This window comes from Indicator indicator, chromosome 14, assembly GCF_027791375.1.
Source record: "Indicator indicator isolate 239-I01 chromosome 14, UM_Iind_1.1, whole genome shotgun sequence".
Lineage (NCBI taxonomy): Eukaryota > Metazoa > Chordata > Aves > Piciformes > Indicatoridae > Indicator > Indicator indicator.
Genome location: NC_072023.1, coordinates 16,620,190 through 16,692,278, shown reverse-complemented (window position 1 = coordinate 16,692,278; position 72,089 = coordinate 16,620,190). Strand labels below are relative to the sequence as shown.

At 37.7% G+C, this 72,089-nt stretch overlaps 1 protein-coding gene across 2 annotated transcripts; it reads left to right on the top strand.

The window, feature by feature from the left end:
- Positions 1-35,802: 35,802 nt before the first annotated feature.
- FGD4 (FYVE, RhoGEF and PH domain containing 4) lies at positions 35,803-59,896 on the top strand. 2 transcript variants are annotated; one of them, XM_054386592.1, is made up of 15 exons: positions 35,803-35,909; positions 36,950-37,430; positions 44,275-44,364; positions 46,503-46,648; positions 50,208-50,364; positions 51,430-51,568; positions 52,254-52,312; positions 52,949-53,095; positions 54,508-54,680; positions 55,560-55,590; positions 55,762-55,857; positions 56,264-56,389; positions 58,246-58,386; positions 59,333-59,473; positions 59,639-59,896. In XM_054386592.1, exons 1-15 carry the CDS (start codon positions 35,818-35,820, stop codon positions 59,894-59,896), a joined length of 2,277 nt encoding a protein of 758 aa, XP_054242567.1. In that variant the 5' UTR covers positions 35,803-35,817. The 2 variants fall into 2 exon arrangements, with proteins under 2 accessions (XP_054242567.1, XP_054242568.1); XM_054386593.1 differs by having other exon boundaries at positions 36,935-37,430.
- The last annotated feature ends 12,193 nt before the right edge of the window (positions 59,897-72,089 follow it).

Here is a 72,089-nt window from a genome sequence, read left to right as displayed (position 1 = left end):
AGCAGCTTTCTATTTAGAAACAAAGGTGATACTATAATAAAGCAGATTAATGGTCTATTATGTTGCTTTGTATCCAGGGGTAATATACAGCTGGTACAACTGTCAGGAATTACAGGGTTGGTTTTTAGAAGTCTAAAGGCAGTTGTGAAAAATAGGCAAAAGTCCCAAACCATGCATGTGTGAGGCCTGGTGTCAGTCACTTAGTTGCTGTGGTTGGCTTTGTAAATAAAGCTTCCAAATCCTATGTAGAAAACAGAGACTAAATTCCATCAGTATGACTGACTGGAAACTCACACAACTTGTTTTGGGTAAATGGATTCTAAATGCACAAACCCCATAAAAATTATCCAATTTCGAAAAAGATATATTTCTGAAGTCCAGTTTGAGTCCCCATCAACTTGCACAAAATACTGAAATATTGATCTCTCAGATAGCAGCTGGGACTGGAAAAAGCTGAAGCACATGGTGTCATTGTTATAAAATACAATCTCTTCAATGGAATCAGTTCAGGAGACAGGATGTCAATATGTTGTTTATTTTCCATCAATATCTTCCAGCTGATGCAAATTTATGCTTAAATGCCTATCTAGCTCAGACTGAGCTAAAGAAGAAAGGGAGTTGGCTAAGTTTTCTTTCTCTTCACCAGCCCTCTTCAAAAGCAGTAGAATATGCTGTTTTCCTCTCTCCTTCTCAAGTAAATTGAATAAAACATTTGATGCATCTACAGAGAGTACTTGTTCAGTGTTGTGCCATTTAACTTCCTATGGCTTCTGCCCAATGTGTCGTACATCCCATTGCCCCCTCCTTTGTATTATGATTGCTCCATGTATTTTATTCAAGTTTTTGCACTGTATCTGTGTAAAATCAGACAAGCTTTAAAGACATTCCCACAACAGAATCTGAAACAGATTCTGACTGCTGCTGCCCTTTTTCTGCTAGCAATCTTCCTGTATGGAGTACATCTAGTAATTGTTCAAAACTAGGAGGTCTCAGGATTTGTACTGGTGTCTGGAAAAGGTTTTCCAGTGCCAAATTGCTTAGAATATGTCAGTAAATAATTTTTATTTTTTTAAAAAGAAAAAGTTAGAATTAACTTACATCTAGAAAATTACTTTAATGAAGGGGGAAAAAGACTGAAACTTAATTAGAATCCCTGTAAAGCTGAAGTCAATCTGTTTGCCTAGAATTGCAATTGCTATAATTTTGGTTGTTTTGTTTGAGAAATGCCTAAATACATAAAGTATATTAGTGCATTTAAACTAATTTCTGAGCCATCATCTTTATTTGAAGAGGCAAACAAAGAAATGCTATCAGTATGTTTCATAATTGCTGAATGCTGGAGAGTTTTTATTACTAACAATTGTCATGTAAATAGGAAATTTGCTTCCTTCTGTACTTTATTTCACCCTTGTTGCTGATGGGCGATTAGGCTTGGTGTCTGTGGTTGATTAAGAAATTCTTGATGATGTAAAGAGTGTGTATTTAGAGGAAGAAAACTGGTTGAAATTAGTGACATGAGACCTATGGGTCTTGGGAAGTTGTCAGGCCTGGGTTTGGTCTCATGCCTGTCACAGTACCCTGAAGTGCCCATGTGAGCTTTGTGAGTTCAATTTTACAGTCTGGGTCTTCTTCAGCTTCCAGACTTGCCCTGGTGAGGACTCTTCTACAGTTTATGTGTAGTTAAGTCTTATCAGCAGTGATCTGAGGGGCTTCCAGTGTTAATGTGATAGCAGTCCAATAGCTACGTCTCTTACCAATGTAAGAAAAAAATTAACTGGGCTTGCTGTGAAACAAAACTAACTTCCTTATGTAGTGAAGATGAGAGAAGATGAAAATTTAGGGACGAGGGAAAAGAAAATGACTGAAGTCCTCTGAGCAGAAATAAATCATACAAACAATTGCCTCGTGTTGGAGCACCAAAATATGAATTGTAACAGTGTGAGAGCTGAAATCCCCCTCCCACACTGGCAATAACCAGGCTAGCTCAGTCTGGAAGCAAATGAAGCTGTATTTTACAGGCAAAACTACACTCTATGATGAAATGCAACGAATATGTACAAATATACACTATTCACAACATTTACAAATATATACGATCAACAGAAAAGCACAGCCAAGTCTCTTTGGGTCCCCCCAAAAGAAAGGGGTCCATGCTTCCCTTTCCCTTCTCTCCCAGAGTGGGCAAAAGGGAAGAAAGCCAAGAAGCAGAGGTGTTATACTTAGCTTGTCAAGGTCAGTATGTTATCTTCAGCCAGGAGAAAGAAGAAGTAGGTAGACTGAGAGATGGACTGCGAGACTGCATGACTGCTCAACCTTGTTTTTAGTAGTGATTCTTAAACATTTCTCTCTTTCCAACGGAAGTGTTTAGAATAATCACTATTTTGCTTTCTTACACCCAGTGGTGACTTATTTACATTCTTTCACTTTCTCTGCTTGAACTTTGTGAAGAAAAATTAGAAAGACAGTCTTAAAACCATCACAACTCCATGCTTGGAGTCACCCAGGGGAAAAGACAAGCGTTTTTCTCATCATGGGTTCCAGCACAGGGCTTTTCAGCCCTTACAGGAACCAATGTTGCCTGGCAGGATAAGCTGTAAGATCAAAAATGTCATTAAGGGAGAGAGGAAACCATTTTACCTTCCTCAAAAGAATAATTCATCAGGCCTAAGTTACCATGTAGGAACTTGAAGTCCAAAATTGGCTCAGCTTTAAGTAATACTGCCCACTTTTTTTTTTTTTTTGCCTGCGTTGTTAGTCATAAGCACTGTGTGATTTTGAGACTGAGCAAAAGTTTAAATGCATCAACAGAGTCGTCCATGTCCTGCTGTGCTGTATGTATTTTTACATCCAGTGGTTCAGACCCTGAATATTTTGAGACAGTGCTGTGAAGCTCGTCAGTATTTAAAGCATTAATGTCTTCTTTCAAAGCTCTTTTAATTTTGCAGACAAGATCATTTATCTGCTGGGCTTGATAAACCACTTCCCTTTCCCCTCCAGATAATGTCGGTGGGAATTTTACCAGGCTGGTTCATACTGTTGGTGCAGATGTGTAGCTGTGCAGGCTCTGTCCCAGAGAAAGCAGTGGTTTCAGGCACAGCCTTGATGCATAAAAAGGGTTTTCCAGACACGCCCCCCTAGCAGCCTGATTGTGCAGCAGAGAGACACAGCAGTTTTGCCTCCTGCTGAATCAGCGTTGGTCTTGGCAGATGCAGGAGCAGATAAGCCTGACAGAAGCCCTAACACCAAAAGCAAGGACCTGTGCATTTCTTGTTGAGGAAAACCCATACTGGGAGGTTACAGTATTCTGGAGGGGAGGAATTTCAAGGTCCAGGAGATAGAGATCAGTTAGCAAACACTCCCATCGTGCTGAAATCAAACCCATTCATGGGAAATAAGCCTACCATCAAAAAAATCAATTTGCTGGGGGGGAAAAGAATCCTCAGCTCATTCCCCTGAACCCTCTGTTTTGATAGTAAATGAAAACTCTCACTAGCTTCACCTCCATCTTAGTGTGTGTTTTATTCCTCTTTCCTCTCATTGTGATGTGGGAAGACGCAGTGTCAAGGTTAAACCCGGTTGCAAGCTTTTGTTAAGGTGTTCTGCCCGCTTGTGCAGACGAGTCACCTGCTAGACATGCCCAGTGAGCGCTAGGAGCTGGCTCTGCCCTCACTCGGGCTTTGCAGGGCTGAAGCACAAAGAGTGCTTGTTGCCCAGTCCCCGGGAGTCTCCCAGTGCTACCGCTAGCTGGGGAGGACTGGTTACCATGGAGGCTGCCATCTGTTCACTCCCCGCTGGAATGTGATTATCCTTGCTGGGTTGGGAACCAGCAAAAGCAGGGAGCGTGTGCTGTCGGCAATTATCTGCAATGGAGTGTGTTAATGGAAGGCTGGAATTAGCTAGCTGGAGGAGCACATAAAAGGATTTTGCCAAAACTATTAATGATTTCTTGCCAAGAGGAGTAAGCTTTTTGCAAGGTCAGTACTAAATTCATTATGTATGTAGGTAATTTTTAATTGGTGGTGTGGCTTTATGATTTAGGGATGGTAGCACAACAGAAATAATGCTTATTGTTAAGAGGGTGGTGGAGTGGGATGAGAACTGTATTTTAGAGAGCCTTGTCTGTTTCAGTTTGAGCAGTTTAATTTGGGGTTGTTGAAGAAGTAAGTCAGAACAATAACTGGCCAAACTGACGCAAATGGAACAATTCATGTCTCTTGTCTTTATGAAATGCCATTTGCTGCCAAATCTGTTTGATTTACATGCCCTGTGATGCTGCTTGCTTTTTGTCTGAGTGATTTCTTTTTAGGTGTGATACATGTTTGGTTTTTGTACTGGCATAAAAGGGGAGATGGGGGGGAAATGTTCAAACAGAGCTGGTGGTACAATGGATGTTTAGGGTGTTTTATGCAGTTTGTTCAGAGGAAGCAGTGCAGGGGAGGCAGAATGCAGGAGCAGGTTTTCCACTCTTCATTTCTACTCTGTGCCCCTTCCCAACTCACCAACTGACCAAACATTTTGGAGTCTTTCTCTTATAGACCTTAATTGTGCAGAGACTTGACATGAGTTTTCAGGATGCTCTACAAATATTGTGACTGTTTTGATGGCAGGATGCCATTTGAAGGGGAAAGTAATATTAGATATATGTGCTTGTAAGGCTTTTGTGTCTGATTAAAGATTTTTTTTGCTGTTGTTCTTGTATTGTAGGAGCTAGGAGTATTACATTTTTTTCCATAATAAATGCATGAAGAATGTTTGTGTGCAGTTCAGATTATTGACTTTAGTGGGGGATGTTAAAATTAATTTGTGCCCCAAATAAACAAAATGTTACTTCAGCAAATATTTTTAGTCATGTATGGTCTTTCTGTTTTCAAATAAAGCTCTTATGCTGCATAAAGCTCTCTTGTCACGACTGCCATTTTTATTTGGTACAAGGGAGGACACTACTAGAGGCTTTTAATTAAAACTCTGTCAGTCCTAATTCCACCAATCTGCCTTCTGGTTTTATGCACTTAAAATGTCAGTGCATTGTACTCTGGGAGCAAAGTTAGCAGCGGAGTTAATAAGTCACGACTGTAACATATTTGACTAGGATAAATTTTTAACCTGTGAGGTGTTTTCCAAGTCTAGGTGCATAACAAAAGTGTGTGTGTGTGTGTGTGTGTGTGTGAGCTTGAAGGGGTTTTTATTTCTTTGAGTACTTTAACTGTTTGTGGTGTATGAGCTTTTCTTGTGCTTCTGGGAGCCTGGTATATGTGCTTGAAGTCTTCTCAGACATCATGTTACGCTCGCACATTGGTGGAACTGGGTGAGCACTCTTAATGGAAGCTCTATCATCTTCTAATTAAAAGGACTTTTTTTTTTTAATGGCCTCTTCCTTCCCCAAAATGAAGTATTGCATTGCCATTGAAGTGGGTGATTTATGCAAAGCTTGCTTTTAATGGGCTGCAGTGGACTTGTTCACATGTACAAGTTGCAGGTCTGTAATTGTGTTGTTTAAAAAAGCGCAGGAGGCAGATAGGCTTTTGTGCTTGAAAAGAGATTAGACTTTCACCCTTCCCACACTCTGCTGAACCAATCTGGAGGGAAGGGCAACTAACCCAAGGTTATTCTGCAGCTGGGGTGGGATGTGTTTCTGTTTGCCAGTCGGTTTCTAGCTGAGGTAGCTGTTGCCTATAGCTGTCACTGTGGATGTGAATTACTGTCTCATTGGCAAGTCTTCACAGGCAGCAACAATCATATCGACATAAAGGTAATGGCTTGTATACCCCTTCCGGAGCTGGTTTCTCCTGATAGCTAGCTGGTGGCGTGCTGAGGAGCTTGCTTTTCCACTGCCTTTGCAAAACCTGATTCAAGGATGAATAGGGGACTTCACATATAGCAGTCTTCAGCTCTTATTATGTTATGTTATTATACTTTATATTGTATTTTCTGATGAGCACTGTGAATGTCCAAATAGTCTTGAGCAAACAATTTTTGCATTTCCTTCTAGTATGGTCTACATGTGGCTCCTGAATACAATGCTTTTTTCTTCTTTTTTTTTTTTCTTTATTGAATTTTACTTTAGGTCAGTAGGTCAGTGTTAATTTGCGGATGCAGGATTTAAAGACTAGACGCTCTTTAATCCATCTGAGCATCTGGTCTTTCACAGTGGACTTCCCCTTTCCATGTAAGAGAGGAAATGTGAGATGGAAATGTCTGTTTGAAATTAATTTTTTTTTAATTAAAGATTTAAAAAAAGCCCACTTTGGTAGATTATTGCAAGTGGCTCTGATGTTTATGCTTAATGCAAACAAATGAGGGTCAGTGTAATCAGTTACATGATCTCTTGAAGGAGATTTATTCTAAAATAAAGGCTTTGTGGGTGAGCAGAGGTACTGAACGTTACTGAGTAGTGATTTGTTGTTTTGGTGGGGATTTGTTTTGTTTTGTTTTAAAGAAGGCAATTTCAGTTTAGGTACATCATCTCACAAGAAAAAGAAAAAAAAAAAAGAAAAAAGAAAGATTTTGCATGAACTCTAAATATCCCATATAAAATGGCTGCACACACTAAACTTTCAGGAAACTTGTCATTAAATGGTAAAATCCAGAGCTGGGATATAGGAAGCTGGCTTGCATATAAACGATCACAATTGTTTTCTTCAAACAGACCAGTCTTTCTGCTTTTTACTTGACACATGACTGTGGAATGCTGTTTGACATGATTTGGGTTTATTTATACATTGTGTTTGGGCTGCTGTTTGGCAGAGCTTTTAAACATGTGTAGCTCTCAATACTTTTTTCTTGTTTTAGTTGCTTTTTACTCATATATGCTGAACATTAAAGCACTAAAAGCCGAGGTTCTGTACAGTCATCTTACAGCAGCATGGCTGTTCCAAGGTTAAAGCCTGCAGCTCCCTCTGAAGGGTCAACTGTTTTGGAAAGTCCTGGTGCCTGTTTACAAACTATTCTCTTTGCAGCTCCCATGAGATCCCTGGGATGCTGGCTGTGGGAGGATAAACCTGCTGACACAGGCATTGCTGCTGTTGGTCTGTTTGCCCAGCCTTAGTCATGTCAAATTGCTTGCGTCTTTTATGCTTTTTATGGTTGAGAATGGCATTAACACTTCTTTTTTTTCATGATGCTAGAAATTGCTCTACCAGATTTTAGAAAACATCAAATTTGTCAAATTTGTTCTAAAGCAGAACACTGTGCTAAACTAGTAAAGTGAGACTATGAGTAACTAAATGTGAGAGACTGGAAACACGCAGATTAATGATATGTCAACGAATCGTGGCAGGGTTTTTTAGTCTCTTCCAGAGGGGCTTATATTTATTACAAAAGTATTTTTGTCCTTCCTTGTTGAGGTGTCTAGTTGAAGAACCTGAATAATCACAGGTGTTCTGCAAATGATTTCTGAAAATATTTGTCCCAGGTAAACCTTGTTCACATTTGCAAGAACAACAGGGTGGGGATAAACAGGTGCATGCCAGCAACAGAATATCCTGAAGTAGAATTACTTCTAAGTGGGTTTGTGTGTGGAGGTGGGTTTTTTTGGTTTGTTGTTTTTTTTTTTGGGGGGGGGGGGGGTAGAGTGGTGGTGGTGATTTTTTTTTTTTCTTTGTATGTTGGTTGGTTTTGTTGTTGTGGTTTTCTTTTTTTAATTTTTTTTTTTTTTTTTTTTTTTTAGTTTGGTTGGGGTTTTGTTGCATTTTGTGTGTGTGTGTGTTTGGTTTGAATTCATCCAGTCGCTCTTACTACATGAAATAATTAGCTGTTTATTTTAAGAATAAAATTACTGCTTGGACTGAGATGCATGGGAATTATTTACTTTTTTGATGAATATCTGAGCAAAGCAAGTACTTGAGTATATTTGGGAATGCAGAGCTCAGTACTGGAAGGAGCCTTTTGGTCACTGACTGTTATAACTTCTGTTCTATTTAGATGTTCAGTAGACTTCTGGTATATCAAGAATCACAGATTGTTACTTGCTATGGGAAACAAACTTTAAACTGTAGTAGATGGCCAACAGCCAGTGTTACACTATGATTCAGAAACTGAGCAAGAAAGACTGAGGTCATTGCCAATGTCATGAGACGATTGTTAGAAGAAAACGTGAGCAGGCTCTTGAGACTAACTCTACTAGCAGTGTGATACTTACCTGGACTCAGTAGCCACAATCAATCTCTAGTGCTTCAGAGGAAAGCAGACAAATTTTGAATCAGAGGGAAGAATCTATCCTGACAGATGGCTACTAGAAGTGTTTTTCTAAGTAGAAGTGCTTTTCCAACTGCTGATCTTCACTGCAGGTTTTTGGTTTGTTTTTTTTTTTTTTTTTTATGCTTATCCTTGGCTTGCTATAGAAATCTGCTGCCTCGTGCATTCTTTGGACTGTACTTTGATGCTGCGGTTTTCCTGCCACCACAATCATATTACCTTCATGAAGATTCTATAGACACAGCTAACCCTGCTATTAAACAGTGTTGCAACTTGCCTGTTCCACTTATAATGTCATTTGGGAGGGAGAAGGAGCAGAATAAAAATCTATGTTCAGCTGCCCAGTTGTGTTGTGGTTATAGTTCTGAGTATCTGGTTTAGATTTGACAACTAAGATTCAAATCTAGTACTGTGCAAGGCTTTTTAGCAAAAGCTCATGAGCCCCACAGGGACTGAGGCTTCAGGAGATGTGAATTCCAGTCTCTCTACAGTTAATGGTTTTGTTTTGAAGGCATTGGGTACTTCCATGGGTGGTGTGGTATATTCCCTGGAGTGGTGTTGCATATAGTTACTGTTTGAGTAGTTGAGGGAAAATTAGCTAAATAACTTGTAATATTACTTGAAAGAACAAATTGATTCTGTAATGTTATTCTTGCATGGCACAACCTGAACATCTCACTTAGAATTTTTCTTCCTAGTAACTCTTCCTCAGTCCCAGCATCTCTTGTGTACAGCCCTGTCCTATTTCCTACATGAGGGTTTTGGTGGTGTTGTTTTTGGTTGGTTGGTTTTGGTTTATTTTACTTTTTTTTTTCATCCCTTAAGAAGGTCACTGATGCTCAGGAAGATAAGTGAATGCATTAAGTGTCTTTATTGTAATTCAGTATAGTTTGGTTTCCCATATCATGCTTGCAGTAGTTATAATTAGACTGAAATCTATTTCTGGAATAAATAATTTGATGATAGTTTTACTTGCATTCAGTGTGGTCGGTTATTTTATACCTGTTGTTAAGATTTCTATAATATCAAAAGGGTTCATAGGTTGTATAGTATCTATTCCATTGCTTTAAAGGTCCTGTGCCATTCTTCAGCTTTGAAAGTTCTCTGGCAGTTCTATGAGCCAAGGCAGTTTCCATGACTAATTTGATGCCTGTTCTCTTCAGTAGCACTTGTTCATGCCATTGCTTGGAGCCTTATGTTGCTGTTATGACTTGGCCACCCACTGTAATGCAACTGGCAAATGTTTTTGTCCCTTGTCAAGAAATCTTTGTGCAAGTCAGTTTTAACTGTGGAAGCTGCTACAAACAAACTATTAAAGATAGCTGCTGTAAGCCAAAGTAAAATGGAAGACTTAGTAATGGAATGAAAGATATATCCAAAAATCGCAACACAACAGTTAAAATCTGAGGAAATACTCGCAGTTAGTGATGTGAGCAGCATTCACACTTAGTAAAGTTGGCAATGTTGCACCCCACTGTTGTCTTCCAGCACCTTGTTATTTTTGATAAATGTTCTTTTTTAAAAAACTTAGACTGGAACAATGTCATTAAAGCACCTTGCCCACAATTTTTTCCCATTTTACCATTCGATCTACAAGCTGTGGCTGGGGTTTTGCCATAACAGGATAATTACTGCTTGCAAAGTGGTATTCTGTTTTGGTGGGGGTTTTGGTGTTTTTGTTTGTTTGTTTTGGGGGGGTGGCTGTATGTGTTTATAAATCTGAATTTATTAAATGTAAAATATAATCTTTCTAAACAATTGACTTAAATTTTCCAGACTTGTCTTGTTGCAGTTGTGTCTTGTCTTGTAGCGGTTGTGTCTCTGGCTTGGCTGAGAATATTCCAAATATTTCCTACTGCTGAAAGCTGTAGAACACTTTTTGCTTGCTGCTGAACACAGGAATAAAACTTCAGTTGGTAGCTGAGGAGGTTTTTCTGTGTATTTGTGTGTCCTCTATGGAATGTCCTCAGCTTGTGTGAGTGATCCACCGAGCTAACATAAGTGTGATATTCAGGCAACCTGATACTAGATATTTACAGTGCAAAACAATGCCCAGGACACAGCCACAATGTGAGGGAAAAGCTGCTCAATCCATCACTATCTACTTGCAGGTCTTCAATAGTGTGGTCTGTTCATCATGTTTTGATGGATTAGGAGTTTCTTTGTAGATTGCTGAAATTTATTACAAAACCTGGTGGAATTTTAGAATCTCTTTCCATAAGAAAGACAACAATGAAACTTGACTGTGCCTGTTTTATAGCTGGCATCTTCTCTGGTTCTACAGCTTTAGAGTTCATAAATGGTAGTAAAAGAACTGTGGGCAAAAGCTTATTGATTGCTTTTGTGTTAAATGATGAAAAGTTATTACTGTCTGGCTGATGAGGTCTGGCGTATGGATAGCAATAATTTAAAGGAAATTATAGTTTCATTAGTGCTGATGTCTTTGTGAAAGCTGTGTTTAACTCTCAGCACAACTTCACTATGTAAAACAGTCACAATTGTCTCTTATCTTGCATCTTTATTACACTGAAAGCTGAAAAACACTTCTGCATTCTCTCTACATTCTCATTATTTTCCTTTATTTGAAAGAAATGGATTTGGAGAATTCCTTTTGATCTATTTTCTCTGGACACTTGAGATAAGCAAGACTGGGGAAAAGCAGTACTATGTACTAAGGACAAGTGAGAGAAAGTCTGTAGAGAAGGTCCTGATTTGCTCATTATACTGGAAGTCTAAGATTAAATGCCTTAACAGGACAAAGAAAGTCTGTAGAGAAGGTCATGATTTGCTCACTATACTGGAAGTCTAAGATTAAATGCCTTAACAGGACAAAGAAAGTCTGTAGAGAAGGTCCTGATTTGCTCACTATACTGGAAGTGTAAGATTAAATGCCTTAACAGGACGAGAAAGCTGTTTCTGTATTTGTGGCAGAAGGAAATAGTCACAGACAGATGGTGGATTTTTTTGTTGTTGTTGTTCTGAGACCTGATCTAATGAAAGATGTCCCTGCCTGTGCAGGGGAGCTTCACTGTTCTATGAGTTTTAGGAACTGATGTGTTCTGGAGAAAGCTAACCTGATGCTTTATATAATGTGACAGGGAGGATGGAGAAAAGTTTTAAGGGGAAGGGCAAATGTGTTGTGTCATCAAGTTTCTCTTTCCCAGAAAGCACAGAGTCAAGGGTAGGGTAGATTGAAAATTCATGGTGAGTATGTCTTCCAGCAGCTGGTAAATTATGGTTGCACAAATACATCTGCTGACGTGGGTGGTCTCAAAACAATTGATGCTGCAAGCCATGGGGATTAATAGAAAGGTCATTATGTGTTTGCTGCTTTCTACTGTAGGTTGCCCAAACATTTGCTGTTGCTTCTTTTCAGACACAGAATATTTGATTGAATTTTTAAACTTTTTTTTTTTTACTATAGTTTGTCTGATTTTATCTACTCCATGTAGATAATGTACTGATGTATTCCATGTTGGTATTTATTGTGAATCTTCCATGCTTTTTTTAAATTAACTCAAAGAATAATTTTACTTTATTTTAGTATATCTTGCTGCCCAAAGATTTTTTTTCTTATATGGAAGCAAATCACAGTCATTGCAATCTGACCTGTTTCACTTGTGAGTGTTTGTACTGTTTGGATTTCTAACCTGGCAGGGGTAATTTTTAAGTTATGAATTCAACCTTTCACTGTCCTGCTAAATTAAAGGAAAATCCTATGTGGTGGTCTTCCTGGATTGGGTTGTGGGGTTTCTTTTTAGGGTGTGTTTGAATTTTATGTGTGTGACCAAAAGCTAAATTAACTGGAAAATTGCAGTCTGTGCTCTTAAGCAAAGATGTTTTGCAAAGATGTTAAATAAGCAATACATTTAATCTGTGAAGGCAAGTAGAGATGGGTGGCACAACACTATTAGAGCAGATCGCAAGATTTTTCCTTGTCCCTTTTTTCTACCCTTCCTTAAAGAAGGTTATGGGTTTCTGTAGTAACAACTACAATATGATCCCTGATTGGTGGGACAATATAGCTGCTCTCTCAGTCTAGCACCACCTGTCTCTGCTTGTCTAGCTGTATATCCTGGCTGGCAGTAGAGTGCAGTGGCAAAGATGAATGTCATCATCAGAGGTAATACTGTCACTGGGGAGGAAGCAGCAGCTGTGGTGGAGGCAGGAGGGCTGAGGAAGCATCCTTCTCAAGAGGGAAGGCATGGGAAGGAGAAAGCAATGAAGACAACATGAGAAAAGGCAGAGCTGCAGAGCCAGAGGGTCTTCATTTGGCATTTATTTGCCAGCTTCGTGTTTGTGTAATAAATGGATAACACTATAAATAGTGATTTCCTCTTCCCTGAATAATAACATGAAGATTTTTCAATTTTATAGTAAGTATGTATTTATTTGAGCAACTGATGTCATCTACCTGGACTCGTGCAAAGCATTTGACACTGTCCCACCTGACATCCTGGTCACCAAAATTGGAAAAACGTGGAGTTGAGGGATGGACCATTTTTTGGATAAGGAATTGGCTGGATGGTCACACTCAGAGTTGCAGTCAATGGCTCCATGTCCAAATGTTAGACCAGTGATGAGTGACATCTCTCAGGGCTTGCTACTGGGACCAGTGCTGTTTAACATCTTTGTCAGTGATATGGACAGTGGCATTGAGTGCACCATCTGCAAGTTTTGCAGACAACAGCAAGTTGTGTGGTCTGGTTGACATACTGGAGGGAAGGGATGCCATCTAGAGGGACCTGGGCAGGGTTGAGAGGTGAGCCTATGCCAACTTCATGAAGTTCAATGAGGTCAAGTGCAAGGTCCTACACCTGGGCTGGGGCAATTCCAAGCACTAATATAGGCTGGGAGAGGAGTGGCTTCAAAGCAGTCTGGAGGAGAAGGCCTTGGGGCTGTTGGTTGATGAAAAATCCATTATGAGCTGGCAATGTGTGCTCGCAGCCCAGGAGACAACTGTGTCCTGGGCTGCATCAAAAGCAGTGTGACCAGCAGGACAAGTGAGGTGATTCTCCCCCTCTACTTTGCTCTTGTGAGACCCCACCTGGTGTACTGCATCCAGTTCTGGTGCTCTCAACAGTTCTGTTGCTCTCAACGCAAGAACCACCGTTCTATGACTCTATGAAAGGAGGTCTAAAAAGCAGTGTGCTGTTAAGCTGTATTTTTAAAGAGGAGAGTTGATAAAGGCTTTCTATGATGTAAAGCATACAGTTGCCATAGCAAAAGTGTTCCTTTTGAAAACACTAAGAGAATAGAAGCCAGTGACATGGTACTCACTGATCTTTAATGTAGTTCTTTGATTTTGTAGAACTGCAACCATGTAATTATTTGTTTGGTAAGTTTTACAGTGTTTGGATTACTTTTATGCTCAGACTAAATTGCAGACACCAAGATGCTGCAGTGACAAATGCTATACGAATATAAGACCAAAAGGCAGGCTTTACCCTAAGAACTTTTATTGTGTCTGTGGTGGTTTTATACAGCCACAGGCTTTTCCTTTGGGGCTCATAATACAGCTGAGATGGAAGAAAAGAAAAACAGGATGGAAAAACACTGCCATTTACTTTCTAATTACAGCATGGTAGTTGTTCATCACACCTGCCTTAAGATTACTTGTCTTAAATCTCCTTGCATATAGACCAGGAGAGCTAGGGAAGGGAGTGATAGAAGAGTTGTTTTATTTTTAGAACTGGGAGAGAAAGTGTCCTTTAAACAAACATATGACCTTGTTAGGAGCTAGTTACCCATTTTTCTAAGGTGCTGTTTTTGTTTTCCTTGTTGCAGCAGTCCTGAATACCCATTCTTAAATTTCTCTGCCCAGCCCATTTTTGTGTGGACTTTCCCCCCTCTCTCCTTTTCTTGGTAGTCAATTGTTTCTGTAGGTCATTTGTTTCATCTAGTTTTTTTTTTTTTTTCATTATATACCTGCAAATATGGAGTTGACTTATGGCTGTTGCTTCCTTCCTCAAATCTCTGTGTGGCAAAACTTGAAAGATGCATATTAACAAGACAGTGAACAACCAGATTTGTTTCCTGGAAGGATTTTATTCTTCCCTTCTACTTTTTCTCCTCATGTTGACACTGATGTTTATCTGACCCCAGGTTTACCTCAGCCTGCTAATTTGACAAAACAATCCAAAAGAAACTGAATAATTTTCTGGAAGATTTTAGTGAGCTGGATGGACTTGCTACCCTGCCAGATGAGACCCAAGGCAAGGAGGGGAAGAGTAGAACGTAGCTTTGCCAGCAGACAGCTACTGGCTTGGAGTAAATGAGCTGCTGGGCTGCACATGGACTCTCTTGCCTTGAAGATATTGGGCAACCATCCTTCATGTACCCATTCAGTGGTCCTTGTCAGTCCCTGATAGCTATTGTATTCAGTCATTGTTAAAATCTGCAGTCCTTAGGCTGACCCCCATGGCTGTCCCTGGATGAGATGTTGGAGCTGAGTTAATTTAACAGCCTGGCACTGTGAAGAGCCATCATGGTCCTTCCCTCTCTGCTGAGCCATGCTGCACTACGATCACCATGGGCTGCCTGGTCTTCTTCTGGTTGTACACAGTAATGATTCAGCTTGCTCTCCTGGGAAAAAGCAGTTTACTCTCCCTGCTAGGTTGCATTGGGTTCTTATGGGCTGGACATTTTTGTAAGGGAGGAATGTGCTATTAGCTGCAAGGGGGAATGGTGGGAGTGGGATCTGTTCATCATGGCAGTAGAAACACTGAATTGAAATGCAGCTCTAACAAAAACTACATCCTTTTGGACTTAATTTCCTTTTCTTTGTCAGAAAGGAGAAACTCCTGAACATCTAAGTGGTGGTTTCCTTTGTTTGTAGCTCTTGATAGCTGACAGCTTGATTTTTTTAAGCCATTTACTTTGCCATGTTTTGGCTCTGTGGTTTTACCATCCACCCACAGTGATCAGAGGCAGGAAGCCCTGAGTTACAAGGAAAAGAAGACACAAGACACCAGTAACACACCTTGCTTGACCTCTTGCACAGTGCTCCAAAAGAAAGAACAGTCATTGCTTCAGTACAGCAAGAAGGTGCAGGCAGGAAGAAGGGCAGATGGTTGCCTTCTGTTTAGCATGCCTGGGGCAGTGCAGATTTCTCCAAAATGTTGACCTAGACCAGTATATGTTTCTGCTCATTTCCAGTTTCAGAGGTGTCCTTTGTTATGTATACCTGCACCTCAAGTGAATTTTCTGACCTTTTTTTGTGTGCGTGCTGTTACAGAACTATCTGTTCACAACTACAGTATTTAGCAAGGTGTGTGCTTTGAATTTTTGTGGCTTATTTTAACCATTGTTAAGATACTGTCTATATCCATCTGCATAAAATCACTTGTTACTGATTTTAGACTATCCCAAGAATCATGACAAGGGCAGCACATGGAAGGTCTGACAGAAATGGAGGTCACTTTGGGACAAAGCTATGTGGTGTCCTCATAGCTAATCCTGTTATCCTGAAAGTAGATGGGAGTCAAGTTAAACATCTCTGCAGACTACTACTGGGCTTTTGAGAGAGGCTTTTAACAGCACCTTAAACTATTTTAGAATAAGAACAAAGCATGCTTTCAGTCTTGCCCAGGACCAAACCACTGCGTCTTTGAAGCACTGGGGTGTAAAGGAGGAGGGAGTATGTGGGTGACATTATGAATCAACCACACCTTTATTATGGGAGCCCTGTAAAATGTGCCATTTTAGTGGTGGTGGTTTTACACTTCTCTTGGACTCATTGAGTTAACTAAAGATCTCTCACAGGGGGAAAAATGGTTGGAGGGTGCTTTTAGTGCAGTGCACTGATATATTGAAATTCAGAAGAGCTCATGCTGTGTTCTGTGCTAGAGTGGCTCATGAGTTACTGATACTTTGGGTGGGCCAAATATCTCCCTCTGTCACTGGCTTGCAGAAACTTCATGTCATGTCCTGGTGCAGCATCCTTAGCAAACCTCTTCAAACACTGTATCTGAAGTGAGTCTGTAGTAAGGAGTAGCCAGTTTAAGACAGACATATACTGAATGCTGGGCTGTAATTCACAGTCACATGCACTAATTTGGTTTTGGGGGCGTGTGTCATTGTGGTCTGCTGTCCTTGTAGCACTGTAATGCTTAAGCTTTCCAGGTTTCTTAATAGTTCTCATGTGACTTCCATTGCAAATAGTCAGATGAGTCAGGTACATAGTTTGAATCCCCTTATCTGCAAAACAGGGAAAGTGATGAGAGAAAGTTTGTGATGTTTAGCTTGAAGTGTGCTTGGAGGTGGAAAAGCAAGTGCTGTGTATTTATTGTGAGATGTTTGTAAAAGCTTTTAATTATTGGAATAATGAAATCGTGTATAAGCCAATACTTTTAAACAGTTATCTTTGTTTCATAGAGCTAATCTGCTGTGCAAATCTCTGGACGTGATGGTTTCAGTTTCTGTAGGTAGTTTATTCATACTGAATGACAGCAACTACTCATATTAGCAGTATGATTATAAGTACTCCCTAATGAGAATGTTTTATTTAACTAGTTGTTTTCCATGCCTCTCAATCTGCTTTTAAGAGAAATTTAATAAAACTAACTATATTTTTTAGTTTTCTTTAAAGTTCATAGAGATGTTCTGGTGGCATGAAAGGCATGGCTGCATCTCTTGTTGATGATGAATTTTCAGCTCATTCTTGCCAATATAACTGCATTGTGCAATTTGTACTTCACATGTTTCTGTTCTTAGAGTAAGCAAAGTTGGGCGAAAAACTTATGTGAAACCAGGGTAACAGGTTAATGAGATGTCCCCATTATATCTGCTTTAATCTCTCCCAAATCCCCTTATCTGCTAGATAATGAAGTAGAGATAATGTAATTAATCTTTCACCTTTTTAAAACAGGATGTTAAGCATGTGTTTCAGAGATGGGGTTTAGTAACTTCTTTATACATGTTTTAATGTTGCTGCTTCTGGAAATGAACTGAAATCCAGTTTCCTTTATGTGTATAAAATTACTTCTCTCTCTGGAGGGGTAGCAGAGCCACAGGAACTCTCCATGGGCTGTTGTGAGCTGGGGTTAGCCTTGTATAGTCTAACGTGGACCTTCTGGATCTGGTCAGAGCTCTGTTCTCTGCCTTGCCTGTGTGGCAGGAACAGACAGAGAGCAGATTCTAGTAACAAAAATGTCATCCCTCCCACACGTGTCATGTTACAAAGTTTGCAACGTTTATTATCTAAGTTTTCCCAAAAGGGAGACAATTTCCTGTCTGGCCCCTACTTTTCCTTATGTGACCCTTTCTCTTCTATTTGCTTACAGTGGTCAGTAACTAGCATTTATGTAGCTGCTTATCTGAACTAATTGCTTCTTGTGTTATTTTGTATCTATTTGTCTCACAGTTTTCCAACCTTCTATGTTGCTTGTGTGAAAACTGAAAACTTCATTGCTGATCCCATCTGAATTTAAAATCTGTGGCATACTTGTGTGACAGACATTATCAGTGCTTTTCCTGGGCTAGGGAGAGTACATCAGGCTGAAGAAAGGCGGAGAAAGCCTTGTTGGGCAAGTGGACAAACCACCCTGGTGGGGAAAGTGGTTTGCTTCAAATATGAGAAACTGAGCAGAAGAATTATCTTCTTTGCAAAAGGCTCTTCTGGGAAGGGGAGATGTTCTCTTGTAGATGTACTTCCTGTGGAAATCAAAGCTTTGAATTGTTGGAAGGGAACTTCAAAATAGAAATGTAATCTATGCATTGGAGTTCTCTTGGTCTAGTTCTGAAACTCAGCTACTGTTATTTTTTTGGTTTAATGATGTGTTGATGACTCGAATAAAATTTGTCTGTGTCTTTAAGGCGCCCAGGGTTACTTGCTAGGAGTATCACATAGGGGAAATGCAACTTCCTAGCCCAGCAGTTTAAAAATAAATGCTTTAAACGAGAACATGTGCAAATATTGGCCAAAGTGCTAAAAATGGGTTCTGTTTGGATTTCAAAGCCATACACACAGAACCTGCATCTGCTCCTCTCAAGAGGAAAATTATACAAAAATATTGAGATAATATGAGCAAAATAGCTGGTTTTAGTGTTTTTGGTAATCACCCCTCTGTTTGACATCTGTAATAGAAAGGAAATAATTCACTGGCTACTCCAGAGGGCTGTCCTCTCAGTGAAAAGCAGATATTCTTAACAATGGATTGTTTTGCAAGTGTATTCCCTGTAACCCGAGAATGCTTGTCCTTCAAAGCAGCACTGTGCTTCTGCTTAGCATTGAATGCAAGGACTAAGAACGGCCAGTGGTTGAAGGGGTTGTAGGAGGCTGTGGTTTGGATCAACACAGTGATTAAAGGTGACCTCAGCTGCAGCGAATGACAAGTTGGCTGCTTTATTCTGATTCATATTATCCGAATTGACAGGGCTGGATTTCTCTTTCTCCTGCTGGGATGAAAGAGTGCCAGCTGGGGATCACATGGTGCGAGGGCTGTGAACCATAAAAGAAAGTTACTTGCAGTAACTTCTCTTTTCAGTTAATCCTTTTGCTTTTAAAAAAGTGTACACTTTCACAATTCAGAAGTCACTCTAATCTTTATGTTCCACCCTGGAGCACAGTATCTAGTCCATACCATTTAAAGAGGTATTTAAAATGATTCTAGTGTATTTTAATCTAAGCCAAATAAGCTAATGTTTTTGTGATAATTCTTTAATGTAGATTCTGTTTTTTTGTCTTTTGGGTCACTGTTCCAGTGTCCTGCATGTTGTATTTGCTTCATTTTAGGCATCAATGTAAATACAGATTATGCAATGAGAGATTGTTAGAAATTAGCATTGTGCACTATAAAGGGAGAACTAAGTACCAACCAGAGAAATGTACTGACTCGTCCTTTAACTTTGATACTGCTTTAATTTCAAAGGGCAATCCAATTAATAAGGACAAAATTTTTGTAGTAGCTGAGGCATTAGACAAAACAACTTACAGCAGTCCCTCCTCCTCCTTTCTCCAGCAGTTTGTAGGTTACATAAGCTGATTTCTTTGTTTTTCCTCTTTAATAGTGAACAGACTTCCCTCTCTTCTCTAAGCTGACTGGTTTGCACGCTTACATTTTTCCTCTCAAAGCAGGCTTGCCTTCAAAGAGGAGGAGCATAACATAATTGAAAGACTCAGCATGTAAACTGTCAGCATATACCGAACATCTGGTGAAAAGTACTTTCTGGCAACTTATAGGTCTTGTAAAGAGGATATACATGAGCTTGTCATAGGCTTATTGCTGTTGTGAAATCAATTCCTTGTGCAGTGGCACTGGATTATATTTGTAAATGATGTCTTCTGAACCAGGTAAGACTGAACAGGATGCTTCTGTTAAACTTTAATCTCTTCAGGACTTGGGCTGTATTTGTGTTCAGAGACACTAAGAGTTAAGCTTTCTCCTTTGAAGCAAATAAACCGGTGAGGATCCAGCTGTCTTGTGATGTAATACATCTGGAATGCTCTGGTGGCTTTTTCTTCCTATTCTCAGTAAATGAGCTTGCAGTCTCTTTAACAGCTTTTCAGATACATCTGCTACACCGAGAACTCTGCTACTTTTGGCTTGTTTGGCTGCTGCTTTCAGCAGCTTGAGACTTGCTTCAAAACAGATCAGTTTTGTGATGTTTATAAGTGATTTCTCTTCCTGGTTTATTTGCCAGATGCATCAAGCTCTGTTTATAGCTGTAAGGTTTCTATAGGACACTTCTCTAAGTAAGGATTGGCTCTAAGAATTATATCTCTCATTGTTTGAGGAAGCAGGTGTGCACTTCTGACCTATACTCAGCTTTTTCTGTATACTGTTGCAATAATCTATTTAATGGATGCTTATGCTACATTTTATGTACAGAATTGGTTTCAGAATTAAAGATTGTTTTCATTTATTGCACCATTCAGTGAAAGGTTTGGATTTTTTTCCATTGCAAATATACTTTTAACCAAATTTTTAAGAATACTATTGAAAATGCTGCTTTACTTTTAAGTAAATGTATTTTATAGTTCTGAGTAAAGTTCAGTTTAGGGTAAGGTAAACTGAAAGGCTTACCCAACCCTAACAGCTTACCCAACCCCAACAGACAGTAAATATTCTGAATTAAGCTTTCCACTGAGAGATAGATGAAACAGATCCACAGAAAGTTTAGATTCACGATGGTGGTCTCCCTCTGGAAAGCTCTCTGAAACAATAAAGGGAAGGGAGTCACAGAATGAATTTGAGATTTGCAAGAAAAGCTTGGAGTAGCTGCATGCTAATAGCTCTACCCCAGCTCTTCTGATTTCAGTACTTATGGGCATGTGATTTATTTATTTTTTTTCTTGTGTACAAAGAATACTTGTTTTAAAAGAATTCTGTTGGCTCCTTATCTGTTTTGTGAGCAAGTCTGAAATCAGTCTTCTCCATCTGTTTGTTGATAATCAACCAAAAGGATGGGTATTGCATCTTTCCTCCCATTTTATGTATCATAATGCTGTATCCTCAGAAGAATTTACATGTGGATGTAGGAAGCTTTATCACTGCTCTAGCTCTCAAGAGTTGTTATCAGGATCTGTAATGCATATTATTATCTTTCTGTAAATGTAACTTTAAACCCTCACTGTATACCCCTGTATTTTCAGGAAGGTCATTGTGGTGCTGTAACTCTTATTTTCAGTATGACAACTCATCTTCCCTCTTGCCCTTTGGCTTACTTCACACTATTTCACTTTACAGAGGCCTACAGTTTACTTACATATAACAGTGGAAGCCTGAATGTCAAATATATGTTCATTATTTATTTAAGAGATCAAATATGTGAAGTACATATATTTTTGTATAGGCTTTAAGGTGACATAGGTTATACTAGCACAGTATTTTCCAGGCAGTGTATTTCCCAGACTCTGGTTAAAAGTTGTATAAAAGCAGCTAATGTGAAAGTGGACTACAGTGAAAATACCTGGCTTAAAGAGTAAGAAGGGGTGAGGCTCTACTGGCCTGTGGAATAGAATAAAGATATCCTTTAAAGTCACCTTATCAGAATGGTGCAGGAGATCTCCTCATGTAGACAGTAAGCATAGAAAAGGCAACAACAACAACCTGTGTAAGTTTGAAATTGAGTGGACAAGTATCCCTGGATGCACCTAAATAGTATGAGAGAAGCAGAGAGCTGCTTGCTGAAAGACTGACTGCCTCCAGTCTGAAATGGAAAGAAATTCTTCCAGTACTGACTGCTGGCACTAGGGGAGAGGGCATTAGCACACCTGAAGTGCCTGCAGGAAGGCAAAAATTTACATGGCAGTTTATTCATTGCTATCAAAGGATGTAATTGTGTCCAGGTGCCTGAGCAAGGCAATTTTTTTCAAGTACTAAAGGTTCACAGAAATATGGAAAATATATAGAATGTTCCTTTCTTGGAGCTTTGATGTTTTCAAAGACTGAAACAGAACAGTGTAATTTGGGTGTTTGTTGGTTTGTTTGTTTAGCAGTGGGGTTCACTGTAGGGGGAAAACATTGCTGTGAAAAACTAATCACAGGAAACATCATTTTGAAAGGTTCAATGATACTGTCTCCTAGAATCAACAGAGATTTAAGTGGGTTTTTGTTAGTACCATCACAGTGATTTGTTTTGTGTCTGCAGCACCCTCAGTCTTCTATGTGGTAGGTGCTGATATAAACAGAGATCGCAGGTCTAATGTTTTATGTCAGTGTTTGTAAACCCAGTGAATTTACTAAAAATTCAAAGTAGTTATGGAATGCTCCTCTTCCCCATCTCTCCCTGCTGCTCTGGGCTTATAACTATTGTGAAACAAAAGGATTGCATTCCTTTAAGACTTTGGAAATCTAGTGCCTGTGTGTTCCTTACAGTTTGACACACAATGCATGACCTTGAGAAGGGTAGGTGGTTAGAAAACATCTTTCCTTTAGATTACCATAAAATGATTAACACATTGTGATTGCTCTTGCTTGCCTGTAAAAACAGCCCTTGCAATTATGATCTGTCACTATTAAATAAAAAGAAAAAAAAAAGAAAAAAAGAAGGCAAAGCAACAGCTGGGTTAGGTCACATAAGGTGGAGAGGGATTAGAGTGTTGCCAGACCTTGTATTATAAAAGAAATTAAATGTTTAGTCTGAAACAAATGTTATATTTAAAAAGTAATTTCATAGATTTATTTGTTATCTGCTTTGGAAAACTTTTTTTCCCCAACATGCCAAGGCATCACTTTTGTTATTGTTTTTTTTTTTTTTAATGAAGATTTCAATACTCTTTCTTCTGATGCCAGAAACTGAGACTCTAATGAAAACATAAATATTACATAGGAGTCAGCAACATTTTGTTGGGCTGCAGTTCTGTGAAGAGCTCAAGTGTTCCACTGGGCAGTTCCTGCCAAAAGACTGCCCAGTCCCTCCCTGGGGCTTCCCCAGACTTTTGGTCTCTCCACAAGAGAGCTCAGTTTGGCTCAGTCACACAGCACAAAACTCCTGTGATAAACCCAGCATCCACTTGCCTGCTAGCTGCAGAGGGTTATGCTGGCCTAGAGAGAAACCCCATGAGTGGTAAGAAGTGAGCAGTGGGAGCTATGGGGATGTGAAGGGATGGAGAAGACAAAACTTTCTCCTGTTGGTGGGGTACTGTCTCACTCTCTGGGATAGCTGCAGTTTTGGTTTAAGCAGCCTTTTTTTTTTTTTTTTTTTTGGTCTGTCTTGGGACCTTCAAACATTTTAATTTTCAGAATGTTTGTGAAGCAAAAAGTTGCCCATTCTTCAAATGTCTTGATGAAAATTTGAGCTGTTACAAAATTATTTCTCTTCCTGTTTGGCTAAACATAATTTTACATAGCATGCCTTTTTTCCAGAGCTTTTCCTATCCATTTTATACACTCAAATATAAATATTCATATGACTATTAAGCTTTTTGGAAGAGTATGTAAGTATTCATCCAAGTCTACAACAACAATTATTTTAATTCTCCAACTTAGGAGTTTTTGTGAAATGGCATTTTAAATACAGGGTGGTTTTGTCTGTATGTTTTTTAAAGTATAATTTAAATAGTAATCTGGAATAGAGAGGAGAGAGGACTAAACAACAGAATAATTTTGAATTTGTATTTCTCGTGCAGTTCAAAACAGCTTTACCTGTTCTGCTATGTTCTGTTTAATGTTCCAGAGGCAGCTATACTGCCATGCAGTGAATTCTGTGGACAGGGCAAACAGTAGTCATCTCTGGCAATTTAGGAATATGAGAGCTTTTTCCCCCTATTTGTGTTCCAGTGAACTTGTGTTTGATATCTTTTCCTGAGAACGATTATGAACTGATGAGTTAGTGTGAAATGGCAATCTGTCTTTATTCCTGATGGACAAGAGACCATGTAAAAGCTGGCATAATTATGGGAGGCTTTAAAGAGGCTGGACAAGGAAACTTGTTCTTGAATGGCTTCACAGGAAGGATCTAAATGTACTTAAATCAGGCTTCTTGTAGGTATTCTTCCTTTTTTTTCCCCAACCAGGTCAAAAGCAGGAAGCACTTGAATTCTTGTGAAGTGTCCAGCTTTGGGTTCTTTATATTTCTGGTTTTGATGCAGTGAGTGTTCCCACAGAGCTGTTTTTTTTTTTTTTTTTCTGTGCTTCATAGATGATGGTTCTTAATTACTTGGCAGGGAGACCGAAGTGCTTGGATAGCGGCAGGCTGCCTGCCCCTGCCTTGGGGAAGAAAAGACATTTGCCACCAAGCAGCCAAAGTTCCCCACAGGTGGGAAACTGGTGCTGCTGAAAGGGACAAGCAACCATGTGTTTCTCTCCATCTACACTTTGTTCTTCATCAAGTTCATCGTTTTAGATTTACTTGCAGTCTTCTACATAACAGGGAGTAGTGCCTGGTCCCATGCTGTGATGGTGTTTGTGCAGTTTGCTCTTTAATTAGGGCATGCTACTTCTCAAACCATGAATTTTTAGGTAGTAGATGTTTTTAAATGTTTACTTTTTTTGTTTGTTTGTTTGGTTGGTTTCCCCCACTGATTGCTCAAACCCCACTGAAATGCAATTAAACAGAATTGACATTATATAGTGGTTACTTACTTCTGGAACAGGGGTCTTGTCCTCCTTGCCCCACGAATACGTTTGCATCTTTGAGCTCCAGTGCATCCAAGGTGAATGAACGTGTGGAACTGGAAGCTTTGGTTTTTTGGCAAGGTTACATTTTTGATGGCTTACCTTTCCCAGACTGCATCCTGGGGCTAAATGTGTGGCAGTGCTGAAGTACATATAGTGGTGGAAGCAGGCTGCCAGGGGGAGAGAGGAGAGTGGGTGGAACAACTCATACCCGTGACAGCTGGCTACTAGATGGGCTTCAGGTTGTCAGATGCTGGCTGGACACATTGACTACTTCAGAAGCTGGATATGGGAAGCAGTTACCCTCTATCAGTGATACTTTTATTGGCTTATGTTGAATAATTGGCTTAGCATTTGGATCTCTGATTGTTCTGCATTGTGCATATATTATCTATTTATGTTTTTTAATTTCTTGTCCAAAATTGGTGAAAGAGATATTGACATTATTTTATGAAAAACAAGCCATGGAAAATCTCTGAAATAAAAAAACCCACTATTGTGTATTTTGTCTTCAGATTTTGGGCTTGACAATACATGTTCAAAGACCAAAGTGAAAACAAGGGTTGGAGGGAATGTTTTGTAATACAGAAACTAAGTATGTGAAAGAGCAGTGCTTGATTCCTGTAAACAGAATTCCTTGTACTCAGAGCTCTCCCTTCAATTATATGTCTTTCTGGAGTTGTGGCTTGAATGTTTTGTGTCTCTCTTCATTTAAGAAACCTTCATTAAATAGTTCATGAATGATTGCCATCAGCAAAGCCGTTGTACTGGAGTGTAGGTGACTTATAAGAACCTTGGTGTAAGTGATGCTGTGTTTTTGGCAGAGGACCTCAGTCATAAGCTACTACTTTCAAACCGCAAGCTGTGCATTGGCAGCCTGTCTGAAATCAGCATTTTCCAGTCGAGGGAGATGCTGAAGTGCTTTGGTTGCTGTGCTGAGTAGTTCTGCCTGCTGCCCTGTGGCAAGGGGAGCAGCAGTGACAGGTTTCTGGAGATCCTGCCAGCTGAAGCAGCTGCTCAGTCAGTAGGAAGGCTTGAAGGCTTGCTGCTTTCCCGTCCTATCGTGGGCGCAGAAGTAGGAGTAAAAAGCCACAGCAGCAATGGCCACAAGAAGGGTTGTCACATATTATTTCCATGACTTGCAGCCTCTGCAATCTCTCTCATGAGCAGTGCTCTCTAGCCCATCTCTGTGGCTGTAAGCACCACTCCAGCACCTTTATCCTGAAGGTGTCTCAGTATCAATTTCACCATCAGTTGCCTCCAAAACCAGGGTTACTAGTGAACAGTGGTCTAGTAGGGAAGAGGTGGTGAAGATGGTAACTGCAGGGGGTGATTATTCTTGGAAAGATCAAAACTGTGCCATTTTAATACAATTTATAGAAGCCATCCATTGTTTCTCTTTCTATTTTATTTTATACAATTAGTTAACATTCCTGTTATATATCACTTGGACTTCTTTGAAATTAACTTTATTTTTTAAAGACTCCACATGTTGAAGGTGGTTTGGTGTTTTTTTGTTTTTTGTTTTGTTTTTTTTTTAATCTTGGTTTGCATTTCCTTTGTTCATGTTGTGTCACATTATTCTTGAGTCCAGAATGTGCCCTGTCTGATGAGGAATGAAGTATAATCAGTGCATGTTGCATGGAGAAACAATAACTACTACTAAGCAAACAGTTTTTTGGGCTCAGTCTGGGGAAAAAGCCAGTTGAGGTCCTGTACAGTGTTTTTCATTTTATTGGAACAGCACCAGCAGTGCATGTTCTGTTATTGTGTTAATCCAAAATTTAGACAAATGTTGAAAGATAATCCCATTAATTGCTGATTTATTTTAATAAGACCCACAGCAGATGTGCAGGTCTGCCTGCATGGAATGCCTGCGTGGAAATGACTCTTTCATCAGAGCCAAAAGAACAAAGATCACAGCCAGGCAGGACAACAAGCTGAGGCACACTGAGTCTGCCTGCTGTAGGCAGTGTTGGCAAGACATTTGTAATAAATGTGAAATTCACCATTCAGTCTTTTACTTTGCATAAGATACAGTATACTGAGACTGATATCAGGAGATTATTGATAAATCTTATTTTGTTTATATTTCAGTGCTTTCTGTTAAAGCTCAGATTTTATAATCTTGAAGCAGGTAACCTATTTAAACGTGGTGGCATCTATATAATAGTAACTTGACAAAGTGTAGCTCTTCAGTAGCAGTTACTATAAACTGTATTTCAGTCTAAAAATGGAAGTTACTGTGGATGCATGGTTTCTTCCAACCAGGACAACTATGCAGCTTGACAAAATGTAGGAAAAGCAATGTTGAGTGCTTGAATCTCATGAATACCTACAAACCAAACCTGTGCAATAATGTCTTATCTTCAACCAGCCAGATATGGGTACACATCTACTTTGAACTGGCTCCCGTCACTGACGCTCTGTTCAGCTCACCTTGGTTTATTAGAAATGAAAGTATTTAAAAAGTCAAAGTTGTTCCTGTTCTTAACATATCTTTTTGGGTGTTGTGCACAGTTAAACTTGCTGAAGTTTATTTCGTTTCTCTTTCTATATTCTCTGTGTATCCTTGCAAGCAGGTCCACACTCAGTGTTACACAATTTGGAAACCTCTGCTCTGTGTTACTATGTGAAGTAGCATATCTACCAAGAAGCTGAAATATTTTCTAGTTCTTAGTGAATATTGTGTAGCAAGTATATGACCTGCCAGTTTTAAGTTCAGTATTGTTTCACCTCTTTAACTTTACCACCAGGTGAGAGAGATTAGCTGTCAAATCTGCAGGCAAAATAATTTCAGAAAACTCTGAGACTTCACGTGTTCATGTTCATTGTGAAAGTTACAAGAGTGACCTGAATGTAGATTTGTAAATCACTTGCAGTTGTCTGCCTGCCTGCCCTGTACATCATATTGATCCTGCAGGGATTATTCTTTCTTAAATTTGCTTCTGAATTGAGGAGTCCTCATTTGGAGTACAAACTGCTGCAGTATAGTGTGGGGTTCTGTAGGAGAGGAAAATTCAGCCTGTTGACTCCTTTATGGACACAAGGTGGACTTGCTGTTAAGATCCCCTGTACTCTGTCATTTTGGTCCATGTAAGAGCTTTCAGTACTTCCACCTCTGTAAGTGAAACAGAAATGACACTTAAGGTACCTGCTTAGGCACTGAGGAATGGTGTGGGACAAAGATCCCACTGCTGTAGTACAATGCAACATTCTGTGTATGGAGTGATACCCAAGGAAAGAGATCTGAGGAAATGCTGCCTGAGATCACAGATGTCTGAGAATCTTCCATACTTGATGGACATCATTAGATTATCCATTTTATTTTGGGACTAGTCACCTTTATGTTCTTGGGAGATCCTTTGCTAACTGAATTAAATGGAAGAGGGAAAGATGCATTGTGGCAGCCCTGGGTGTCTTGCATGCATCAATGACACAAATACTGATGTTTTGGTAGCATAGGTGTAGGTTTGGTAGCTGCCTCCTGGTTTGTTGAGGCAGCTTCTTGGTGCAGGGCTGATTCAGTGTTTGAAAGGAAAAATAAGCTTTTAAGAAATAAACATAAATGAAAATATTGTCGGTATCTGCAACATGCTGAAGAATGTTTAAGCAGTGTTAAGCAACAGCTATAACACCTACCTACTGCTGTTACAGAAGCAGGCTTGGCTGTTGCTAGGAATGACATAATATGATGGATTTTGGAATGGGAGAGAGATATTAGGTCAGAGGATCCACACTCTGCAGACTAGATGTTCAGAAGATGTAAAAAGCTCACCTTATGAAAATTTGAGAAGATTTTGGATCTGCTTTTTGTTGGAAACACACAAAGAAAACCCCACTCATGTTTGCATTTCTACTTCTACAAGCAAGCAAACATAAAATGATAGCAAATAATGATAAATTGAAGTGTCCAAACTCTACCCTAATCATTCTGATGAAAATAAAAATGACAACATTGTAATAAATGATAAATGGGGCTTCTGCCTTTCCCTTATTCCTACCCAGAAAAAAAATTTAGATTTTATTGATTCAGAGGTTGAATGAATATTGATCTAAGAGAAAACTCAAGGTCCTTCATATTATTATTTCAAGTTTTTGATTGTGTTTACAGAACTGAAGTAGAGTCAGCTGACTGTTCTTTGCTCTTTGTTTAATATTTGCAGTAGGAGCCCTTTCAACCAAAAAAAAAAAAAAAGGTAAACTCAGCCAATTTTTGGATGCTACCTCCCATAACAAAATAAGCTTTTTGAATGGATATCATTTTGTGAACACTTTGAACAGAGAATTAGAATGGCTGAACAATAATGCTGGCTTTGGTATAGTAGTCATGTTGAACAAGCTCATTGATGATTGAGAAAGGAAAAAGTCTTGGATTGTCTTTCTGTAGAAGAGCTAGTCATGGTGGAATTATTTTGTTGATTGTGGGGTTTTTTTATATCAAACTTTTCAAAGTTTAAACAACATAATAAATTTCAGTGACAAAGTGTGTTTCTAGGATGAGACACTCGAAGGAAAATTGAATATTTGAATTCTTTTGACGGGCAAGTATTAGTGCTTAAATGTGTTGTTAGTCATTCTATCTTATATTTAATCCTATTTGTAACTCTTGGGGTTTTTGTTTTGCTTTTCAGGCAGCAGCATCTGTCCAAAGTTGTCTAGATCTTGTACAGCAGGTGCCACAACCAGACTATTTGAGGCGAATGTACGCAATGAAGCAGCTCAGGGAATAAATGGAAGTGTGCCAGTCAAACAGTCCCCACGTTCAGCTTCAAATCCAAAGCCACAAGGTAAGCAATCTCATGGATTTTCCTCAGGAAAGTTGTTTTTCATCTCAGACTTCTAGAAAGAACCGTATTTGTCAGAAATAAAATAGTGGGGTAAAAGTTTTCGACTGAAGTACAAATGCTCTCTACATGCTTTATGAATCTACAGTTTCTGATACTATTTTTCTGAAAAAAGTCCTCTGAAGGGAAATTGGACTTACAACCATGTTACAGTCACATAAGCCTAGATGTACTTTTAATCTCAAATGTTTAGTAATTGTTATATGCTCACTGCCAGGCAGCAAGTGTCAAAATCATTTTCTGCCCAGGAAGTGGCTACTAAAATTAAACCATTGCCAGGGTTTACTTTTCAAAAGGATTGCTGTATTTGAGCTGGAAGGTTTTGATACTATTTTTGGAGTGTTTGGCAGGATGACTTCGAAGTGGGGCTAGAGGAGAAGATATTCAAAGCCTTTGGGCTTCTAGTGGAGCTTGAGAGGAAGCCTCCTGCAGGAGGACGTGTAAAGATGGGAACTTCATGCTTGTGCAGTAAGATCTGACCAATAAAGTCTGTGGAGCAAAAGTAGATTTCCCTTCCTTCTGTCCATAAGCAGTATCTTCACTTTTAGAAGTTAAATAGGTCAGTCTACATGTTGACTTCAAACTGTATTTTTGTGTGGCCTTCAGTAATATTGATGATTGTGCTGAGGTTGATCACAATCGGTATGTTCTGGAAATTTTGTATTCAAAGCAAAGGTGAACTGATATCTTTTGGGGGTGCCATGTAGTAGGAACGTCAGTGAACTAAAAAGTTTGGTTGTGTTTTTTGGTTTGGTTTTGTTAATTTTTGGGTTTTGTAGATTTTAGAGTTAAGAAGGGAAGAAATCTATTGGGAGAATGTGAGCAAAATAAAGCTGTATATTTTGTATTGCTTGTTTTTATAGAAACTTTGTCAGTGTTCTTCATTAAGATGTTTTTATCACCCATATGTAAACATTGCTTATCTGAGTATGCTTTCTGCATGGGTTCCTAGGTCTCTGAAATGTGTTCCCTGCAGCTGAGTTAACAAGAAGCAGCAATATTCTTCTTAAGGAACATATTTTTGGAATCTGTTAATAGATAAACAGGAATCAGAAAGAAGATTTTAAATTTTAGCTGTTAAGATAGCTAGGGTCTGGTAGGGTTGGATATGATTGGACCCCATTCATTCAAGTAATTATGCAGCTGTTGTTGCTCTTTCATAGCCACAGCTTCTGTGTTTGTCAAAATTGCTTGCTCCAAAATGTGCCATAGCCAAGAACAGTGTTGTAGTCTTAGAAACACAGCTGTGTGGATTATATTCAATAATACTGTTGTAAATAGTAGTTTCTGTCTGCTTTCTCCATTTATTTCTATTAAATACGTGCATCATATTGAAGTCACATATGATATCTTTTTGGCCTTTTTATTTAATTGAAGCAAACCAAAATAGAATGAGGAAGATAAGCGTTTGGGAGTCCAAACAATGCAAGCAAACTAAATTGCTTTGGTTTAATGGTTGTTAATGTATTTATTTTAAACAACTTATGTTGGTTTGGGTTGTTTTGGTTGGTTGTTTGTTTTCTTTTGGGTTGATTTTTGTTTTTGTATTTGTTGATTGTTTTGTGTGTTGGTTTTTTTTTTTCCCTTCTCTCCCTGGCATTTCAAGGAGAGAACAAACTAGCTGTCTGATAACCTGACAGTAGAGATATTTTTTTTTCCCTAATAATTTCTTCCATCAATGATTTAGCAATTCATATGTCCATTTGTTGAGTATGGTTTGATTAATGAAAATTTGGAGTAAAACCTGAAGCAGACTGAAGGACAGTGAGGGAGTTAAAGAAATCAGGACTGTGGAGAAAAGCAGTTGCAGCCCAGCTGTGAAACATGGTGCTTGCTTTTGCATCAATGAAGTCCCTTGTCTGACAGAGTGCACTGATCCAGATTGGAGGTAGTCAGCAAAATTATACCAGAGTTCCAAGACAAATATGATGCACAAGAGATGAAGCAAATTGTTAGATAATTTCAATGTTGCCTTTACCTGCAAATATTTAGTCAGCCCTCTGAACCTAGAAATAGCAGAATGCGTGGTAGAGTTGTATACCAATTAACCATTTTTTGTTAACTTCTTCTATTCCATGCTCTTTGCACCTCTTGCATGAGTTTTATATGACACCCAATCACTAAATCTTGGACACTGAAATTGTTGTCTGTACCAGGCAGTTTTATTGTAAGATGGAAATATGTTGAAATGTCAACACTTCTTCAAAGCAGTGAAGTGTCTTGTCAGCTTGAGATTGTGCATCAGTTGCTCATTTCAATTTTTCTAATGAGTGCTTAGGAGTACTTGTGAATCTCCTGCTGAGGCTGAGAGGCATTTTTGTTTGGGTTGGAGGTGATTTTTCCACTCCAGAAGATTGGCTGGTTTGTGCCACCGTGAAATGGTATGGATGCAAAGCATTCCAAATGCAGATTTCAGCAGCCAGTTTTAGCAACCTACTCTCTAGCATCAATTCTGTCTTTTCTCAATTAATTATAAAATAGTCTGTGTTTTTAAAAGCTTTCAGGCCCAGAAAGCTGAAGGACCTCTTAAAAACCTAGGATGTAGACTTTACTTCTCTGTACTTCTCTGACAAATGAAACTAAGCATGAACTGAACTAAAATCAAGAGTTATTTCTAGCTAGACTTCCCCAGTCGCTGTGATTGTTTAAGAAACCTCTTAAAAATGACTCTTTTGCCAACAAGATTGCTAAATTTCAAACATTATCCCCAGGAAAAGAAGATAAATGAAAGAATAAATCACATCCAATTATTTTTTGTCTTCTTTCCTAATATATTATGGGAAGATACTTGTTCTGGTGTGTTATAAAAATATGGAAACATACACCCTAAAGAGGAGATTACATTTATTTTTTCTTTCTACTCAGTCTAGGTTACTAGACTGGTTGGTGGAAGGTTTTTTTGTTTGGTTGGGTTTTTTGTGTGTTTGGGGTTTTTTGGGTGTTGCTGTGGGGTTTTTTTGTTTGTTTGTTTGGTTTGGTTTTTAATGTTGTTGCAAGTGTAAATCTTTGGATCTATCCAGCTGCACTCATTTGTTCTTCCTGGAGGTGATGGTTCATGCAAGGAGGTGATGAAGGATGACTCAGCAAGGAGAGCTGTTGTTGCTTACCACAGGAACTGCACATGTTCATTGAATCAAAGCATAGGAGCATTTTTTTAACCAGCAGGAGTTAAGTGCATAGAGGGAGATTAAGCACATTATATTTTCTAAGACAAGGTAAATGATACTTGCTGAGACACTTTGAAATCAGCATTACCTGCCATTTCCTTATGTGTTATGGAAAACATTGAAAGTACATCTAAGCACTGCATCTTAAATCTCAATTAGATATTTTGGGTAATATTATATGCTAGTAGCTACCTGAGCAGATTGCGGGGCTTTCTTTGGGCAGAGTATGCAGTTCATATTTCCTAATGAGCTCAAAATCCTACAGTGTAGAGACAATAGTATTTATAGACTCAAACAGAGGTCTGTATTATGCAGGGTATTACAATGGGCCAGTCTTTTATCTTTTTTTTTTTTCCTTTTTTTTTCTTTAAGATCCTTGCTGTGTGCACATTGAAAAATAATCTGATTAAAACAAAACACTACAGAAGTACACTGAGGGGAGAATTAATGGAATTTGTTTTCCATAATCCATGTTAACAAGTTTGACCTTACAGGAAGGTTTGAGGGTTTTTTTTTACACTGCTGATTCTTTTCATTGATCTTGTGACTGTCCTTTTGCCATGGCTATGTTACTAAAAGTTACAGCAGCTACACTGGTAGCTGATTATGGGAAATGCTGTCTGTTAGATGGTAATAGGGAGTAAAGAAGGAAATACCTTGCATTAGTGAATTGATGTGGCTCTTTGGTTTGTGGCTCTCCTCTGAAGACATTACAGGAATTTTCAACATAATAGGATTGTCCAGACTGACCGCAGGTTCCTCGTGCTTGCCTTACTGAAATTCTACTAAGCTGGGTTTTCTTCAGTAATAACTGCAAAAGTGTGTGACACCTCCATAGAATGTCCTAGAATTTGATTTTCATCCCAGTGGATCCAGTATAAAAATAGTTTCCAATTAATTCCTTCTGCTTCATCAGTAGACATTAATTCCCTCAAGTTTAGTAATTTTGATACATACTCGTGAGGGTAATAACTTTTTTTTTTTTTTTGAGATGCAGATAAGTCTCATAAGATGTATGAGTCCATTAAATAAGAGAATTCACAGGACCATGGCTTATACAGAATTGGTGGCAAGAGCAAAAAGCGTTGGTACAAACCAGTGTAGTGCTGGTCAGCATTTCTGTCCAGCATCCTCTCTCCCTTCCGTCTCCTCCCCGAGGCAATGGCAGTGCCCATGCTCAATTATGTGTCCTGCTTTTTCCCAGCCCGCTTGTGTTGCCTCTTTCAGCTGTCCCATCGCCTTTGTCAGTGCAGAGAAGCTCTTTAGCACTTGGACAATTATCTGATGCTCACTGGCCTAATTCTGCCAGACCTTCTGCAAACTCCCTGAGAAGAGGGAATATGAGGAAAGCTCCTCCACCGCACTGCAGCTACAGCTGAGCAAATGTGTGCAGCTTCTCAGGAGGGGCTTCAGTTACTACAGATACTCAGCAGTTACACAATTTAGCATTCTGCTTGTTTCAGGATTGCACTGGCATTACTTGAAAATGACAGTGCTTTCATTTGTCCTTTCTGCACTGCATCCTTCCCCAAACTTGCTTTTTTGATGATGTTAGTAAATATATAAAAACGTGAAATAAAAAAGAAAAAACATAAATATATAAAATAAAGCTATAATAAGCTATTCAATAAGCTATTCTAGAGTCAGTGATGTGAAGATGATTTTTCATATCTACCTGTTGTGTATCTTTTACTAGTGCTTATTTTTCTGCTGTGCGAGCTGCATGTGATTCCTAATGCCAATTCCTATCCCATCCTTCCCTTCATATTTGCTCCCTGGCAGATCTGTGTAGTAACTGTGACACACTGGAGTGTGGTGCCTGTGGATCAATTAAAAAAAATAAAAGAAATATATTTAAAAAAATACATATATATAAAGCACAAAAAGACCAAACACATATACATGATAAAAGCAGGTGATCTGCAGTAATTCTCATCCTTCTCCCTCTGATTATTTGATTTATCAGCATTTGTAGTCAATACAATTGAAGACTAAAGGTTCTTGTGGTACATTTCTTCACAGAGTCCCTGATGGTACTCTTCAGACTGTAGCAATCACTAAGGATTGCACTTAAATGCAGTTAGGTTATTGGAAACACAGATAAGTATTACTGTAAAGTAGAGATAGAGAGAATTGTCCTTAATCAAGTGTACCATCAAGTTTATCATAATCTGTGATAGTATATTTGCAAGAATGTTTTTTTCAAATGTGGTTGATGGGATGTAAGCTAATGCCTGTGGCACACAGGTTATCCAGGGCAAGTCAATAAACTATTCTGGAGTCAGTGATGTGAAGAACATGATTTTGCATCCATCTATTGCATATCCTTTACTAGTGCTTATTTTGCTACCATGTGAGCTGCATGTGAGTCCTAATGCCAATTCCTCTTCCCTCCATATTTGCTCCCTGGCAGGTCTGTGTAGCAGTTACTGTGACACACTGGAGTGTGGTGCCTGTGGAACAATTGCCAAGCCACTGCTGGTTCCACTGGCAGGGCATTGCTTACTCCTGACAGTTTATGCCTGCCTCTTATTAAAGGGCAGATACAGTTTTTATTTTTCAATTTCATATTAAATGTTTTCAGTTCTTCCCACAATATGTTTTAGGAGTGTCTGTGTGAATTAGCATAGTTGTGTTCTTGGAAATTAAGGACCTTTCCATTAAGTATCTCTTCTGACAGAGCCAGATGCGTTGCTGTCATAGTAGAACACTTTTGGGCCCTGTCTGTGAAGTGCTTTTGCTTCCCACAAAAGCTGTACTATCATTTAAAGGGATAAATTAAAGATATTCAGCACTTGTGACTTTAGTTGCTTTACATACCACGTTGTCTTTTGTGTTCTAGTCAGTGATTCATTAAACAGAAGAACTTCTGGAAGAGAGAGGGGAAAAGCAAGAATAATAAAAATATTACAAATATTACCAGGGGGCAGATTTTCAGTAATATAAATAGACAAATGTTTAGTGAGGGAAAGAAAGCTCAAACCTGAGTGCAAAGACCTTTTCCACTGACTGTTATTACTGAGGTCATGAAGGAGAAGGTAGAAAATGAGAGAACCAGAGCTTTAGGGCAGCAATTTAAATCTCTCTGAGCTCCTCAGCAAATCCTTTGATTGTGCTCAATTCTTTTTTTTTTTTTTCAATAAAAGCTGCATTTATGGAGGCCACATGTGTTTATTGCAATACAGTATAAAAAATACCCAAACAAGAAAACTCTCTAATTTTCTATCTTATTAAAGCAGCATGTGATTTGGCTTTTATCCAAGAAGTGTAATAAGATGATGTATACCAGATAATGCATAAAAACCCTCTCTGAAGTCCCTGCATCCATAAAGAAACTTTAAGGCCAAGAGCACCTCTTCTTCCTTACTCTAGTATGTTCTTATGCAAAAAACTCATGTATTTTCTGGCAGTTCAAAGAAGTGGTTCATGAGTGTTTGATTATTGTTGTTGCTTTCTGCAGTGCCTCCAAAGCCAATTCATCTACAGAAGTTATCACCTGTTACATACCAAACCCCTAGGCATAAAGCTTTATCAAATCAGAAACCAAGGATGGAGGAAGAGGCACCCACCCCTGTTTCTAGTGTCACCAAGGAAAAGTCCAGTAAAGTGTCAGATCTCATTAATCGTTTTGAGGGCGGCAGGTATGTAACAGAATTTACAGAAGTTACAGTTTGTATGTGTGTGGATTCTTGGGATTTGACCCTGTGAGGAAGAATGTTGATACGGTGGCAGTGCTCAAATCCATCCCCACCAGAGGAGCTGATGGCAAAACTGCATGTGTTTTGAAATGTTAAGGAACTTAAAATGAGCACTGCAAGTTTTGGAAGTGGCTTTTTTGCATTTCCTCAGGATACTGATGTTCTGAAGGGATGCCCCTTATGAGAATGAATGCATGATGTATAATAAAGCATGTCCTGAGCAGCCAGAGTATTAAGACTTTCATTGAAAGTATTTCCCCTCAAGATGGGGGAAATGCAATCCTTTATGCAGAAGCAGCTGAGCATTGCAAAAGTATGTTTGTCTAGAGGAACATAAATAGTTTCAGAGCTTCACCTTCTTTTGTTAGGTAAAGACTTGCCTTCTGACATGGCAACTGCTCAAAGATGGGAATAAGAAATTACTGCAGCACTGGCAGTCCTGTGAATTCTTCTAGTGCCAGTCCTGTTTCCAAAGCATCACCAAAGTTTTTCCAACAATGTAGTATCCTTAGAAAAAACATTTTACCTCTTCTGAAAGGAAACTCCTCAGGTTCATTTTGCCCTAGACCAATGAGACCTACATTTCTTCCTCCTAGATGTACCTGCACATTGTACAGGAACTTCCTCAATATTATTCAATTAAAGGAAGCTATAAAGAGAGCAAGGGAAGCTTTCTTATTTGTAAACTTTTACAAGTAGGGACATTTTGTTTTGGGGACTGGGGGAAGCTGAGTTGCTTTTTGGCCACCTTCATTCATTAAGAGATGCATATTTGAGTGTGTTCCAATGGAATAATGCAGTTCAAATCTCCATGGTCTGAACTTCTTAATATGAACACAGAAAATAATGGGTTGGGAGGAACTGGTTATGTGGTGCAACACTCCTACTCTTTATAGCAGAGATTTTCCATAACACCATGTTTAACTTCTCTTGTATTTTTGGTTTGTTTTTTTTTTTGGTGTTTTTAGCCCAGTAAGTCCCAGTGATTTGAAGAAAGATCCCTCTGTTCTCCATATTTCTAAATCTCAAGGAAGATATGGGTCAACACCATCACCTCAGCCAAAACTCCCTTCCCAGCACTCACTACAAAAACAGGGAAACAGTGATAACGACAAAACTCAGGTTGCACAGCTACACACAGCCAACGGAGTAGTAGCACAAGATCAGGCAGAAGATGAGGACAGGAGATTACCAGACCAGGACTCTGCTGCATCCACCCCAGCTCCAGATAATGCCATCGACAGCAGCTTGATAAACGGAGAAGGACAAAGTACTTCCAGAGAGTCATTGCAAAGTGTAACTGCCTATGAAGGACAGATGCTGAACAGCAGCTACAGGACTTCAAGCAGTGATACACTGCTTCCATCTGAAAATGAAAGTCAAGAAACAATAGAAATGAATACTAACATGAAGGAAGAACCAACTGAAGAAATCAGTAAGCAAGAGCAACCTGTAGAAACAAAGGTAAAAAGACAAATTGTTTCATTCTTGCCATAGTACTACTTTGTTAATGTTACCTCATTTTTTTATTTACAAAAATAAGCTTCCAAGAGCAGGCTAGAAAGTTGAAAATGTTTCGCTTATTTTTTTTCCTCTGGGGAAAAAAAAAAAAAAAACAAACCAGGAAAAAATCTTTTTCTTTCGTCTTTCCCCATCTCTTTTTCCCAGTAGCTACTTGAAGTGGGAAAAAAAGTGCAACTGAAACATGTACATGTACCAGACAAAGAGACACACGTTAGTAATGTACATGAAATAAAATATTCTATGTGTAGAAAATTCCAGGTGTAGTAAACTGTAGCAACAGGGCTTCAGGCAGAACTGTCATGTGAGTCCTTGACTTGGATGTAGCTGTCAGGTCAAAGCTGGGAAGGCGTTGCCATTCTGCTAGCTATTGGATAGATGCAAGGTTCAGAGTATACTAAATAAATGCCTTGTTAGCAAGAACATGTCATTTTGACTTTGAGCTTCCTTGTAAGGGAGGGATTTCATTAAGTGAAATAAGTGAGTGGAAAAAAAAAATCTGTCTTGGGAAATAAATTGGTGAACATTTATTCGTATTTCCCCTACTAAAAGTTTGATTATGCAGTTTGCCTTTTTGTACTGAAGTGTAATCTGTGTGAGTCATGGCAGGCAGAGCTGGGCTGGACTCTCCTGGCCTTCATCTTCACCAAAGAGCCAAACTGAGTGTTAAAGCTCAGTACAGTTTGCCAGGAGTACACCTGTTGACTACAGACCTGCATAAGTTCTCAAGTTTAGTTAGCTCAAGGTCACAGACATCTTTGTTTGAGGGTAAATTCCATGTGTGGGAAAGGTGGGTCTCAAATTCTCGTGTCATAGGATAAAATATCCTATGCAATGACAAGAAGGTGCTGGGTTGTATGGATTTTCTTCTTTCTTTTAGGGGTTGTTTTCTCCAATAATGAATTAACATTATGATTCCCATCTAAGCATAAACCTGGTTGTGGTCCAAGGCACTTTCAACCTGCCACACCTCTCATTATGTTTCTTCTCCTGTTCAGTAATGCTTGTTTCCTCTCCCTGTGCCAATAAAGTGCTGAATGCTCTGTGGGCAGCAATGTTATGCATGAATCCAAGTTGTGCAGAAAGGTGCTGGCAGCATTTTCAGGAAAAGGCAAAAACGGCGGGCAGTTCCGTTGTAAAGTCCAGGAAGGAACTGGGCAAATGCTAATGGCAGCAACCTCATCAAAATCTGTCTTGAGCTGTTGAGATCACATGTGGTCTGTTCTATATTGACCAAGAGTCAGATTCTGAGGTAGGATATGACTGTGACTGGTTGTATCGTTTGCTTTTGCTTGAAGGGTAAAACCAAACCCATGCAGGATGGCTTAAGTCAGTGTCAGTGGAGAATTTAATCTGTAAAACTGAACTGGATCTTTCTGAGATACCAGTTTGCTTGTGACACAAAGATGTCCCTTTTAGTGAGATTAAGTAACATATCTGCCACAGACTGATCTAAGGGCCATGCTTTACAAAATCAAACACTGACTTAGTTTGGATTAATGCAACCTACAGATGGAAATCAGCCCTGTGAAGGTCGAAGTAGCTGCTGCCATGCTGTCTGGAATAGTGGGAGGCTGATGAGGAACAGGAGAGGTTGGTAGAGCTTTAGGATGTTTCTGCATCCAAGCAGGCATTGGGAAAAAGTAAGAGCATTTAGACAGCCTGTGATTGTGCTAAGCACCCCCTTAAAACTGGGATGCGGTCCAGTTGGAGTTGCACTGTACAGACTAACAGCACTCTTCTGCCCTTTTTAATGAAGCAAATTTTAATTAGATACAATTCAGTAAAACCAACAGGAGCAGATGCATGTGAGTCACAGACAAACTTTAAATTATACATATATATTTTGATGTCAATGCAAAGTAACTTGTCTCTTGCATGCCATATTTCCTAATTCGGGGAAAATCGTGCTGCCACTGTCTCTTTGTAAATGCATACACATACAGCAGAAGTCCACTGTTGGAAAGGGTGAATTAAATTGGAGAGTGGTGCAAATCCAGAGCAGAAATTACTTTTTAGGCTTGGAAAAGAAAGCTTGGTTTTTGTTGCTCTTAAAATTAGTTGCTTCCCCCTCTTATCACTGTAGGTCTGACTAAAGTCAGATTATTGCAAGTTCTGGAAAAGCTAAGACAAAATTTATTACATTTGGCAGTGTTCTGAAACATTTTCTCCAAACAACCAGAGTAGAGTATGCTTTATTTCTCTTATTTATTGAATTGGTATGAAAGTCACAAACCACAAATAGCACCAAAAAAAAAAAAAAAAAAGTGAAAAGCTTCCTGCCTTTCTGCAGAAGCACCTTCTGTCATAAAATTTAGTTTGCCTAAATGTGGAGGCTGACGAGTACAAGAACATCCCAATCAATTAACTTCCTGAAAACATCTTGTGAGAAATCTGCTGCTAGGTCCAACTAAGGACAAGAAGACAAAAATGCTTCATTATTTGTTGTGAGACTGGTAAGAAACAGGGGTATAAACTGCATGCCTGCCACAGATGGAGAAAAATCCATTCTGCATCTTTAATAAAGTCCTTACTTGACATCATCTTTTTAAAGGCAATATTGGGGACTCTGGTGCTTCAGGTGCAAAACCTAATGACGACTGTGTAGTTCTAAATGTAACGCAAAGTTTTGATTGAAATTGGGCAAAACTCTATTACAAAGCTTAACTTTCTGCCTGGAAATGGTTTTGTTGTGGGGTTGTGGTTGTTTGGTGGCTTTTGTGTTTTTTTTTTTTTTTCGGTTTTTTTTTTTTTCTTTCTGTTGCAGCTCTTTAGAGAGTCTACCACCTTCTTCTTGGTTCTGCAATTTCTGGTCATCTTTAGCAGCAGTGATGAATAAAGAACAAGGCTGTATACCTTTAGCATTTAATATGAATGTGTAAATCCTCTTGAGAAGACAATTATAATCTTATTCCATTATCCCTTATTTAGGGATACCAGGGTCATTACTGCTTTTCTTGGTTGCTGTGCAGGAAACTAATTTGTCAGTTCTTCAATGGACTGTTCTGTAACATTACTATGCCAGGTGATTCAGGACTTTCATTGCAGGTCTTGAAAGTTCAATGCTTTCTTTGGTTGCAGAAACAGAGGACTCAAGAGATTAAAGGAAATATTAAATTCTCTTGGCAGTCTACATTTATATTATTGATACTTAGGGAAGAAAGCCTTGGATCATGAAGCAGCCATGATTTGAATGGTTTTAGACAACAAAACCTCACTCTATTACATTAGAGTACACTCAGCATTGCAAACTAACAAGCACAACCTAGACTGAATTGCATTTTTTCACACTTTAGGTTTGTGTTGCCTAATATATTACTGCAAAGCCCCTGGGTTTGTGTAGTAAGTTATGGCTATTTTGGATTTTAGATTTATGTAAAGGCTGCTTTAAATAATCAGAATTTTTGCTGGCTTAGGAGAATGGAAAAACAATGCAAGGAAATATGATCAGAGGTAAAAACTGAATGCTCTCAGCATTCTTTTTTCTTGCTTCTTCTTAAGTTCAGAGTTCAATAACATTTTAGGTGAAAATTACTTGTTTGAATTTCTTGCACATCCTTAGAATTGTTACAATGGATGCTTAACTTTGTACTAAAGAATATATAACTAAGCTCAGGTGAAATGGTTACTGTAAGCATCCACATAGAGTCCTGTCTCATGCACCTGCTGCTATCTCACACTTCTGGTATTTTGATCACAAACTGAAATCATGTACCTGTAATGTGAATGTTCTCTATATAGCACCCCACACTAACCATTTGTTAGATTTTATACTTTGAGGGGCCATGTGTTACCAATTATAATAGGTTTGAAATGTTCCCCGAAATCATTGAGATGTTGTGCATGAAGTGATAATGTGTCCAGGTATACCTTGTGGTAAATTTTTCGTTAATGGCAAGAAGCCAAATAGAAATACTGACGTATTAAAAGCATAAAGAAGTCATAAGAGGGAAATATGAAGCTTTTCCAGGAAAAAAAGTGTCTATATCTTTCCTTTTCTATTATCTCATTATCCTACTTGTGAAAACAAATATGTGCATTTATGGTTATACCCTGTGAAAATAAAGCTTAACTTGTAACTTAAAAGACAATTAAAATTCCCTCTCACTGTTAATGATTAGACTTGATAGAGTAGTTCTTTACAGACTTGATACAATAGTTCTTTAGGGAAGCATTGAAGTTCTCAGTAGTTGAATACTAAATTAATGGCTTAAATTATTTTTTTCTTTTAAGAATGTTCCTCCATTATGTCTACAAGGTTTTTCAGGGCTGTTTTCTGAAACAGCTCTAATAATCATAGAATCAACAAGGTTGGAAAAGACCTCAAGTTGGACCATCAAGTCCAACCTATCACCCAGCACCTCATGACTAACTAAACCATGGCTTCAAGTGCCATGTCCAATCCTTTTTTGAACACCTCCAGGACGGTGGCTCCACCACCTCCCTGGGCAGCACATTCCAGTGGCAGTCTTTCTGTGAAGAATGGTTCTTAGTCATTCTTACTGTCACAAATAACATTCAGGATTTACTTCCAAGTCTTCTGTTGTAAGACTTGCTTTTTGCTACTCAGAATAGTCAAATTCAGATCTGCAGAAGCTGAGCCCCTTTTCTCGGGGTTTGCCTAAGCCCATGCATCCACCCATGCATCTGGTCCCAGTTCACCCAATGTGCTCAGAACAAGGGGCCATCACTTCCGCAGGAGATGGATGCTACTACTACAAAACCCTCTTGTGGCCTGTTGCTTCCAAAAGGAAGGAAGCTGGACTGACCTGGGAGCCAGATGCTTTTCTTTAGATAGGGTACTAGATATGACACTGAAGCAGGTGAGTAAGTAGTGAGGAGGATGGAGCTAGTAGTGGAAAATGCAGGTTAGAATTCACGTAACATGGGCAAATATTCAAACGGTGAGGTGGGAAACCAAAGACCAGGAATATGATTTTATTCTTATACTAATATAATCGTAAAAATTGATGTTATTATGCTGGAATAAGAACATGCAACTGTGATTAAAAAAAAAAAAAATCATCTGGGTTATATATTTATTCCCACAACGAAGACTCCTGTGTCAGGTAGTATGGCTGATGTAGAAAGGAGACTAAGGTTCAAGAATTAGGAGGATGCATTAATTTGACATGGAGAGGATGGCAAAGCTTGGATCAGAGCACAGTGAGACGTTAGAAAGGATTTGCCCTATCTAGGAATGAGGATTAAATGCCTTTTCTGAATTTCTCATTTTGTGTGATATTTTCAAGTCTGTTATGTATGATTTTCCCTCTCAATTAGTTTCAAGTAATCTGAAAACTATGGATTGCTTCTGTAGCAGTGGTCCAGAGAGAAAGTGGGGTTTGTTTGGGGAGAAAAAAGAAATAATCACATTGCCAGAGAACCAGTAGCCTCCATGGTTTTGTGCCTCAGGTCTGTATGTGAGATCTCTCATAAATGGCTGCGCTAAACAGCCTGCTGTAGCTGTAACAGCTAATCCTCTGGTTCCCTGCAGTGTCTCTTGACAGCACTTAAAATGCTGTTCTGTAGGTTACTGTGGTTGCTATGCTGATTAAAACAGATTTAATGAACAGCTTTGAAGTCACTATTCAAAGGCTGTATTGAGGAAGGAGACTTGCCATGTAGCAGTGTGGCTGTTAAGGCTGCAGATTAGAATTCAAATGTGTTCATATTTGGAATACTTATTAAATACTGAAAAAAGCCACTGAAGTCCTTTAACTGAAAAGACTTCAGTATTCTGCAAACCATCATTATAAGTGCACTTGCAAATGTTTATCATAATCTCATGGAAAGCAATGTGCTGTCTGAAAGCAAAAATAACTCTTTTAAGTGCTCCTTTTTATTTTTTTTTGTATGAAGTTTTTCTGTGATTTGTGTAGAAAATTACAACTTTCCCACAAGCACTGTGATAAGGCTGTCATTTACTTAGGAAAAACCTGGGTGCCGTTGGATGCAAACAATATTCAGCCCTAAATCTGGAGTAAAACTCTTGTGATGGAAGTGTCATTTTGTTGAATCTGACACTTGTGAGCCTGAGGCATTTCCCTGGTGTTTTAATATTGGCTGTGCTTTCATTGTTTGCTTTGAAGTCACTTCTCATAGCAACTCATAATTTTATATTCTAACATACTTAGCTTAATATTTGAAATTCGAATGGGTGTTTTAAATTTCTGTTCAGCAGAAGAATCAAAAATGCATTTTGTGAAATGAAAGACTTCAAAGTAAAAAAATTCCCTCAGTATGCAAAAGCGACTTCCATAAATATCTACTGAAGGAGCACTCCAATTGCAGTCAGCAATTAATCAGCAGTGAGTACATTGATGACCATAAAACATTTTGTATGGTATTTTTCAATAATTCTATCATGCAAAGAACATACAGTTCAAATCATTTGAAGCTGGGGTGGGGGAGAACACCAACTAATTCCATCTGTTCCCTCTTACTCTGCAAACCAGTTCTTCCAGCTCTGAAAGGTCAGTGGTGCTCGTTTATGAGGATGTGAGCTGCTCTGTTAAGTAGGGAGTTGGTGCTTTTGGCAAAGATCTCTGTACAAACTGGGAAATTTTACACGTTTTAGGCTTTGAGTTTTGCACTGCAGTTCAACTGATTTTTATCCTCCTCTGACTGTTACATTTGTTATTAAACTCTTGGAAAGTTCACATTTTTCAAAATGCATGTCTCTTATTATTTGTGCTGTAAGGCAACCCTATGTCATTTCAACTCTTTTCCAGTATTCAGCTATGTTTCCTCTAGTATCCTAAGAGCTGTTCTTATTTTCCTCTAGGAGACAGATGAACAGAAACGTCACAAAATTGCCAATGAACTTCTGCAAACAGAAAAAGCCTACGTTAGCCGACTTGACCTCCTAGATGGGGTATGTATTTCTTGCATTTGAGTTTTCTTGCCTTGATTTCACTTGAATGGCTATGATTGGGTGTGTATACAAAATGCATAAGAGATGGTATGTTTTGCTGACTTTTCCAGACAGTCATTTGCTTTCACCTATGTTTATATTTTAAGGGCACTACTTGTTTGTTTGTTTTGAGTATTAGAAATTTGTGGATGTTAATGATAGATGCTCTGTGTGTGCAGATGTCACCATAAGCAGTAGTAGTGGTAGGCTGTCCCAAGAAAAAGGATGGACGACTGTTTCTTGTCTTCTGGTGAAATGGAGAAGGGTATTTGTAGATGATTCAAAAGGGTTTCAAACCATCACAGTATTGTTTTATAATGTTGAAACCACCTGCCCTCTAGAAAATTCCTAAAATCATTCAGATCTGAGCCACCAAATCAGAATTTTTTTCTAGTGTCAATGAACCTAAGAAGATGCCCATTTTAAACACCATATCCCCTATTTTCCCACTGTATGTTTAGACTAAATATTGAAATGAATGGAAATTACTCTTCCTGCAAGGAAAGAGTTGAATTCTTGTGCTCTGTAGAATCAAACTCCTATTTTTTGTATATGAAAGTCTGTAGTTCTTGAGTATTTTCCTTTTTTTTTAATGTCTTGGTTACTTTTTCACTTATATCCATTTTACCTAGATTCTTCCATCTTTGCATCACTTGATCCTTGGTATATCTGTCAGACATTGTTGTTTGAATTTCTCAGGTTTAATGCATAGGTCTTGTAAAAACAGTTGATGAAAAGTAAAGTCTCGGCTGACAGAATAATTGTTCAGACTGCTTGGAACTCAAAAGTCCTCAGGAAAGCGGATTTACCTAGCAGATCCACAGATATGGTGTTTCAAAAGACAAAGGATTGCAAAAAAAGAAAGAGGAGCTTTGATTTAGAGAAGTTTAAAAACAAAAGAAAATGTTTACTTCATGCACCGTTTTTTTTTTTCTGATGGGTAATGCAGAATTATTTTCCTTGATGCAGTCAATTTCATTACTTTTTCTGCCTCTTTTCTAAATATAACTGGCCAGAATTCTGAAAATTGAATTTCAAGCACAGCTGCTGAAATACTGATAATGAGAGGAAAGGAGAAGACTTGGAAGGGAATTTCACATTTCTAAACTTGGTTAAAGACTTACACAAACTTTACAGTCTTCAAGATAACTTGTCAAAATTAACTGACTATCCCCTTGGAAATCCAGCAAAGTGAGCATGTTTTAAAGTTTATGTGAAAGTGTATGGCTTTTTTTTTTGTCCTTTGAAGACACTTTGCTGTCTCAGTTAGGATTTTCAAAGTTCCTGTCTTCACACTCCCTTTCCCAAGCCATTACTCAAACTTCTGAAAGCCTTTGTAGGGAGATGCAGTCTGCTCAAGCATCAGAGAGGGAGATAGAGAGGCCATAGTCCACAAATACTGTTTTATGTGATGGGCATATTAGCAGCTGTGTGTGTCTCTAGCTATTTTGTAGCTGTATCTAGTCAGATAGAACCCACTGATTGGGAAAGTTTTGGGTTTGGGTGTTTGTTTTGTTTGTTTGGGTTTTTTTGGTGGTGTTAGGTTTTGTGTTTGGGTTTTTTTTTTTTTTTTGGTGTTTTTTTTTTTTATCTGTCTATCTAGTTAATTTATTTTAAAGAGTCTCTAGTAGAGTCTGATCAGAATTGAGTCCCTTTTGTGTTTTACATGTCGTGCAGACCACTCATAGCTTGTCAGCTACTTGCAAGGAGAGTGGTTAGGCTAATGGTGATCAGACATTGTGCAAATTGAAAAGAAAGCAAGAGTGGAGGATATGACTGGGAGACTGGGAAAGCTGAGATGATCTAGCTGTTTAAACAGACAGGATGCCTGGAGTTAATCCAAAATGGCACTGCTTCAGTTTGGCTTTCTTTCTGTCAGCTCTGCCTGCAGCACTTTCCTGGCTCACAAGAAAATAAGTGGGATATAAGGAGAGAAGCTTTTAACTTCTGATGAGGGAAAGAGATTAAATGAGTTTATCATCATCTGTGTTACTGAGATATTAATCTTGTCTCAGTTGGAGGAGGAGGGGTGGGTAGGTGGTTTTCTCCTGATTAAAGATAATAGGCTGATAGGCTTGGGCTCTTTTTCTGTATTGCAGGTATTCTATTCCAGACTCCTTGAGGAAGCAAACAGAGGTTCATTTCCAGCTGAAGTGGTTAACAAAATATTTTCTAATATTTCATCGATAAATGCTTTCCACAGTAAATTCTTACTACCAGAACTTGAGAAAAGAATGCAAGAATGGTAAGAAGTGACTCACTGGTTAATATATTATTAAACTGTGTCTGTAGAAGCACTGTCACAGGGTTGAGGTAGGGAAGGTACCTTCATAATAAAGTGTTCCTGGCCCAGGAAGTACTGTGGGTAGGAGAACATCTGCTCTTTTGCTCTTCATCAGGATCTGACTCAGTAGAGGACTTGCATCATTTGGTCAAAATAAAGGACATGTATCTTGCTGAAGCCAGTGAGATTACTCATGATTAAATGCATCACTGAATTAGGGCTTCAGACTGAAATAATATCCTACCCGATGAATTCATGGCACAGAATGTAAAATTGAGATAAATTTATTGTGTTACTGTTGTAGCACAGTAATCTTTGTCATCATTGCTTTCTGTAGTAAGGTGGGACACATGCTTGTTTTACTGTGGTTTGGGTTTCTGTTTGAAATAAAAATCCGTATCAGGCATATTTTGGGGATGTTTTTCCTCCAACTTCTCTTGACTTCTGTTAGGAGCAAACAAGAAGAATAGCTGAGGCATAAATATACTTTGTAATCAACGCTTAAAGATATTGTAGTATCTTTATCCTGCCTTGGTGTACAGGATTCGGGAGATATTAAAATATAGGCATGGACTTTTGATCTCTTTTACATAATTGTAATTAAAAAAAAAAAAAAAAGAAAAAAATTTCCCAAACTATTGCTGCTTTTCTACCTTATTTGGGAAAAAGGGTCACCTCATTTAAAAAAAAATAATACAGTTGCTTCATCTAGTTGTTTCACCTCAGCACATTTTAGCTCCTGTATTCCATGTTAGCTAGGGCTCATTATGAAGAATGCAATTGTTTGTCCATATATCATTTCAGTTACACTGTCCTATAGCTCCCTAATTGTCAAAAATTACACTTAAAAATGAGAAATCATGGATTTTTTGTGATATGCATGAAAACCTCAGACACCATGGCAGAGCTATAGACAACAGCTACACGTCTCCTGACTGTGTAAGATGATTCCCTTTTAAAATAATGATTCTTTAAAACAAAATTGTTACTGTGCACAAACACATGGTAATCTTCTATAGAAGTCAAGTCTATAGTCTGCAAGAAAGTAAATAAGTGTAAACATCATGAAATATAGGAAAGGTTACACCTTAACTTATGTTGCTTGCAGAATCACTGTGTAAGGTGCACCCACCATTTTCTTCTAATCAATTGAAAAAAATATGACAAGAAATACAAATGCCTGGATTAAAATAGAGTGCATACTCAAGAGAAGTGGAGTTTAAAAAGTAGCTTACACTATGTTGCATCAGTGTTATATATATTTGAAATTAAATTTGTGACATAGCTTTAAAATTTTGCTCTACACACTTTCTAGAGCACAGAAGATGGATTATGCTACATTATGCATTTGCAAAATGCTAAATCACAAATATTGTGTGTATAACTATGGCATGAAAGGTTGAAAAGCACTTTTGCAGATGAGCTTTGACTGTTGATGCAAAACTAATAAATTGCATCATAAAGCTAGCTTGTTTCTTACATTGCTTGGAACCAAACTCTATGCTGTAGCTGAGACAACCTGTTTAAATATCCTTAAAATATTATGCTTTTGGGAGGAGTTAGGAAAAAATGCTGCAGCTGAAGACAACTATTTCTGATCATTGCTGATAAAATCTGGGGTAACTTTCTCTCCCTGTCACTGGCCATTGAAATTGTCTGGCACAACAGCTTCTGCTAGACAGAGTTTACTTTCCTCAGCAGTTCTCCTAATTAGACATAGAAAATACTTAAGAACTTTTTATTGGTAGATTTATGCACTTCTGTTATTTCTTAGCTTCCAATAAAAATAGCCAGATAAAAATTTCTGATGCTTTACCTTAGTTGTGGTTTGTTTTGAAAAGTTAAGGTAAAAATACATAGTTTTGAAACTGGGGAGGCAGATCAGAAACAGTTTCTTCTTTCTTGGAAGAAAAGATAGTGTGAATCTAAGCTTAGTGGGTAGAAATGAAATTGGCTGGTAGTTTCATTTCAAATGAGTTGAGCAACAGCTGCAGTTGAGTATCTTTTACAACATATGGCTTGAAAACACTAGAAACAGCCTTGTTGCAACGTATTTCCCATGAAAAGAGCATTACAGAGCATAACAGTGATCCCACATCAAACAAATACCTACCTAACTCTGTTTTTTGTGTCTGAGGATGACCAACAGGAGATATCTAGGGAAGGATATAGGAGCAGTGCATGATAGCTTCTGGGGCAGAATGGGGGCAGGTTGTTGAAGAAGTTATTTCACTCTTTCAATGAAATGTTTGGGTCTCTCAGTTGCAGAGCTGACCTACTCACATGATTTGTTCTGCTCTAAAAAGGCAACTTTCAGCTTTGTTGAATGCCTGTTAGCTTGTATGCTGGAAGAGAAAACTGTTGTTCTGCAGTTGCCTTTGCTGTGCTGTATTTGACAGACCAGTGCTTAGTTCTTACTGTGATGGCAGTTTTAAATGAAATGCCACAAGTCAGCTATTTAATATGAGAGTTTTTAGAATGTAAAGGTGAATACCATTGTGGTTTGATAGCACAGAAACATGAAGTGTTTCTGTACCTGCGTTACAATTTGAAATCCTATTTCTTGACCCCTAAACCCTTCTGTTGTCACCAGACCTAACAGTAGGACAGGCATCTGCCAGGTCTTACACTGGTACCTTCTGCTCCTCTGGAGGCAGCTGGAGCTGGACCAACCTTTGCCACTCTTGGCAATATTCACTATTCAAAAAGCTTCTCCCTGCCACACAGCTTTTCTTTTGGAGAATTGGTGTGTTGAAGTAAGCTGCCACAACATTGATTTCAGACTTTGAAAGATAGAAAGATACTGAGTTTCCAAGTCTGTCCTTGAAAATGAAATGTGAAACGTTTTCCATTGTAGTTCTTGGAGATTCATGTGTGCCACTCCCCTTTGTGCACATGGAGAGTGCAGCTTCTTTCTGCCAGGTTTTGTTTTGTTGGTTATTTTTTTTTAACATTCTGTTTTACTTGAAGATATTATCAGTAATTTGGACAGATGTGAGGAATTCCTCACAAAATACTGGAATATAAGGGATTTTCTCTACTTCATATGTTTGGGGTTTTTTTTAGATAAATAAATTGTAAATACATGTATTTCTATAAGGTACAGAAGGGAAGCTGTACAGTATGGATTTAGTCCTCAAACAAAACCACAGCTTAGATATTTAGATGGCAAAGCATGGTCAAAAGAAACACAGAATAGTAGGGTGTAGGAGGGGAGATAATGTAATTTTAAGGAGCTGCAAATGAAATAAATTAGGCCATATTTTGTAAAGAACACCTTTCAAGATTTTCATTACATTATTTCTTTCTTTATTGTTCTGCATAACCTATAGTGCATCATCAAAGAGCATACAAATGCTCTGTGTGAATTCTGGTCATTTTCTATCGTTACATTGGAACTCCCTGCAAGGCAACCCCAAACAGAAGGATTCTCTATTAAACTCTTCAAACATCTTTATAACCTCCTGTGACTTTTTTTTCTTTCCTGTTTGCTATGAGATTCCACCCTCTTGCTTTGCAGGACTGCCACCCCCAGAATTGGAGATATTCTGCAGAAGTTAGCTCCTTTCCTCAAGATGTATGGAGAGTATGTGAAGAATTTTGATAATGCAATGGAGTTGGTGAAAACGTGGACTGAACGGTCACCTCAATTCAAATTCATTATTCAAGACATCCAGGTAATGGGAAGAATAGCATAGATACAAACATATATGAAAATACATAGGTTAAAAAAAGATTAAAGAGAAAATTAAATACCGAATTCCTTAGAACTAAGGGTTCTTGTGTTTATCTGCCCCACACATTCTGTTTCTTCTTTGACCTCCACTTGTGCACAAAAACACATGCAAATCCAGACTTTTCAGTGCAACATAGAGGAGTAAAGTAGAAAGGCTGAAACATGAGAAGACTCAAACAATACCATAGATACAGAAAGAGAATACTGTTTTAGGATAAAGTGACTTATCAGTGCAGCTGTAGATCCTTCTATTGAATCCATTAAGTACTGTTGGCTCACAAGTAGTGCTGTTATGCAGAGCACTATGCTTTGGAAGTTAGTTATATAATTCTAAACGTTGAGCCACAAAAGGCTTAACAGTCAAGCAATGCACCATTCTTTTCAAAGGTGCTTTTTGTACCCTCTAGTGCTCCCTGTAGGTCTGGCAGGTACGTGTCTTCCTACTGCAGACTAAGCATCTGGAAATAGTAAGGTATTTATACTTAAATATTGCTGTTCTGTAGAGTCTTTTGATTCTAAGCCATGGAAGGCAAGTATGTGCATTTTAATGTAATAATTTAAGTACATCTAAGATTATGGAAATGAATATGCAGCTTAAGACATTGCTGAGTTTACATTATGAATGACACTCAGAGAAAACATTCCCTTAGATGGGTAAAATACACTTTTGTAGCCCTCTGATGTGGCTTTTCCTGATACATGATCATGAACTGTTCTTATTAATTCAGTAGGAAGTCTCCTGTCTGAGTTATATTGAAATACATTGGAGTTTGGAAGATTATTTTTTGGTACGACTTTTTTTATGAAATGGATACTTAGGAAAGTTTTTACAATTGCTTTCAGGAAAGAAGTTTGGATTTGTAGAGTAGTTGTAATTTCTTCCAAAAGGTCTATCATGCATGCTTCAAAATACATGATTTATGTTTCATCAGTCATAATTTTTATTTCACTGTATCATAATAACATTTTTTGCCTGCTACATTGAAATATGTTTACAATTTTTTAGAAGGAAAAAGTGTGTGGAAATTTGACATTGCAACATCACATGCTAGAACCAGTACAACGCATTCCACGCTACGAGATGCTTCTAAAGGACTACCTAAGGAAATTGCCTCAGGATTCCCTAGACTGGAAAGATGCTGAAAGTAAATATCTTCTAGTAATTGAAATAAGATAGTTGTAAGAGGGTACTGTAAATTAAAGATATTTTCAGCAAAAATAAAGTGAAGAAGTAAGTCCCTCTCCAAAGAACTATAGAATTTCTTCAGTGGAATCGTAGGATTCTTTGGAAAAAAAATCTGTTTTAATAGAGGATGAAGTTAATATAAAAACTGTAAAACCTTTAGTATTCTCCAGTGGAGCACATTAGTTTTGCTTGAGTTTTAGAATAGTGCACAAGTTCCAATTTCTTTGCAGGTGTTTGGAAGTTGTGGTGGTTTTCCTTTGTGATTTGTTTGTTTGTTTGCTTTTTTTTTTGTTGTTTTGTTGTTGTGTTTGGGTTTTTTTTTTTCAGTTGGTTTGTTTTGTTGGCATTTTGATTTGCTTTATGCACATTTGGAATGTATATTTGTTATTTATTTAAAAAAATGGTGGAGGTAAACTCATTCTTGTATTTTTAAGCTCCCATAGGAGAAAAAAAAAGCAGCCTATTTTTTGACTTATTCCTTTCTGTACTTACACAAGAACGGTTCAAGATATTTTCACAGATTGTTCAAAATTACTTTGCCAGATAATTTTTCAGAAATCTTTCACTGTTTTCTATGTAATATATAAATAGGTGAAAATGAAGCTTTTTCGTTTTACTTTTTTTTTTTAACTTCTTCTTTCCAGAATCCTTGGAAATTATATCCACTGCAGCAAGTCACTCTAATAGTGCAATAAGAAAAATGGTAAATAATCCTTGTTTTCCTGTTAATTTTTTAATGTATTATATTGGAGTATTTGGTGAAGATAGGAGTATGAATTGCAGATCTTCCCTAAAAAATAGTCATCACTTCTACTTAATGCATTTTTGGAGCTCCTGGGTATGATAGACAAAATTTGGTGTTGCACCTAATTCTGTCACATGGAAAATGGGACAGACTGGGTTCCTCTCCTGGCTCGAGCAGCTGACACTATGCTGGACTCATAGCCTTGTTTAATTTGCTTCTGTTAGTGGAAAGATATTGTTTATAAAGAGTATTTACTGTTTCTCTACTTTATTGGGCTGGCATGATAGGTACTTCATTATGTGGTGAGATATTTTGGACAAGAAATAATGCAGGTTGTATGTGTAACTGCATTTTTCAAATTATCAGAGATAACATTTCTAAAAGTACTTGTTACTGGACAGCTGAATTAATCATTCTGCATTGCTGAGGACACATACTGGGTATAGGGGTTGGGGGTTTTTTGTTTGGTTGTTTTTTTTTTTTCCAAAGATAACAATCTCCAGACTTACACAAGCTCCCCTAAGTTCACTTAAACATGCTTAAAGTTTTGTGCTTTTAATGAATAAGTTTTGTAACTGTATTTTCACTGTAAAGGAGAATCTAAAGAAATTGTTAGAGATCTACGAGATGCTGGGGGAAGAGGAAGACATAGTGAACCCTTCAAATGAACTGATAAAAGAAGGACAGATCCTGAAACTGGCTGCTCGCAATACCTCTGCTCAGGAACGGTATCTTTTTCTGGTAAGTATGGTGCCTGTATTTGCAGCAGTGGCTGTGTACCTTTCTAGACTTGAACTACCAAACAGAGTGGGAAATCCTCTTCTACTTGATGTGCATGTCTTTCCACTAAAAATACACCATTTAGATCAGAACACATGATTTTAAATAAATGGAACCAATGCCTACCAACTGATATGAAAGCAGGTCCTAGAGCATGAGAATTCTGACATTCTCATGAAACTCAAATGCAAAGGCTTACTATTTTAGTCCTGGTTGATGGTGTGTGTTGGGGTACCCAGACAGTCTCGTGGTCCTGTGGGAGGTTGTTATCATGGCAGGTCATCCACTTTGTCAGGTGCCTGCATCTTGTCTTGGAACTAATGAACTACAGCCATGCTCCCTTACAAATCCCTTGGAAAAGGTTTGATGTTCATTGCTTCCCTTTGTGTGATTTTGCTTATACACATTGCACGTCTTCTGGTCAATAAAGACCAGTAATGGGTTGTTAAGGCACAACTCCTGCTCATCTATCTTTCAAACAAAAGAAGTCCTTGAATTGTAAGATCTCAGATGAGGTTAGACAACTGATTAAAATTACGTGCAGGTCATATGAGAGGTGACAATTTCAAACGTGCTGTGTTAGTGATACAGACTAGGCAACAGACTAGACAAGATTTCTGTGAAATAGGATTTAACTGAAGTGAGTTACTTTTCTTCAATAATTAATTTTGAGAAAAATGTGAGGGGGAAAATGAGAAAATTAAACACTATAGATCTGATTTAATAATTGTACTTCAAGACTGGGTCTTTAGACATTTAAGCGTTATTAAGGATTAGAACTTCAAACAGAGAATCTATCTTTGTCCTGCTGATGTATGATTTTATTCCTGTCATATTGAGGGTTTCAGTGAATGAAAACTCTCAGAAATGTTCTTATGTCTTGGAGAGAAGATAAATAATGTCCTCAAATAATGCTAGTTACAACTTCTATAAAACCATATGATTTTGGTATAGGAAAAATATAAATGTGTACACTCAAGAAAAGAGTTCTTGCTCTGCATTTTAGAGTAGGTATTTCATAACTGGGGCATAAGAGCATGTTTTTCTAACAAAAGTGTAAAGTACTCAGTCTGACCAGTGTAAAATATCCAGTCTGACTATAGTTAGTAATAAACACTATGAAGACAGCTACATGTGCAGAGCAATTATTCTTATGTTCAGCAAAGCTGTCCTTTAGTCTTGTTTCTAAAGAAATAAGAAAATAAGTTGTCTTGCTCTAGAGCTTTGGTCTTCTTGCAGATTAACTGAGCAAGAAAGAGCCTGCTTTCTCATCCACAAAGTCTAGCTTTGAGATACTGCCCAGCTCCCAGTAGAAGCAGTGGCCATATCTGCATTTTTGTTAATGCAAAGCCATGTGTATGTTTATTCACCAGTTTAACAACATGTTGCTCTACTGCGTCCCCAAATTCAGCCTGGTAGGATCAAAGTTCTCAGTTCGGACCAGAGTTGGCATCGATGGTATGAAGATAATAGAAACTCATAATGAAGAATATCCACACACTTTTCAAGTGTCTGGAAAAGAGCGGACACTGGAGTTGCAGGCCAGGTAAGCAGTCTTTTTATCTAGGTTTTGAAGGGTTGAATATATGCATACAACAGAGCAGACTAGAAGATTCCGAGAAGGCCTGGCTTCATCTTACTATCAGTGTTTTTAAAATAATCTAGGCAGCCAAAATCATGAATTGTCAGTCCAAGGACCTCTTGGAATAGGAGATGTATCTATAACACATAGTGCATTACCTTACTTTGCAGAAATACCTAAGACAGCTGTGATTGCACTGGCTGGAAAACTGAAAGCCATGCACCTAACTGATGAAAAGGCAACCTGTCTGACTTCAGTGTTCTGGGATACTGAGTGCACTAATGTCTGGGCAGAGCTGCTGTCTCTGGTACCTGAGTCACCTTGGTACAAATGAGTCTGCTCACCTCAGGGCATATCCTAAAATGGTCTGGATTGGATGGGGCCACCAAAGGTCATTTAGTCCAATGCCCTTTGCGGTAAGCAGGGGCATCCTCAACTAGATCAGGTTGCCCAGAACCCTGTCGAGCCTCACCTTGAATGTATCCAGGAATGGTTGCAAAATTGTGAAGCCTGAAATTATGCTTCTGAGGTTTTTGGTTTGGTGGGGTTTTTTTGTTTGTTTGTTTGTTTTTGATTGTTTGTTTTTGTTGTTGTCATTTTCTGTTGTTGTTTTTTGTTTGTTTGTGTTTTTTCCCTGTTGTTTCAGTTCTGTGGGTTTTTTTTTAGTGTTTTGTGAGCTTGTGGGGTTTTTTTCCTTCTAAGTTGGATAGTTAACAATTAGTATTGTTTACATTTAAATTCTTGAAAATTACTTTAGAATCTTGACTTTTGCAAGAAATTATTGGTAGAGGGATAATGATTCCTGAACTAGTTTTGGACTAATATGTCAAATATTTCTTTTAGTTCTGAACAAGATAAAGAAGAATGGATAAAGGTAAATGAATTTATATTCTTTATTTTCTAAACACTTTTTCACTCAAGCAATCAAAAAAGTAATTTTGTTATTTTCTAGCTGCATCTTTTCTCTGCTAATCAGTAGCTGGTCAGAATGTAGAGTCTGTTTTAAAAGTAGTGTGTTTGAGGAGTTTCTCCACTGTTTCTTTAGGCACTTCAGAATACTATAGAAGCTTTTCACCAGAGGAATGAAACTTTCAGAAATGCTATTGCTAAAGAATATGAAGACACACCTGTTGAAGTTTCTGTAAGTTCCTGGTTTTCCTTTACTGCCTTCTTAGTACCTGTGTTGTCCTTCAGTAACTGGAAAAAGTTTGGCAGAATCTTTGTTTTCAGTCTCCTTGTTCTTATAGCAGCGGAATTACAATCATCTTCTTGGTAGTTGCTTTCCTTCATAATACCAAATCTTATTAAAAAAGCCTTTTTTTCTTTTTTTTTTTCCCCCCTGCTTAACAGAGTACCCTTTCAGTGATGCATAATGATTTTTGACTGGGTTCTTTGTTATTTCTTGTATAGATTTTAAAATACATCTTGAGCTGTTTCACCATTTCCTTTCTAGAGGAAGAGAATAATTACTTTCTCTGTTTTAAGTATTGCATAGCTTTTCATGCTGGCTATTTTTATTCACCCATTCACCCTCTGCCCCACTTCAGAATGCTGAGCTTGGGAAGAGAGCACCTCGGTGGATACGAGACAATGAAGTAACCATGTGCATGAAATGCAAGGAGCCCTTTAACGCACTGACAAGGAGAAGGCATCACTGCCGAGCATGTGGACATGTAAGTGTAAAACCCAAGCTGCTGTAGCTGGCCAGGAGGTTTGGGAATGCATCTAAGCACCTGCTTGACTTCTGGTGGCTGCTGGTAACACTGCAGTTTGTTGCTGTGCTTGTGGCTGAAAGGAAAATCTGTGTATGCCATAGCACAAAGGATCCTCTATCTGCTTTAGCTGGCATAGTATTCGGAAGTAATTTGGAACAGTGGAAGATGTGCATTGCTGTAAAAATGTCCTGAGCCCCTGGACGTAGTTTGTATATATTGTTACTTTTGAGTGCCCTCAACTGATCTTAACAGTTTCAATACCATATTAAACTGGCATAAGCCAATGTTATCCCTGCTGGGGATAACACTGGCTGCTTCCTTTGCTCCTTCTGCTACTTCCTCCCTCCTCTTTGCAAGAAGATGATGAAGCCCTGCAGTTTCTCATTGGGTTATCTGGGACACTGGTTTCAGTGTCTGACTGCGAACATGTGCGAAGCATCGGGTGAGAGAAGAATAGAGAGAAAGTGCAACTACCGCTTTCCATGCATGGTGCCAAGGCTATGTATGCCACTGTGAAGTGACTATGAGGTAGTGGCATGACTTGAGAGTTTTCAGAACTCTCTGTAGTAAAAGAGGAGCATACGGTACTTGCTTTTCTTGCCATCCAGTAGTTCTGCCTTTCTCCAGCAGATGGTGGTGGAAGCCCAAGTTTAATTTTTGTCTCATAGGTTGTACCGTATGATTTCTTTGTCACGTTTTTGTGTGTCATGAAGGCATACTGTATTCACAGCGCTACTTTGGTGCTTTGCAGGACAGTAGAGACTTTTTCAGAATCTCTGAATTACTGATCACACAGTGTCATCTGTTTTTTTTTTTTTTTTTTTCCCCATGACCATACTGTTTTAAAACTTCTTGAAGATTACACCCCTCCTTTTGTTTAGACTCCTAATTACTTCCTAGTATTGTAGTTCTATCACATCTCTTTGTTTCTTCATTTTAAAACATTTTTTCTTGGGAATGAATTTGGGTCAGTGGTGGTGCCTTTCAGCAATGATTAATGGGGAATACTTAACTAGTATTATCTAGAGATACTAGTTGAAGGTAGTGATCTAGATCAGTCCACAAAAAACGTTGTTCAGTTGTTTGAGTGGTTCAAGTCAATTTGTTTACCTCTCTTTCTTGAAATAACTAGACCTTTTTTTTCTTTTTTTTCTTTTTTTTTTTTAAATGCAGGGCATCCTTTTCACCTGAAAGAATACTTCTGTGGAAAACATTTCTAATAAAAGAACTTCTCTTCGCCCTCTTTTGCCTCTCACTTTAAATATATAGTGAAAGGGGAAAGCAGGGTGATATTTGCTTATTTATTCTGTGTAATAGTGAACAGTTTCTAAACCTGTAAAATTAATATTTATTGTCAGGTTAAAAATTAGCCATTTCTGATTTTAAAACTTTTTTTTTTTCCTTTTTAATCAGTAAAAGTACATCTCATTTGTACATTTTTTAGGTTATGTAGGAAACTAAATGGCAAATGTATCTTTTCTGGTTGGCATGGTTTGTGCTATATTCTGATTATATACCTATTTTTGACCTACAAATATAATGGATAGCCTAATGTGATTTTATGCAAAGTACAGAGTTCCACCAGGCAAACAGTAAAAATCACTTCTAGTTAAGAAGCAATGGCACAAATTTGGGCAATCGTTATTTTCAATTAAGTTATGGTTGACATGTCACAAAGGCATTATCTTTCTTGTTCTATATAATTCAACAATATATTACTAAATTGATAAAATGAGATTAATTTTTAATTAAATTCTGTTTTCATAAAATTGTATGAATACTTACATTTTCTGTGTCTCTTTTCTGTTTCTAAGGTGGTTTGCTGGAAATGTTCTGATTACAAGGCGCATCTCGAATATGATGGTAACAAATTGAACAAAGTCTGTAAGGATTGCTATCATGTTATAATTGGTTGTACAGACAGTGAAGAAAAGAAGAAGAAAGGCATCTTGGAGGTATGTAATTAAAAACTACTATATGTGCATAGCTGCAAGCAGTTTTGGCTCATCAGTAGGTAAAAAATGGTAGTACTCTTGCAGGGTTACTTTCTGTTTGAGAAGTAAGTATGTGGACCAAATTCATCCCATCCATTAGATTTAGGTTTTCAGCATTCATTTTTCTCATTACTATCTTGTTTCCTACAAAGATTGTTTCTTTTAAAGGGGGAGATTATGAACCTTAGAGTTTGTTTGCTTCTTTCCAGTTACATCAGCTAATGTGATAAAACATTAGCTTTCCTTTTAAATATGTCGTTTTCTTCTTCTGAACTTAGGCTGTTGTAGTAATAAAACCAACTGCTGCTGCAGAGATTCTTGAAAACATACACCCAGACTGAAAGAACTGGGGATGGAGGTGAGAAGAATGAAAGGGAGTTCTGCTATTTAGAGTCTGAGACACTGTTTTGATCAGTGTATACCTTTCAGTCATCAAGTTTCTCTTGGCTTTTGACATCTAAAAATTCCAAGACTCAGTGAGACAACAGAGAGCCATGTTTCTCTAATGATCAAGGGGAAAGCAAACATCATAAAACTGCAATTGACTTTCACCATATCTTAAATCCCCCAAAAGGCATTCTAAATTTGTCAACATATATATTTACCTGGGATGTAGCAGAGAAGGACTGATCCTTGAGCTAAATACAAAATTAAAGAGAAGACAAAAAAAGGATTCAGATTGTAATTCTGTATACAGGTCTTAATCCGTGTTGACTCACCTACACTCTCTTAAATGAGTAAGGAGCACAGAACTCCACTAGCTTAGTTTACAGTCAAGAGACTGCTGTATCTTGACATGGTGGCTTATTTTTTTAAGGTAGCTGAAGCAGCCATACAGTCTCAGAAATGTCCATCTGCATGCCTTATATTTTAGTCTTTCTTTTTTATGCTTTATACTGTCTCCTAGATTGAATCTGCAGAAGTCTCTGGAAACAGTGTTATATGTAGCTTTCTTCAGTACATGGAAAAATCAAAGCCCTGGCAGAAAGCATGGTGTGTCATACCTAAACAGGAAGCTCTTGTGCTGTACATGTATGGTGCTCCACAGGTATGTACAGAGAAAATGGAAAAGATTTTAGTAATTATTGTCACTGACATCTGCAGAGGATGAGTCAAATAGCTTGGGGATGAAGAGAAGGACTAAGTGCACAGTGAAGGAGTAGTAGTGGGGAGATTAGTTGGCTGTTCTTAATCTAGAGCTTCTTCTTTTTAGGATGTTAAAGCTCTAGCTACAATTCCACTTCTGGGCTATACAGTAGATGACACTCCAAGAAGTGCTGACCTCCCACACAGCTTCAAACTGACCCAGTCGAAGTCTGTGCATAGCTTTGCTGCAGACAATGAGGAACTGAAACAGAAATGGCTAAAAGTTATCCATTTAGCTGTCAAAGGTGAGACAACAGAATGTCAAAATGAACTGCAAGGGAATTTAGAAGAGCAACCTGAATCTTCTAAAACATCTGAATGCTGAAGCTGAAGAACAACTGATATTTTAAAAATGTTTCATTTGAATTTGTGGTTAACCTTTGTGTTAACCTTTCTTTACTCAATCAAGAAAAACAAGCAAAACAACATAAACAACCCTTCTTACTACCATACACTTCTTAGCACTTTATGTTTGGGAAAAATTCTGGTCTTTTAGGGATCTATTTCTTATATTTATGTTCTGTCAATAAGAGTGATGTACAGGTCCATTTCAGAGACTTTTGAACAAATGTGAATGCTGTTAAAAATACTTACTAATGTTACTCTATTACTTGTGATGCAATTTTTTTGTTTTTAATCCAGTTGCTCTTCAGTTAATATTTGCTACTTTTATTAAGAATGCAAATATAGAAGCTTCCTACTTACATGTTAAGACTTGCAACAAGATAAAAGATATACCTCCACATTGCCAAAATATATCTGTAGTGAAATATGCAGGGACAGTTTGGTTTAATGGATGTAATTTATAGATGGAATTCCACAGATCTGTACATATGTTGTATTCATTTGTCTTTTTTTAATTAATGCAAATCCCTTTCACAGTTATATTGGCTTTTAAAGTTTCAATTTATCAACAAAACAATCTAATGATTTTTCAATCTAGAAATGAATGCCTAAAATGCAAGAAAACAAGACATATGTATAGTGTTAAAAATGTATGATACTTGATTTTTGCTTTGATTTCATGATACTGGGTTCCTCTTAGTGAGTAATTTATTTTAAAAGCATGTTTTCTATTTGAAATTAAACACAGTCCTAAATTAACAAATATTGTTCAGTGATTTGTTTTAATAGCTGACATTTAATAATCTTGGTATTTTTAAGCATTAAAAAAATAGCATTAACATAGATGGCATGCAATGGACAAATAAGTTCCAGTTGTGTTTGAAAGAGTAGTCATTTTTTTTTTTTCAGTGTCCTATCACTGCTATCTTTAAGAGTGTAGTAGCTCATTACTAAAATGCAGTACATGGTTTGGAAAAGCAACAGATTCTAATCTTCTGGTAATCTATATTTTTGCTATTATGCCTACTGGAACAAAATAACATTTTGAATTTCAATCTTTTAATTTTTGAGAAGATTAGATACTGTAATATTTATGACAATAATCTTTGAGGATTGTTGTTGTAAAGTGGAGTCTGCTTTGTACGAATCTAGTATGAGGTCTGAGCCTGCGAATTTCAGGTTGCATTGACTGATGTCACTTGCATTCATTTTATCAGAATAAGGACTTCTTTGCTCTACAGTATTAAATCACTTAGGAACATCTATTTTTATACAGAGAGGCAAATGACTTGCCTATTTTTTTCCCAGTAATATCCTTGTATATGACAAATTCAGAGGTCATGATTGACTATCAAGTAGACAATTAAAATCATTGCTATCTTTCCTTTTCTGACCCCTCCAAGGAAGGAAAATATGTAACTTCTACAATCAACTTGTGATAAGAACATCCAGGAGTCTTCTCAATATAACTGCAATCCGTATTTTAAATCATGTCAGGCTGAAAAGGTCAAGTTCAAGTCCAGGTTTGTTAGTAACACAAGGACCGATTTAAATTGTCAGGTTTTTATAATGAGATTTCTAGACAAAATATTCACTGAACTCCCATTCTCACTTTACTCTTCCTGCAACACTATATGGAAAAAAAAACCCACCTCATCTAGCATTTAAAGTGTTAGAGTAACCTCTGTTTTTAGTGTCATGCATACATGAGTATGCAGGTTCTGTTGTTCTTTGGTAAGAAGAATGTCACACAACTTAGTGGCTGGATTGTGCTCTCAACTGCACAAATCCAAAATCTGCCATAGCCTTTACACTTCAAACTAGTGTTAGTAATCAGGACATGGCATTGTAGATTACTAACTCTACAAATTACTTTGTGTGTGTTATGTTTGAATCACTCCTTGACTGCTCAATTACTTTTATCTCATGTGCAAGCTCTTCTGTAATTCTCTAAGAGGTTTTAAATTACTTCTACTGTCAGCTGTATTCACTTTTATTTATGGCCAGCTCAAGCCCGTTTTGATTCATGTTGGTGAGCGCTACCAAATTTTTGTCTGGGTCTCCCTAGCTAGTAGGTGTTGTCATGTGTATATCTCGGTGAGGGATAGGGGAACATTCAGGTAAGCAAGAACCTCTCCCTGTGGCTAACCTCCTTTCATCATCATGTCCTGAAAGAGGGCATATTTGAAAAGAGTCTCAAGTGTGATTGTGGGATCTGGAGGGTCATATTAGTACATCCTAATGTATAAAAACATTGTTTCCCACGCTCCAGTTGTTGATTGTAAGGGGAGAATTTGCCTTAAAGGAGTCTCCAGATAAGATGGACCGAGCTGTTCTGAAAACAGATGTTTGTTGTTCAGATGTGATTGTAATCGGGTAGTGTATTCTGTTTTCTAAGCTCCTGCAACCTTAATTCTGAGCCAAGTAGGAGATATTCCAGCTAAATTATGAGGGGGATGTTTAGAAGCAGCAACTTCTGGACTGCTTTATTGTTATAGTGGTATTGAGTATCTGAAGATACTTGAATGATTTCAGCATCTCCTAGACGGAGCCCTGCATTTGGGCATAAACAATTTGAAATGAGGTTAGCATTGGGAGTTATTTATTGAGATGTTAGCCTCATGATTGCTCTCAGCCACTTAAGTTTATATAGTGCAGAATATTTTATATACCTTAGTGAAACTTATATCATGTTCTCATAATCAATTGCTTAGTCAGAATTGTTCCGAGTCAGAATGTTTTGGCATGGTTCTGTGAGTATTTTGCAGGAAAATCATGTACCAGCAACATTAAAGGAGGTCAGAAGATGGAGAAGTTGCTTCTAGATTTAATCATGCATGCTGTTTTACTTCACTATCCACAGACAAGCCCTCCTACAGCAGCCAGTACTATGAACTGTAAAATATGACCGCAGAGGAACAAATTCAAAGTAGCAGCTGCTGAGGCTTAAGTATCATGACTAAAACATCATGACTTCAGCTGTTAAATACTAAAAAAAAAAAAAAAAAAAAAAAAAGAAAAGCATTCAATTTAGTAGCATAAAGCTGTGTGTACAAGGATAAACTGAGCATTCATTCATAATACATGAATGTATATGAATTCTCTGCTGAACTACTGCTGAATTATTTAAGCTTTGCAATTCTTGTGTTCAAGAAGTGCCCATTTCTCACTTTAAAAGTGATCAGTCTTTTGTGCAATGTAAAGGAGATTAAAAGTTATTTTTTGCAGTTTTATCTGTGTTCAACCAGAACAATGGGTTAATTTTATTAATATGTTTGGAACGTATTAATATGTTTTCATAATGACTTAATATTGTTCCTCTATCATGGAAAAATAGTGTGGTATCTGCAGGTCTGCACTGTTCTTCCAGATCCACTAAAAATTGTTTTCTGATATCAGGTACTCTTGCTTGGTTGACAAACTCCTGTAAAATCTCTAGCATCTAGTACTTTCAAATCCCTTTATACTGACTAGCCTTGCTTATTCCAAAATGTATTTAATTTTTATGTGCAAAAATAGATATGAAGAACACAGAACGTTATCTTCTATTTAGAGTAAAACATTAAACCACCTAAAAGGCATCTGATATAGAGTGGCATCTTTTTATGCAAAACCATCTCAAAGTGCTTTATAAATACCCTCAAAGATTCTAAGTCCCTTTCATAGAGAAGAGGATTTTTATTCTTCATATTTTTAAATTATGGATGAAGCCAAGGCACTGGTGAAATGTAGAATAAATATACTACCACTTGAGTAAATTTTAGATGGTTACAGAAGTATGCTCTAAAAAGTTCAAAATAGAGTCAGGAGGGGGGGAAATAACTTTATTAAATAAATATTTATATACAAAAATAAGTTGGGAAGATGTGGAAACATGTGACAAGTTCTTTGGGTTTTGTTGTTTTCAAGTATTTAAAACCTACATATATATCACACAGCTAGTATAAAAAACAGTCAACTTTTAGGAAAAGCTTTCAGGAAAGAAGTAAACATTCCCTGTAGATATAATTCTAAGCAATAAAAAAAAAAAAAAAGAGCTTTGTCCATAAATCTATTTGGAGATCTTTAGATAGCGTAATCTAGCATAGACCTGCTGTAGCTGTTACACCTTCAGAGGTTTAAATTCACGTAAAATCTGCCTTATTATTTAAGAACAGCTGTGGAAAACCAAGATTTCAGCAGTTTGAGAGCTGCTGACTTACTATGTCTCATCTGGAATCACAGTGTTCAGCTGAACTTCAGATGAGTTTCTGTTGGAAGTAAATGATGTAGGGGCGAATTGAGTTTCTGTTGGAAGTAAATGAGGTAGGGGCGAACTGACTACCCTTAAGATAAATCCATTGGTGATACAAGCATCGTTCTCAGTCTGTGGTGTGCTCTTCTTTGTAAGCTGAAATGAAGTACATGGTGATATGGTTATTTCCTCCAGTGTGTGGCTGTGTTGGTGTGAGGAATTTACCTAGCTGGTTCTGACCTGTGGGACTGTGGTAAACTGTGTTCTTTGGATAGGAGTTTTAATCTGCTAGTCAGATTGTTTCCTATATCCTTTTCCTTTAACAGAACATAACGTTAACTTAATGATTGTAAATGGGCATGTATATATACACATATGCATATGCATGTGTGTGTATATGTATATATATGTATTTATATATTTGAGACTATTATTCAGATGACCTGTTTTCAAAAGTATTTTACAACAAAATATGCTGTGCTGCATTCAAAATATAGCATATAGTGACTGTGTTGAATATGCTTTTCAGAAGAAAAAAATCGACAGCAGTAGATCTGCTTTCGTGGCATGTTTACTATATCAGCCTAATTTAAAAACAAAGCAAACAACAAAACAGAAAAAAAAAAAACAAATTAAAAAACCCCAAACAAACAAAACAACAAACCAATAAAAACCAGCACACACACAAAGTTCAGTAAGGCATTTGTTCTACTTCCTTTTAAATCTTGTGATTAAATTTCTTCCTAGACTCAACTATGGCATTTTGCTTTCACCTCTTCCCCTTCCTAGCACAAATGAATGCAGAATGTGGTTTTCCCTCTACTAAAATTTTCAAGGAGATTTCTTTGAATAAAACATGGTTTTAGCCACTGCATAACAGCAACCTACTTCAGTTTATAGTTCATCCTTGTAGGTTAACTACTGATGGTGAAAACATTCAGAAAAGGGGGAACTGTATCTAAGCTTTATTGCATGTATATGCCCTGGTATTTTTAAGAAAGAAGAAAATGTGTTGCATATAGGGAACAGTTTTCAATAGAATTATTGGGTTTTTCTGTTAGCTTATTTTCTATTCTGCAGCCCTCAAGGCAGGTTAATGCACTAATTTTAGTGGGAGCTGGATCAGCTGTTAATGGTTGACATTATAATTATAGGGTATATATTAAATTCCCTTAATTGTGGAAACATTTCTGGATTTAATTGTGAAAACACTTCTTAAAAAACAGTAATATTGGGAAGAGTTGTAAATATGTTCTGGTTTTTCAGTAAAGTGAAGAATACTAAAAAGGTGAAGTATACATGCTGTTGTAAGTTGTGCAAATGTAAGTGGTCATTTTTATGGTCAAGAAATATATGAATGTAAAAAAAAATTCAGATATTGTATATATTTCCTGTAATATATGTATATTTGGTCATAAGGTGGGTGGAGAATTGTAAAAATTAAGCACTTTAATTCCTGTTGAGAAATTTGTATCCTGTAAAATAAAAGCATCATTAAATAAGTAAAATAAGTACTGCTGGTTGACTTTTTTTTTTTTTCCTTTTTTCTTTTTTTTTTTCTTCCCCTGTCTGCTGCTTACTTTGCTGGTTGCATCTGTGTTTTCAATTGCATGTGTGACTGCAAGGACCTTTCACACTAGTGCCTAATTTGCTGAAGCCCTGGGTACTCACAAGTACTGCTAAATCAGTGGAAGATATATTCTGAAAGTATGAAGAGCTGTATATAATGCTATGACATCTTAGGCTGGGAAAATAAAAGATGTCTCTGCAATCCTTCACAGTTTAGATCCAGATTTCTGTAATGGGAATAATGTTCCCTTGTGTGTCCACAACATTATGAGAGTATTTTATGAGTTTCTACATTGCCAGCCTCATAAAAAAATGCATAAAAGAAGGTGTTCAGTGTAGCCCCACATCTTTCTTGCTATTACTCAAGCACTGCTCTGAGCAAAAGGATGAAAAAAAACATTGAGCAGCTGCTCAGTGTAATCTGTTGTGCAAGGAATTAAAGTGGTGCTGCAAAGCAAAGTAATTAGCTGGATTATAATCCTAAACATAGGCAACTTTGTTATGCACACAGTTTATAGAGGTGTCATTTACAGACAGAACCATTTGTGGCTGTCTCTAGTTTCCATTGTCTGTTACATAGTAAACCTGTTTTGATTGCATCTGATTTATTTTTCTTGTTCTGCTGCAGATGGGCACACTGTTACAGAAAAGACTTCTCCCAAAATACAGACAGGAAAATTTACTATATTGTTAGTTCCTGTATGGAAGGAGTTGTGTCCAATAATTTTGTTAGTTTCTACTTCTCTTTGCAAACTCTATAAACAAATTAGTATTTTAAATAAGTACTGATGAACCACAGAAAGTAATGATTCCCTCTCCATTTATAGACTCTTCCCCACTAATTTTTAAATTATTTCCCCCCTGTGAATAACGCTGTTCCAAATCCATCATTTTCCTCATTAAACACAATGCAGTGGTTCTACATGGAGACAAAATTAACAGCATTTATCCTAAAATCTGCAGAATTATAAAACTCCAATTACAGGAAATCCTGCTTAATTCTCTTATAGCAACAAGTTTAATAAGCACTGATGTTTCTACTTGGTAGCCAAGTGTCCAGGAACCCATGAAGTATGGGGCTGGTAAGTAAGTGGTAGGTGTTGTCTCCTCTGACTCCCCCTAAGAGCATGACTAATACTGCCTCATTACCACAGAATTGTTCTTGGCATTGTAAGAGCTTCCTGACAGGAGAGAAATGTCATGCCTGTTCTTGGTAGACACAGTACTTGGAGATTGTGTGCTTTAAAGGAATTTCTCTGGAGGGTCCTGTCATTTCTTTAATGAACAAATGGAGTAATGAAGTGGAGGGATCCTTATGTTTGTGACTGTTTTGTCTTGAAGCTGCTTTTCTTCTGCCTCCTTGGCCCTGTATGCTGGGCAGCTATAGTATTAAGCCTCATCAGCCCTGGTTTGTGTGGTATATCAGGATGCATGCAGCTAAGATTGTTTGTTTGAGGTCTACCCTGTGTCTGTGTAACTGGTTTCTGTTTCTGTCTCAGACACATTATGCTACCTGCTCTCTGTCTCAAACTGTTCTATTTCGTTCTCTTACAGCATATTTTTCAAATTACTTTTCCTGATTATAAGTCTTAAATTATAAGGAATCCATCACATATGCAGGGAGGTTTTCCACTTGTTAGCTACACACTCCGTAACTGTTGGGTTTTGGTTCATTTGTGATTTTAGTTTTTTTGGGTTTTAGTTATTCTTATCACCAGTCAGAACTCATATATACTCCATCAGGATCTTATAACAATAATTTGTTAAGAATTTCAACCATCAAATCTCAGTATTTTTGTATGCTAAATGAATGAAATCTCTGCTTCTGTCACAAGCATCACTCTATGGAATATAGCCTTAGGGAAGGATCTAGTGTAAGGTTTAGTAGGCTGCAGATGTATTCTAGATCCCAAAACATCTTCACATTAGTTTTACTGACTACCATCCTACTTCAGTTGAAGATTCCAGAGGTTTATAGATTTGGGTTATACATTTGTAATATTAAAATAGCCTATGGTTCAAGAAACAGAAATTGCTTTAGGAGTAGAATGCAGGATTACCCTCTTTTTCGCCTCTCATAGCCTCATGTTCTCTTCTGCCTCTCCCTTCTGTCTCAGAGTCAGGCAGTGGCAGCACTCTTGCATGGGGAGGATGTAGAAATGAACTTTCTCTTGGGTCCCTTGGCCATTGAACTTGTATCTTTGTGAGCTTGAGTTCTAAAGTCAGGCTGCATGTCTGTGGGTCTCTTTGGAACATGTTTTAACATAGTATGCCCAACTAATTTTTCTGAACTCTAAGGTCTCTGCTTCAGGGAAATGGGTTTTGGACTCTGATTGCTACTGAATAGAAGTGCCTTTTAATAATGTGAAATTAAATGACTGACCCTACAATGGAAGAAGATAAGCTTTCAACCATAAAACTATTTAGACCTATTGCGTAGCTATGTAGAACTACCTGCTTTGCCTGTTCTGCCTTACTCATCTATATCTTGGCTTGCAAGAGGAAATTGAAATCTTTTAGCTCAGGGCTTTGGGACACAGCATTTGCCACAGACCTACCTTACTTATGTTGTATTTTGGAATTCAGTTGCAGATCGGCACTAAGCTGAGCATTCTTAGTGGCTGAAGTGCATCTTGCAGTTCTATTTCATGTCAAAAGACCCCAAGATGACTGTGTGATGCTAAGCAAAGCATTATAGGTAAGACATCAAGTGCCCACTCCAGACATGCAGCCCTGACCTGAACTAAATAAAAAGTGCAGAGCAGACACACTGCACGATGCATTCATCAGCCTTATACACAGGCTGTGGTTTTGTGAATCATATAGGTTTGATTGCTACAGTTCCAATTTAAACTTAAAATTGTACCAATCATAATATAAAAAGCAGCATGCACAAGAAAATATGTATTATAAAAGATTAAAAATGCTCCTGCTAATCTGTCTTTAAAAGACCACAGGAGATAGCCTTTTTTCAAATACTACATAGAAGATACAAGTTCAGTTCCTCCTGAATACCAGCAAGGTTTGGTTAGGATAATGTTTGCATGGGGTAAGGCTTGTTTTTCTTTTCTTTTCTTTTCTTTTCTTTTCTTTTCTTTTGTTTTGTTTTCTTTTGTTTTATTTTCTTTTCTTTTGTGTTGTTTTCTTTTGTTTTCTGTTGTTTTGTTTTCTTTTCTTTTCTTTTCTTTTCTTTTCCTTTTCTTTTCTCTTTCCTTTCCTTTCCTTTCCCTTTTTTTCCTTTCCCTTTTTTTCCTTTCCCTTTTTTTCCTTTCCCTTTTTTTCCTTTCCCTTTTTTTCCTTTCCCTTTTTTTCCTTTCCCTTTTTTTCCTTTCCCTTTTTTTCCTTTCCCTTTTTTTCCTTTCCCTTTTTTTCCTTTCCCTTTTTTTCCTTTCCCTTTTTTTCCTTTCCCTTTTTTTCCTTTCCCTTTTTTTCCTTTCCCTTTTTTTCCTTTCCCTTTTTTTCCTTTCCCTTTTTTTCCTTTCCCTTTTTTTCCTTTCCCTTTTTTTCCTTTCCCTTTTTTTCCTTTCCCTTTTTTTCCTTTCCCTTTTTTTCCTTTCCCTTTTTTTCCTTTCCCTTTTTTTCCTTTCCCTTTTTTTCCTTTCCCTTTTTTTCCTTTCCCTTTTTTTCCTTTCCCTTTTTTTCCTTTCCCTTTTTTTCCTTTCCCTTTTTTTCCTTTCCCTTTTTTTCCTTTCCCTTTTTTTCCTTTCCCTTTTTTTCCTTTCCCTTTTTTTCCTTTCCCTTTTTTTCCTTTCCCTTTTTTTCCTTTCCCTTTTTTTCCTTTCCCTTTTTTTCCTTTCCCTTTTTTTCCTTTCCCTTTTTTTCCTTTCCCTTTTTTTCCTTTCCCTTTTTTTCCTTTCCCTTTTTTTCCTTTCCCTTTTTTTCCTTTCCCTTTTTTTCCTTTCCCTTTTTTTCCTTTCCCTTTTTTTCCTTTCCCTTTTTTTCCTTTCCCTTTTTTTCCTTTCCCTTTTTTTCCTTTCCCTTTTTTTCCTTTCCCTTTTTTTCCTTTCCCTTTTTTTCCTTTCCCTTTTTTTCCTTTCCCTTTTTTTCCTTTCCCTTTTTTTCCTTTCCCTTTTTTTCCTTTCCCTTTTTTTCCTTTCCCTTTTTTTCCTTTCCCTTTTTTTTCCTTTCCCTTTTTTTCCTTTCCCTTTTTTTCCTTTCCCTTTTTTTCCTTTCCCTTTTTTTCCTTTCCCTTTTTTTCCTTTCCCTTTTTTTCCTTTCCCTTTTTTTCCTTTCCCTTTTTTTCCTTTCCCTTTTTTTCCTTTCCCTTTTTTTCCTTTCCCTTTTTTTCCTTTCCCTTTTTTTCCTTTCCCTTTTTTTCCTTTCCCTTTTTTTCCTTTCCCTTTTTTTCCTTTCCCTTTTTTTCCTTTCCCTTTTTTTCCTTTCCCTTTTTTTCCTTTCCCTTTTTTTCCTTTCCCTTTTTTTCCTTTCCCTTTTTTTCCTTTCCCTTTTTTTCCTTTCCCTTTTTTTCCTTTCCCTTTTTTTCCTTTCCCTTTTTTTCCTTTCCCTTTTCCTTTCCTTTCCTTTTCCTTTCTAGTTGTATTGTATCAGCTGAATGCTAACTAAGAGTGCATTTTGATTTCCAAAAAGATGCAGAGATTCTTTTCATCTTCAGCCAAAGCTTTTACCTCCATTGGCCCTATCAGAAACACTGATGTCTTACACCAGAGTGCTCAGGCTTTGTTACTGACTGATGAACTTTGACTGCTGTTTGCCCTGTGGCTCTTGAACTCTGTGCCTTGCCCCTTTCTTAACTTGGAATCTGCTTTCAGTTCTGCAAGCATGGTTTTCTGAGAACTTACATGATGCTTCAAATATTCAATGAATTTAGGTAAATAACTTCCCTGTAGGTAGAGTGAGAGAATCATAGGGCTCTCACTTGTTTAGTTCATCATACTGTCCACCAGAGTTGCACCCCTACCCCAAGATTATTTTGTCAGAGTCTCAGCACAGGTAACACATAATGTGGGGATTCCTATCAGCCAGCTGAAGTGCTCACTTTGCCAGTACAGCAGAATCCCTGGACTATGGACCTGAAATCCCTGTTTTCTATTTCTTCAGGGGGAAAAAAAAAAAAAAAAGAAAAAGAGCAAGAGTTAGATTTCATCAGCTTGGGAAATGTGTCTAGAACATCCAAAAGAAAGGTTATTTATGTCAAGGGGTTTCAGGAATTTATTTATCTCAGCTCCTAATAGTGTTCTCTGCAGATTTCTGCTATAAGTGTTACGAGAAAGCATTGGTTACATCCGTGATGAGGTTGTTCTGGAGAACACAAAATCACCATTCAGTTTGGCTTTATGTAAAGATCAGGTGCTGCCAGGCTCCTAAAATTGCTGTATTCCATGGTTCCAGAAAATGATGCTACTAAGGAATAATTTGCAAAAATATTTTGCTAACAATGTTTGTGTGGTACAAAGTAGTAAGGCTATGTAAGATAGCAAATGCTGTGTTACATACTTTATATATTTCAGCATGGTCATCAAATGTTTCTTTCTCTAGACAAATATAATGGCAAGGAACCATGGTTTACTGAGGTGCTAGTTTGTGGTCCCTTTGTCTATCTTAATTAAATGGAAAATGACTTGTCCATTGCTGCTGTCAGTACGTCAATATAAAGAGCTGCCTGAACAAAAACTGAAGCAAATGACAATGCAAAATTCATATGATGGAGAAGAAAGGCTGGAAATTTTGTTCTCCTGACTTCAAACATAAAACCAAGGAGGCTTGTAATGAAGTTAGAAAATATCAAATTTAAAACTGACACCAAATTGGATTTTTGTACTTTGTATAATTAGATCATGAAATTTACTGTTACAGGATGTTATTGGAGCCAAGAATTTCATGTGATGGGACAAACCAACTAACAAATAAAGCAATCTAGTTTCCAGTGACATAAAACAGAAGAAATATTGAACTGCCTACTTCAGATCTTACAGTAATATCAAAATCATTTAATACACAGTTTTGGAATCAGAAGGTCTTATTACTGCATTTTTTATTTTTTCTCCCAGAAAGCTGATGCTGGATGGTCTTAGTTATGAGACTCTGAGGTAGATTGATATCAGGTCAGATTCAATATGGCAGTTCCTGCTTCCTCATGTCAATTAAGTCATAGTAAATAATTAGTCTGACTACCACTGCGTTTATTCAGATCTTTGAGTTCCTTGTTCAGTATGATGTAGGCTAGCCATGGAAAGCTGCAGATGACCATTGCTTGTTAGAATGTTTATTGATTTGGCACAGTACTCAAACAAGGCTGAGGTAAGTGTTGGATTTTTTAAGTTGGTGCAGGACACCAACTTCACAGCAGAGGAGTTTCCAGCTCCCACTTTTTAGCCAGAAATGTCATGTGTTAAACTTTACATTCTGATAT

Bases quoted from the DNA above. Each gene is read 5' to 3' on its own strand.
- FGD4 (XM_054386593.1), top strand. From the start codon at position 35,818: ATGGAGGAAGAGGCACCCACCCCTGTTTCTAGTGTCACCAAGGAAAAG. The intron at 46,649-50,207 runs GTAAGAAGTGAC...CTTGCTTTGCAG, and splicing joins GAGAAAAGAATGCAAGAATG to GACTGCCACCCCCAGAATTG. The intron at 53,096-54,507 runs GTAAGTATGGTG...TTTATTCACCAG, and splicing joins AGGAACGGTATCTTTTTCTG to TTTAACAACATGTTGCTCTA.